Source organism: Lepisosteus oculatus, chromosome 9 (genome assembly GCF_040954835.1).
Source record: "Lepisosteus oculatus isolate fLepOcu1 chromosome 9, fLepOcu1.hap2, whole genome shotgun sequence".
NCBI classification, from domain to species: Eukaryota; Metazoa; Chordata; class Actinopteri; order Semionotiformes; family Lepisosteidae; genus Lepisosteus; species Lepisosteus oculatus.
This window is the reverse complement of record NC_090704.1, coordinates 3,482,482-3,552,952: the sequence shown is the minus strand read 5'-3', so window position 1 is coordinate 3,552,952 and position 70,471 is coordinate 3,482,482. Positions and strand designations below refer to the sequence as shown.

At 44.8% G+C, this 70,471-nt stretch overlaps 3 protein-coding genes across 8 annotated transcripts in view; 2 read left to right on the top strand and 1 right to left on the bottom strand.

The window, feature by feature from the left end:
• elovl1a (ELOVL fatty acid elongase 1a) overlaps window positions 1-28,232 on the bottom strand; it is a 29,229-nt gene extending 997 nt beyond the window's left edge. Inside the window, exons 1-9 of one of the 4 annotated variants that reach the window (XM_069193978.1) lie at window positions 28,113-28,232; window positions 25,957-26,047; window positions 14,743-15,301; window positions 6,474-6,583; window positions 5,710-5,900; window positions 3,633-3,713; window positions 3,030-3,086; window positions 2,144-2,249; window positions 1-109 (exon numbers count right to left, since the gene is read on the bottom strand). The exon at window positions 1-109 is cut by the window's left edge and continues 28 nt beyond it. In XM_069193978.1, the coding sequence (XP_069050079.1) occupies window positions 1-109; window positions 2,144-2,249; window positions 3,030-3,086; window positions 3,633-3,713; window positions 5,710-5,900; window positions 6,474-6,534 (605 nt within the window). In that variant the 5' untranslated portion in view covers window positions 6,535-6,583; window positions 14,743-15,301; window positions 25,957-26,047; window positions 28,113-28,232. Of the gene's footprint in view, window positions 110-2,143; window positions 2,250-3,029; window positions 3,087-3,632; window positions 3,714-5,709; window positions 5,901-6,473; window positions 6,584-14,742; window positions 15,302-25,956; window positions 26,108-28,112 lie in introns of those variants that run through there. The other 3 variants (XM_069193979.1, XM_006634688.3, XM_069193980.1) reach the window with 3 other exon arrangements.
• A 5,915-nt stretch (window positions 28,233-34,147) lies between these two features.
• Window positions 34,148-52,445, top strand: mob3c (MOB kinase activator 3C). Of its 3 annotated transcripts, none has more exons than XM_015355222.2 (5): window positions 34,148-35,259; window positions 37,299-37,424; window positions 40,061-40,651; window positions 43,383-43,585; window positions 50,202-52,445. In XM_015355222.2, exons 2-5 carry the CDS (start codon window positions 37,379-37,381, stop codon window positions 50,229-50,231), a joined length of 870 nt encoding a protein of 289 aa, XP_015210708.2. In that variant the 5' UTR covers window positions 34,148-35,259; window positions 37,299-37,378; the 3' UTR covers window positions 50,232-52,445. The 3 variants fall into 3 exon arrangements, with proteins under 3 accessions (XP_015210708.2, XP_069050074.1, XP_015210709.2); XM_069193973.1 differs by having other exon boundaries at window positions 34,148-35,273; XM_015355223.2 differs by lacking the exon at window positions 37,299-37,424 and having other exon boundaries at window positions 34,465-35,259.
• A 1,884-nt stretch (window positions 52,446-54,329) lies between these two features.
• Window positions 54,330-70,133, top strand: mknk1 (MAPK interacting serine/threonine kinase 1). The gene is made up of 14 exons (XM_006634777.3): window positions 54,330-54,438; window positions 55,460-55,522; window positions 56,485-56,608; window positions 57,731-57,832; window positions 58,334-58,431; window positions 58,813-58,892; window positions 60,683-60,756; window positions 61,100-61,204; window positions 62,145-62,200; window positions 63,505-63,600; window positions 63,701-63,895; window positions 64,531-64,695; window positions 65,212-65,255; window positions 67,101-70,133. The coding sequence occupies exons 1-14, from the start codon at window positions 54,388-54,390 to the stop codon at window positions 67,321-67,323; spliced, it is 1,476 nt and encodes a 491-aa protein (XP_006634840.2). The 5' UTR covers window positions 54,330-54,387; the 3' UTR covers window positions 67,324-70,133.
• The last annotated feature ends 338 nt before the right edge of the window (window positions 70,134-70,471 follow it).

Below are 70,471 nucleotides of genomic sequence, written 5' to 3'. Positions count from 1 at the left end.
CACCAGAGGTACTTCTGGAACCTGGGGCCAGCAGCAGACAGTCCATAGTAAAAGTACATGATGACGTGGACAACTGAGTTTACCATGGCGTGGAATGAACCCATTCCTCCTGCAGTAATTATGAAAAACATGCAAATAGTATAGTTCTCACATTCCGATGATACAATACCTGTCTGGCACTGGCTTGTTTCCATATCCCATGAGTCCCAGCTGGAAAAAGAGAATGAACCGCAGAACCATACAGAACAGACTTCGGTTTGGGCCCGGAATTTGAAAACTGAGCTTTTTTGTCGTTTTTGCTCACATGTTCCTTCTGTTGCCTGAATAGGAGCCTCGGTGTATTTCAATTCTTAATCTCTTTTGCCCCCCCAAAAAAACCATGAGAAAATGTGACTTTTAAATTCTGGAATTTCATCTCTATTGTACTTATGCACTGTAGGTTGTAAAAGAAAAATCTTCAGATATCAGCTTTTAAAAACCAGGCCTCAAGAAAAACAGTCTGCCTTGTGTAGAAAGTCCATGTTAGTCAGGTTTCGAGGAACAGCTACCGAAAGGGTATACCATGAGCATCAAGTACTCGTGTCTAGTTATTCCTTTGAACACATCACTAAAATAGGAGCCTGCTCTATTCTGGCTACTCAGTTACATTCACAGTTTTTTTAACCTTTGACCTTTAAAGAATGTTAGAGACATTAAAAAGTGGCCAACACCCAGAGTCCCATGTCCGGCAGTAGTTTTACGAACTCCGATATAAACAGTGGTGGGTTTTGACCTCTGACCCCAGTTATGTGCAGATTGATATCGTGGGAGTGTCTGTCGTGTTTATTGGCAGAAACCCAAAACAATGGAGAGAAAACAAATCTGCAAGTATGAGAGGAAGCTGTATGAAAACCCACCCCTGTTTAGATCATCTCTATACTTACCCCGATTCTGTAAAAAAAAGTGGCACTCTAACTGCTTGTGAAGGAGTAGATATAAAAGGATTATTATGGCGTTAATATTTAAAAATGGAGGCGGAGAAGAAAACGGACAAAAAAAAAAGTACGTAACTTTTTCAATTATATTTGGAGGATGGAAATGTGATGAAGTGTCAATGCAAACCAATACTGTCGATACTACACAATGCGTTATCTGAATTGGGGACCAAAAGCGGTCATTATTCATCTATATTACTTGCTAACTACAATGACAACAGATCTCAGAATCTTAGCAAGCCTGGACCAGGTCAGTAAGAGTACTGAGAGACCTCTTAGCAAAAACAAAAAAGGGCGGCTGTAAGTGGCGTTGGTGGACCAGTAGGGGGAGCTGTTCCCTATGGAACACAATTTCCAAACCAATGCCTCAGTATGGTGCCGCTATCGTTTGATTAAGACATGAAACCGAGCCCCCTGCCTCTTTGGTCATTAAAATCGCGTGGCGCTGCTCATAAGGGTAGGGGTGTTAACCTCGGCGTCCTGGCCAAATTCTACTCTGGGCGACAAGAAGTCGGCCCCTTCATTCAACGGTCTGCCACGCTGTCAAGTCGTGGGGCCCTTGGTGCAAATTGGCCGCCATGTAACGGTGGATGAAGCGAGTGTCCTCCTCTGTGTGAGGAGGCCTTTAAAAACGCAAGGCATTAGTAGTAAAGGTAATTATTTATAACATAAAATACCTCCTACTCACTGGTAGCTATGCAAAATTTAACAATGAAATGCGGAGGCCTCATGATTAAATTAACGGAGGCAGAGCGCTGCCGGTGTTCAGGGTGACATGTGAGACCGCGTTTGCCCTTTGCAGCTGCTGTTTTGACTGAACACAGACAGTGCAGGGTGCTCATGCAGGCTGTGCTGCAGGAAGGCATCTGCAGGCTCAAGACGGACTTCAGGATGTGCGGGGTGACTCTGGGGAGATGCCTGCGCGTACTGATTAACACACAATGGCGAAATACTTCATTAACTGCAGTTTGGTACAGTTTATGTTTGCTTTTTGCTGCAGACCAGATTCCCCCTTGAAACAGAGTTATATATCTATATAGTCTCTTTCCTTTTCGGCAGTCACTTGGAAATCATGCTACTAAAATAAAACACGGTAATCAAGCATCCGGAAGGCCAGATGCTTCTCAGAGGCTCCAAGAGGAGCAGACCAGCAGGGACCTAACACTTACCAGGCGCAATGGTGACGCCCCACCACCAGGTCCAGGGCATGACGGAGTGGTGGAAGATGTGGAGGAAGGTGATCTGGCTGTGCTTCTTCCTCAGGACGAAGAACACCTGTGCGGGTGCCACCGGAACAAGACCATCAGTCACCCCAAAGTCACACCAGCCCGGCACGGCCTAATGCCCAAACTGGGGGGATCCGGAAAGGCCCCGCTGGTGCCGAACTGCAGAACCGTCGGGCCTTTAGTTGGGTCCGCAGACCTCAAGCCCGGGTCAGGGTCACAGTCACGAGTCACCAAGGTAAGTCTCGGTCCTTCACGTGGTCCGCATTTTGACTCATTGAAATGGCATGTGTATTAAGACAACACGCTTGCTACATTATGTACCACATTTTGACATTTTGTTGTTTAACTGTGGTGAAAGACACACTTTATGAAGATCCTGAAGTTCTGTAAAGTCACAGCTGCGTCTTTTCTGTAACCGGCCCCGACTGAACCCAAAATTCTGGATGATTCCACTTTGAATCTGAGTACTGGATTGGGCTCCTACAAGCCTTAGACATGTCAAACTTTTAACGGTAACTGCACCTGTCCTCACCTCATCTTTGCAATGGTTTTGACATCCATGCAGATTTTGTCTGTGTCCAAAGCAGTCCCAACTGAATAAGCGTAAACTAGACCATTGTTTGCTTAAACAATAAGCTACAACTGTATGCAACACCCAGAGACATCCATATACTCTGCTCTCAGTTTGCTGGTTAATACATACTCTGTTGGGATGTGGATAATGAGAACCATGATGATCCAACTTCAGCGGCAGTTTCATTTTATCATACAAACAATGTAAAAGGACAAGATGGAAACATTAACATCACAGTAAAACGAAACAACATACCGTGTCCAGTAGCTCGATAAATTTAGAGAAAAAAAACAACCAGGCAACTCGAACCATCTGGAGCAAAAAAAGAAAAGGGAATCAGAAAAATGTCATGATGAAACTAAACAAGCAAACCACTGCAGGCATCGTTAGACAAGCAGATCATTTTTCCAACAGATTTGCTGTAGGTAAGGAAGCCAGACGCTGGCTGTCCATAGATGGGTTTTTATTTATTTCTCCACACCGATAAAAAAGCAGGCCTTTTTAGCATAGGACCTTCTTCAGCCAGCTGCAGTTTCTTCAGCTGGTAGCCACTCATTTATCCTCAAATTATCCTGGTGCATCTATTCGCTTGTCAGCTGGTGCCACATTTCTCTGCAAAACATCTGCTATGTTTCAACGGCTCGTCATTGGGAGTTGCAGCCTGTGCCGAGACTCTAGGGGCCTCTTAACAGTTTAGACTTTGCTGGTGTGAAAGCCAAGCTCCAGCTCTGTAGACCCTCTAACCCCCCTTGGGGACTCTTCTTGATGGCGCACACTTGGTAAATTTGTCAACACAGCCCCCCCCCCGACCCACTGTCGAGGGCGTAGAGATCAATAACCAAGACTCTCTACACTTACTCTGAGGGCTTCTGGGCTGTCTGAATAATCGCAGAGGTCACATCTCCAGGTGTAGGTGGTCGCCCATCCAGACATCAGAAACTGAAGAAGAGAAAGCACTGTAAGCGCCGATAAGCCAGGAAGTAAGACCTCCGGATTTTCAGGCGTCCGGTCATTTTTTTCTAACACTATCAGTGCCCCACAGAAACAAGTGTGCACGGTGTCACGGACTGTTACTGTAATCAGCCCAGCGATAACGCAACACAAAGAGCCTAAACTCTGTTTTCCAAAAAGAAAACATGTCTGGAAGGCTAATACGTGCTCCGTATTTCAACTGCTGAGTTTTGGCATTTCCTCTTGGCTCACACCGAGCAAAAGCCATTTCTTTCAATCTGGTAAACCTTCAAACCACCTGTGTCCTCTGGGGACAATCAGCAATCAGGCCTTTCCCTCTGAGCACTTCTGAAACATGTGTGGATCATTATTTACTCATTTTAATGGAGGAAAAACTGTGAATATTACCTAAAACAAAGACAATATAATGATATGGGGCAATCAATTATTTTTGGTGCATTCAAAATATAAAGAAATACATTTTTTTTTTACTTTTAATAATATGATTTATGCTTTATAATATAACTAAACTAAATTCACTGTTTTAAAATGTAATCATTTTTTCTCGTAAAAAATTAAGTGTCACATTTTCTCTGTATGTTTTTCCTTTGGTCTCATTTAAACCTGGCTTACTGCCAATGCGTTCAAACAACTGCTGGAGCGTATTTGTACAAGTATAATTGCAATGGTATCAGCTAAGGTATTAGAGTACGTTTACCAGATGCCCTTAACAGCCGAAGTGGGATTTGTGGATTTACATTATGCTGGGGGATGAGAGCATTTCGAGCTGGGGAAGAAGAAAATCTGAGTACTGCTATGGGCAATAACTGCAGCAACACATTTGATTGTTTCCGACACTTCTGTCCTGGCAAGCAGTTGCTAAATTAACTCTTGAGGCCTGGAAACTATTTGGCTTTTGAAAATGAAATAATAATGCAGCCGAAAGCCGCGGTATACTTTAGCATTAATGCCTTGCCATGTGGTACTGCTGTAGGCTGTGGTACTGTAATAAGTGAAGGGAAGGGCTTTTTGTCCACCACTCCCTTTATGAAATGCGTCTCTGCTTGCCACTCTGGTGTAACTGTGATACAGCTGTTGTGCAAGATCTTGCACACGGCCAGAGTGAGTTTTCAGTCGCTCAGTATGTGACCAAGAACACCATGACACGAAACAGAAATATTTTTTTCACGTGACGCGCTCCAGTATTTTTCACTCATCCTTCACGGGCACACCGACTGTTGGAGTGCTCAACATGCTTATTCATTTAAAAATGTGTGAAAGAAATGTGGCGCATTTAGCAAATCTTGCTCAAGTATCTTTCAGGCTTTACAAGCCACTATCATACAGCTTCCTGAAAATGCTGAACTGGGTGTACTAAATACCAAACGGACCCAATTCACGTATTCATTTCATGGCTGAATGATTAAATGTGAATTATGCTGCAGTGTCCCTTGCCAGGTTAATGCAGAACTGGCAGGCCAAAATGCCCCAACACTCAACAATCAAGAAATGCTTCTGATGGATTCGAGACTAATCTTTTATTTTTTAAGTGGAAAAGTGAAACAGGAATAACGCCAGGAGGTTTATAATGAATCAGGTTTATGCTTCTCTCGTCTGCCTCGCTGGCATGTCCTCAAATAAAAGGAAAATAAATTCCTCTCCTTGCATGGAAATGTGGTGACTAAGGCTCGACCGAGGCTCAGGGGAGCAAGAGAAGCCGGGAGGACAGAAGACCACAGCGCACATCCGGACGCTAACACTCGCACTGCAGGTGCTGGTCCCAAGCTCTCCGAAGGAACAACATGCAATTCTGCTAAATAAGCAGTAGGAAACGTTGATACATTTTAAGGAACTCAACACAGGGAGCACTGGTGTGTAGCTCAGCGGAGAAGCTGCAGGTTCAGAAAGGGGACACAGTACATGGATAACAGGGACAGACAGGTGAGTGCAGAAGAGCAGCTGTTGGATTCCCCTTGGGCCTCACCTCATAGACGATGTAGGAGGACAGGGCGACCATCGAGAAGTTATAGATGATCATGGGCCACTTGAGCTGAAATGGTTTCCTCTTGGCCATGAGGCGGGGTCCCACGTATAGGACGAAGAGCACGTAGGCCATCAGGATGAGAGTCATCGGGACGGCGCCCTGCATCAGGGGGTAGCTCTTCACCCGGGAATCTGAGGACAGAGCACAGCCTGTCGTCAGCCGCGCCTGGCACTCAGTCACAGGCCAGGAGCGAGCAGGCACCCTGACCAGCGCAGGGAGCCTTGCAACCCCTCCAGAGAAACACAGCTCACGAGCCAGACTGATACATCAATAATAATAGAAATGCCTTCCAATACAGAAGGGTCTTATTGTATTAAAAACAAGACATTTAATTATAAAATATCTAATATTAAATTAAATATTACAACATTGTAGTACACTACAAGCTTTAACTAAAATAAAGTAACTATAATCTGTGACTACTCTTTATGTATAACAGTGCAGGGCTATAGGGAATAAGGCTCAATGGCAGAAAGCACTGCCAGGGGTAAGTGGAAAAGTCAAGACCCATCAACCCCTCCATTCTTGACTGCTGCTACAGGCCTACATCAACACATACAGGTTTAAAAAGGAAGAAGAAAACAATCCTTCAGTTATGGAGTCGTCTTCAGCTCAGAAGTGATCAAGTAATGCTTATACAGTATTACAGAATCCCAGACTGTACCACACTTTGAAAGACACTGGACCCTGAAGAGAGCTCATACCGGTTGTCTTCAAGAAGTCATGGTACATTTCAATGGCTTTGGTTCCCAGTTCTATTAGCATCCTGACTTCTGTTTTCGGTCTTTCCTAAGGGACTGTCAAAATCAAGGACCTGTGGAGAACAAACAAACCGCATGGTTAGGTTCCCAGACGTGAGAGTAGTTTAACACGGCATAAGCTATTCGCTATTCAACATCTTGTGTACGAAACCCAGCTCGTGCTGTGAGCAAGAAACACCCTGTGATCAGGTGAGTCTTAGGAAGAAACAGAAGCTCAGTGGAAAAGACTTTTTGTTAAAATGCGGATAGCTTTCAAATCAATGATGAGCTAAGCTTTGTGGCTGAGAACCGGACAATCGGGGCATCCCTACTAGTCACAGATAAGGCAGCGAAGGGACGCAGCAGGAGAAAGATTCATTCAGGGAGACACAGTGTGACACATGGTTTACAGAGCTCACTGGTGGAAGCTACTAAACTGTCCTTCCCGAGATCACGCCACCGCCACTCTTTCAGATACTGTAATATCTCATGTGTGTAAGCTGATCCGCGAAAAACTACAAAACAAAACTCCACGCGTGATTCCATCTCAAAGCGGTTCTTTAAAAAAGAATTAAAAAAGCGAAAGGCGCTTCATTTACTGGAAGAAAAACATGACCCCCCCGCCCTTATAAAATTATGTTTGTGGCTCCTCCAATTAATAAGCAGAGACTGAATGTTTAACTGAAGACAGGCACTTTGTTTATTTCAGATTTATGTCCCAGCCAGGCACACTCACGCTGATGAGTGTGATGGATTAACTTTCTACACGAATACCCACAGCCTGCTGACATAAGGCTTTTGAAAACCTACTAGACACACTGGCCTGTTGGAAATGATATTTTATTTTTTAAATTGGGTACAAAGTCCCTTTTCCAATCAGGCGACAGGTGATGCCAGTGTTGTGTAGCTGCCTGTTTGCTAAAACAGCCAGCTGTCGGACTCCGATGCTGTGATGTGCTGTGGATAAGAAACAGTGAAAAGCATCTGAAAAGGAAATACAGACAGGCGACACTACTCAAGGGAGAGTAGAGACAGAAACCCGCTTACTTTTTTGAATTGCCCCTTTGAGGGCAGGAGGAGGAGGGAAGAAATGTTTTTTTGAATATAAAAAGGTGACTTTCTCTGTAGAAGCTACCTGTATTGAAACCTGTCACGGGCTCTGAAGCACAAGAGCGCAAAAGAAAGAGCAGCACCCTCATTATCTTGGAAATAAAGATAATGAACAGACTCATTACAGATAACTTATCCAGTTCCAGCACTTCATCTCCCTGTCCCCATAAAAAAAAACAACAAATCTTATCAGGCCAAACAGCCTGCAGCTGAGCAGAGCAGAGACCCTGCTTGTGCTTGAGGAAACGGGAGCAGGAATTCACCGTGACACTCCAGAGTGTCGGAGGAGACTTCCAAGGGACAACCCCCTCCGCTCCCAGCCCACACAAACACACCCGGCCAGGAGCGCCGTGCTAGTGCTGGCAGAGCACGCAGTGCCAGTCAGCAGGCGGAGCGAACCGGAGCCTGGAGCCGCCAAGGATGAGGTCAGTGGGTTCGGCTTTGGCAGGGTGTGATTCCACAGGCAGGCGGGTCTGCGCTGGGAGCTGGGAGCTGGGAGCAGCTGTGCAGGAGGCTCTGTTACAGAGGGCCTGCTCTGGGCATGACTCAGGAAATCAGCACACGGGGCCAGAGTACAGTACTCCCATATGCTTCTTCATCAGCTTACAACTGCTATTTGTGGTCTGGCATGAGTCTGGTGGGACGCCATCTCAGAGCCCCCAGAAGAAGATGACGTCTGAGGTCTTGTACTGTATCTGGTAGGAAACCAGCCTTGGTGTGTCTTACAGTTGGCTCTTGGGCCGGGCTGTTCTTAACTGACCCCTGAGGACAAGGCCTGACGCTGGAGAGCAGTGGGACAGGAAGATAACCTGCAGATCTGGACTGACTACCTGGCACCAGTGGGGAGGAAAAAAAAACAACCTTCCAGCTTGTGTCCACTTTGGAACTGAGAATGGAAATAATTAATGGGTCCTTAAATGACCTATGAACTTCCAAGCTAAATATTCCGACTTTCTTTTAACCCTTTATGGCTGGAAATGTTGTTGTAGTGTATAAACAAAAGGTGGGCTCATCCATTGTTGGGACCCTGCCTTTGGTAGATAAATAGGTTGGAAAAACGTTTTATTGTTGTACAACAATATTGGCGGCCAGAACTAGTTTGGTATTCGAACAGATCTCTCTGCACCTGTGTTGAATGTATTCAAGTCTCTTTTAAGAATGAATGTATTGCCCTCAATGATTCAGGAACAGTGTCTCAAGTTTAATTAAATAAACCATTAATGTTATGTCATGTGTGGTGCAGAGTGTGCACATGAATATGGCTGAGATTCAATTTTACAAGTGGCAAGATGAAATGTGACCAGTCTGCCTCAACTGCAATGTGCCAGAAATCATCACAAGCTAGCAGTCCCACCAGGAAAGAAGTTCAGATTCAGAGTTCATAGACTTTCTCTACAGGTAGGACTTTCAAGTCTCAACGGGCTATAAAATACTCAATCACCGTCCGGTAACTACATCTTTTCTTTCTCAGTAACACATTCCCTCTGTAAGACAGAGCCAAAATGAATGGATGGGGAAATCTAACCAGGGTATGTCTATCTCCCATGCATGATGATATTTTCCCAATCCAAAAAACACAATGAAACACATCCATGTGGAAGATGTGCATGTGCTAGCCGCAAAGCATATTAATTAGTTTATAAGTATTTGAACAGCTGTCTAAATTGACAGGCCGGAAAAACACATAATCAAACAATTAGAGCTACGCGCTGCAGTTCGTGAAATATAGTATAGCTGCTTTGTAGATAAGCTGGCATTAGGGAGAGCAACGAGGTCAGTACCTATTATGACAGCACAGCATAGACAGGTGACATGTGCCCTAACCACAATTACCCTAATTATATAGCAATTTGATAAACGTTATTCCAATCCCAAGACAATGGGAAAAGTGGCCGTTTTTCCAATCTACCAACTAAAAGCCACGCACTGTTCAGAAGCCCATTGTTCAGACTCTCCCACGTACCCCAGCCCCAGTGTCATAACTCAAAGACAAGCCCAAACAACCATGTTTGTAGAATGGAGACCAAGACGAATTGTTTTTCTCTGTTTTGACAACAGCTCTGTCCTATTCTCTCGTGCTGCCAGCTGTTAAAGACTCCCATTGTGTGCAGAGCATTAAGCTAACGGGGGGGGGGGCGGGGGATATGTCTGTACAGAGTCCAGCGAGGATCTAACACGGACTCTGTCACATTCAGACCCTGCTGTCGGCGCCACACAGCTGCAGCTCTGACCTGCAAACTCACAGCAGAAAACGTCTGACATGTGGATCCTTCCACTTCCTCTTCCCCTGTACGGAACCGGAGCCAATACCACAGTTACAGCACCTCCTTACCCAAGCATCAGCATACTGCGAGGAGGTGTGTCACTGGAACAGACACGCACATTGTTGCATTATGTAGGACAAAGGTGACAGTGAGGCCAGGATCTTTAAAGCTGTAGCTAGACAGCAGCATCGGGACCTTATTGAGAGCGTGTTTCTGCCTTTTCTTGGAGTGCTAGCCTCCCATTTCTCTCCGGAGGAAACCTGCAGAGCTATCCTGTCACTTCCCAGAAAACTGTCCCCCCCCACAGCCGGGACGCATGCCGCCCTCTCCCTTCCTGCACGGGGGGCCTGCACGGACCTGCGGAGACCGGCAGCGGCGCTCAGGAACGGGCGGAGAAGGGGGAGGGGGCCGTTACCAAACCGTCGGCCTTAAACGGGTCGATCTGGAAAACAAGAAATGAGCGTACCCCTCCAATTCGCAGAGAACCCCCCCCCGAAGAAACAAAAACGAATACGGATGGGTCTGTTGCTGAAGCTGCGGTTTTGAAACAAGGTGGTTTTCCAGCCTGGAGAGCCCGACCGGATCTGGGTTCATCCCCAACCAGGCCTGAGGGCCCGATTTCAGAAATATCCCCTGTGCAATGTGTGGGGGTTATAATACAGATCCAATGCGTTGGCAATGATCACTTCTCTACACCCATCAGTGGGGGTAACGGATTGTAACCAGAGCCACGCTCAGACTCGGAGCACCGCTGGGGATGCACCTTGCACGCCAGAATCGCATTTGCCGCAACACGTTAAAACGCATCGCAAAGCTTCGGCTCAACCTTACTGCAACGTCTCGCATCCTCTAAAATGTCCGTCTGATCTCTTCTTTACCTGATTGAGGTGATAGTCAAATTATTCAATATTCCCATGCACTTTCTATTGGGGGCGTTTTTAGTTTCCTTCTGTGACACACACTGCAATAAACCTTGATTGCTTACAAGCCGGTGTCTTCTCCACCCTGCTTGGCCCAGGTATGGGGTATTTGATCCCTTGTTGGTTGCAAGCCTCTTCATTATTGAGGCCAGAAATTGCCTAAAAACGGAATGATGCCAGAGCGCTCGCTCTGACAGCAGGGAAATGTACAGCGAGCACAGAAAGAATTGTCAGCTCCACAGCAGCTGAAATATATGACCTAATTTCAGCAGTGTTATAAATCCAGACACTGAATCAAATGTTTTATTAATACAGATGGATTGAGAAGTATGGAGGGAAGAGTTCCATACAGCAGAGATGCGTGTATAAACGCTGACTCTGTTAGTACTCCAGACCTCCTTGCGTCTTGTGATCCAGCGTGTCCCTGCAGTCTAGAAACTTTCTTTAAGGGCCACAGCCCTGCCTGGGGAAGGAAACCTGCAAGCTGAATGTCTCCATCTTTTTCAGTCGATCTGAATGGAACAAGACCAAACAGGGTCTACGACACGCTCACGTCAGAGCAAAAGCAACGTATGGCTCCCTGCTGTTGTGCTGCCACCCTCTCCTGGTTTGGAGAGGTCAGGTCCAACCGGCGCTTGAAAAAGAAGAGGACCTAGTGATACCGAGAAGTCTTGCAGTTTCTCCCTCTCCTTCTCAGAATCCTGATCAGAATCACACTGCAGGGCCCAGGTGCTGATATCAGCCTGTATCGCCGATTAAGGTCAGCTATGCCACACTGATAAGTCCTAATAAGGGCAAAACAACTGTATGTGGCTGCTTACTTTGAATTACATATGCAAAAGGGCAGAACGTTGCTTGCAGCATTGTGCTTGGACAGAGTGTTAAGTATTATTCCTAGCCAGGATTCATTTAATCGAAAAATGCATGCTGTGTTTCTACATAAGCAGCACAATTTACAGTTTACACAAGAAAGATGTATAATGAAATACAAAAAAAGTATGACAAGAGAATCATAGTCATAGCTTTAAAAGTAGGCAGTGTTACTCAGTAATGTTCTTTTATCATTGAAAAAAAGTTTTAAAAAGAGCATGACTAGGAATTGGTGCTGTACCACTACAGAACTAATGAATCCATTCAAAAATACTCCTGAAGAGATGGTCACATACATAACAAGCAGAAACTCTTTTGTCCCTTGTATTTTACAGTTTACATACAGTATCACTTGTGCTAACACAGCCAATTAGGAACACTGCAAGCCAGAGAGCTGTCTCATGGTCCTTCAGAGCCATTCAAAACTCAAACCAGATCTTCACTCTTTTCAGGACTCCTGGATAAAAAGCTACTAATGATCACTTACCACTTCAGTACCAGGTAAAAATAGTACATTGTAAGGGTACAATTTATGACCTATCACAGGGTCAACCTTAAACAACAAGGAGTGGCCTGAAGGCATGGAGTACTTAAGACATGTGAGGCCCACATGCAGAGCTTTGCAAAACAAGGTCATGAATACTGTTTGGTACCACACCTTTCTAGTGCAGTTATAAAGACCCCGATATTAAATTTCCAGGTGCTGCAGAAAGTAAACCATTCTGAAATACCCAAAACAAAAGATACAGTATGTGGAGACAGTACACTGTTCTGAAAACGGAACAAAACACTGTCTACATCTGAAATATTTATCCTCGGCTTTTTGAAGATTACAATAAACATAACGGCGGTCTACGAAGAAAATGGAAAATGCTTCAAATTTCCAAAACCGGCACATGCAGTCTGGCTCCACGCCACAAAGGAGGAGTGTATACAGTATTACTCACACAAAATCCTTTCTTGCAAAAATGTGAGTTCACACACCCTGATAGAGTCCAAAGCCGGCTAGTTGCTAAACAGGAATGAGAGAAGGAGATGGAATGGCCTTTGATACAACTTTGGGTACAATTCCTCAGTACAGAAAACTCTTCCAAGGGTCCCAACTGTAAACAAGTGATGCTACACGCTATGTCCAATTTACTCTGGAACAACAATAGGCAGTTTTTTTTTTTAAGTGTTGTACTTGGGCACACGGTTTGGAAAGTACTTTCAGTTTTTGACTCGCTTTCATCCCACTGAAGTTTGCTCGAAGTGCAGAGCAGCGGCCAGGCCCCTCTGCGCTGTACAGAGCACGTTTCTGATCTCTCATCAGGGGCTGTCTGCAATTACTGGTCCCGATCCTGGCTCATGGGGCCTCACACCCACCAGCTTAGATTAGAGGTATCTGGGAGCCTTGTTTTAAATTCCTGGCCGTGCGGTCTAAACACCATTCACCGATTCGTCTGTAGCGTAAGCAGCATTCAGTGCAAGACAGGCCAGAGTGCTGTATGAAATTAAACACATACGCCCCTTAATGCAGTGTTGCACAAGCAGATTAACGAACGACGATTCTCCCCGGTCGCAGGCAACAGATATTTCGTATCCCTGCGCCGCACGTGTCTCCCGCTGCCTACCGTTTACAAGCTTTTTCTCAACAGATACGAGTTTCCTGTTCCCTCTTTAGTCTGCTACCACCATCCCACATTACAGGCCTGACAGCTTGCAACACTGCAGAGAAACTGGGGAGAAGGAACTGACTGGGCCCCACTAGCACAGCGATGAAGGACTCAAGATGCACTACTAAATTATTAACCCCCCCCCACCACCACCTCCATACACTAAATTACACAGTTCTTGTGAAATTTCTCATTTACTCCAGTGCTGTTTAAAACATTAAAAAAACAATGTAACAAATGAATCCTTTTTATGAGTCAATAGGTGCAGTAATTTACAACATACATGTACAGTGCTAAGGACAGCTATAACAGTAGCTCTGTAGCCTGGCTCAGGTTGAGTTATAATAAAGCATCATGCTTTTACACAGACGTGAAATAAATCAGGAGACTGCATCACATGGCCTCTCAAGAGTGTAGTGAAATCTGAACAGGAACAGGGTATACCCCCATGCCATTGATAACCTTGAATTGGTAGTTACAGGGACCTGCTTTTAATCTGAAGACCAGGCTGCATGCCAGTAGGCATACAAGTACATGCTTTTTTAAAGATTTAACTTAAGGAACTCCTAGCCTCACCACCACAATTTTTGGCAAAAAAAATCCTAATTCCCACTAATGTGGCTTAAAAGCTACAAAACATGAGCACGTGGGAAATACAACCCAGAGTTTGGACCCAATAGCTTTTACAAGTTACAAGTAAGGAATTTGTAAATGGAATGGGAGAGGGTGGTTGAGAGAGGAACAGAAGAGAAAAGTCCATAGGTGAGCTCACAGCCTGACTGTGTCAACGCATCAGGGGGTCAGGGTTAATAATGAACGGACCAGAATACGAATCTGCTGGGAAACACTCATCAGCTGCCCAGAAACTCATGACCGCAGCAGGCAGAGAAATCACAGCCAGGGGGAAGGAGAGCCCACAGTAGTAGGGAAGTAGAAAAGAACCGAGAGGATAAAAAGTACAAAACTGTAAACATTTCTGAAAGCTCAGTCTCAGTTACCACCTCAAACGCTGGCTCTGAGATTTCAGAGGTCTGAAATGGAAAATAACTGGCACTTCATGCACAAGCTCCATAATATATGCCAGATTCACTACAAAGGCTACAAAACAGAACACCGAAAAAAAGCACCGACCACACTGTGCTGGTTCAACAAGTCTAACATCAGAAAAACAGCCCCCAACTCTTGCGCCGTGCTGCCTACAAAGTTGCCTTTCTGTATTAAACATTCAGTTCAAAGGCCTAAATTTCAGTTAAGCTCATAGTTAAAGAAAGTAACAGGTAGACAACACGACAATAAAAGCATTCCTAAACGTAGAGGGGAAGAGAATTAAACTAGTTTAAAGTTTGAACAGAGAAAGGGTAAGTCAAGCAGGCATCTCTCGCCGTCTGGTAAAAGTTTCCCATCCGAAACTCACCTGTTTCTTGACTCGTTGCGCTCCGTACAGCTGGGCAAGGCCAAGCGTGTGTGGGGACCGGACTGACCTCCAAGTCACGGCTCGCTGGAGGCAAGCTGGAAAGGACGGGGAGAGAGGAAAACGAGGGAGAGAGGGAGAAAGAGAGCGAGAAAAGCGAGAGAGAAACAAACTGACAAAGTGCGACTGGTACTGCAGCCCTCTGTGTCCCCACCCTCCCTGAGTCACACAGGCTGGATGAATAACCGGCTCAGAAATACAGAGAGAGAGAAAGCAGGCCTACAAGGAAACACACCCTCCTCAGTTTAAACATGCACACGCTGGGGAGCAGAGGAAAAAAAAAAAGTTACAGTGTCCGCCCAGCCTCTCTCTCGCTCGCTCTCGGCACTTGAGGGCTCCGATTCCTCCCCTTTCCCCTCCCCCTGTCTAACCACTGGCTCTGTCTGTGGAAGGTGAGCATGGTAGAGACGCAGAGCTTTCCGATTGTAGTCCTCGGGCCCCGCTCGCGAGAAATCCCAGGCAGCTGTGGTAGGATGAAGCTCTCACTGTACAGCAAAGTGCTCTGAAAGGATAGACGAACAGGCCTCTCTTGGCACCCACAATGGCAAACAGTAACATCTACTGCCCCAGGACAGGGTAATCAGAAATAAGCAAACTGGATTCCAGCAGCACTATTTTTAATGGCTGCTCTTCTTCTGACACAATCTGTAGTAATGAATTAGGCAGCAGTATTTTCCACAATAACCATGACTCAGGCAGCGAACCCCAGGGGAACCCCTGTTTTAAATGAATGCTTCTCGCAGACAGCTCTCTAGGGAGTTGAGCTGTCTGTTTTTACCCCCGTCAGACTAAAAGGCAAGCATGCCCAAGGAACCAGCATCCGGGATTCGATGAACACGGCCACCGCATGCATCTAGAAGAGTTCGAGACTCCCTCGTGCGAAGAGCTTGCAGCAAACGCCAATCTCCCCCATCTCACACTTACACAACCCCTGTGAGCTAAGGGAGAAGCAATAGCATCGCGCAAGAGCAGAGTCATGCTTTTCCTGGTGAGCATGGGCTGGCCGCACTAGTAGTGCACCCTGGAGTGAAGACCTCCCTCGCCCGGAGTGACTGCTGAGCAGCGTCGTCGAGCACAGCCGACATTTCTAAATACACAAAGTTCAAATTTAAACATGCCTTGACAGTAGAAATCAATGCTGTCAATTTTATTCTTTTTTTACCCATTTTGATAGTTTCATGAAGCCTCTGAAATATTATAGTCACACTGATTGGTAATGTGAATTGGACAAGGCTCAACATAGCAGCAGAAGTCTAACCTGTCGGAAGGTTGTGAGAATACTTTCGCCAAAATCTTCCCTCCCCTGGGAAGCTCAGGCTTGGTTGCTGTCCTACTGTAAAGTCCTTTTGCTTTATAAAGCCCGCATACCTCATTCTTTACAAAGTTAAGAACCGCAAACCTCAATGACCGCATGAAAAATCTTTACTGGCCATCTCAGTCTCCAACAAAAAGATGACCAGATGAGCTGAAGAAAATAGTGCAACCCAGATGTAGAGAGAGGTTCCACATGGAGGAGTGGTGAAATATCCAGCAGATGAGGCTCTGAAACCTATTAAAAGGCTACAGGAAACGCCAATTAAGGGTCAGCAAAGCCAAAGTGAGTGCTCTCGAATTAGTGCATGCTGAGGTTTCAATAAATTTGACCGTCGTGCATGTGGAGATACCCATAACGATTTGCAACCGATATTGTCTGTTCACACAATATTTTAAAATTCTGTGGTTTATTTGCATCACAGAAATACCGAACGCACACCAGGGTTATCACGCTCGGTTGAAAGCCACCATTCATGAAAAGCATGAATGAATTCGGAGGCACCTGGAAATATCCACGACTCCTCCCCCTGGAGCTTACTCCCTTACCCCCTGGGCCTGGCACGTCTCTGGAGCCCCGCCAGATCAGAGGCTGGGCCCAGTCCTGCAAAGCCCTTTGTGGACTGGAACCACAGGAACGTGCTGCTCTCGCATACGAGCAAGAAGGGGGACAGCACAGCCACAGCTCGACTGTCCCTCGCTCCCTGGCCTCCCTCCTCCCCAGTTCAACTGAACACGAACGTGTTTACTTGAACAGTTAATTGCATTAAAAAAAAGAAAAATTACGTAACACCAGATCTGTTTGTGTGACAAAAATAGCTGAAATGCCAGAACAGTCTATTCCACAGCCGCGGGGCCGCTGAATGCCGGCGTGCTGCTGGAGCTGGTTTGCTGGTTTCACCACAACCCAGCTGGTCTGGTCCAACCCGTTTCCCTGGCTGAGCGAGGGGGGGGGGGGACGGACCCTCGTCCAGGGAAGTGCCAGCGGGGTGAGAATGACAGAAAATGACGAATGCGTCAAGAATCAGCACAAAAACAGGTGCGCAGAGAGGCTCCTTCTAAATCCCCAGTGGTTTCCTCACTTACCCAGCAGGTTTTTGTTCTTGGTGTCAAGGGGCCCGCGCCCGCTGGCTGTGACCCGCTCGGGGGGACAGCAGCAGGTGTGGGAGCTGGGCCGGGGCGGTACACCGGTCAAACGGTAACACAAGCGCCCCGCGGTGAGTCCAGTGGGGGGACAGAAGCCTCCCATGGAGCAGAAGCGCAAATACCGGGTAGAAACACAGGCCGTGAAAGCCTGCCCTCTCTTTCTTTCGGGGGACTCAAGCAGAGGATGTGAGAAAAAACGGCCACAGGCATCGCACGTGGCTAGTGGCGGCCGAGGTTGTGAGAATACTTTCGCCAAAATCTTCCCTCCCTTGGGAAGCTCAGGCTTGGTTGCTGTCCTACTGTAAAGTCCTTTTGCTTTATAAAGCCCGCATACCTCATTCTTTACAAAGTTAAGAACCGCAAACCTCAATGACCGCATGAAAAATCTTGACTGGCCATCTCAGTCTCCGGCAAAAAGATGACCAGATGAGCTGAAGAAAATAGTGCAACCTAGATGTACAGAGAGGTTTCGCATGGAGGAGTGGTGAAATATCCAGCAGATGAGGCTCTGAAACCTATTAAAAGGCTACAGGAAACGCCACCTAAGGGTCAGCAAAGCCAAAACGAAAGAGCTGTCGCTACGCCGAAACCGCATTTCCAACAGTCGCCAAGTAGGAAGAATGATTTAAATTCATAGCGGATTGTTTTATGCGCTTGGACCGTGGGATCTTCACACACCCACAAGAAAAGAAATAGCCCATTTTCTCTTCCAAGTGCCTCGGATTCCACAGACGTGACTTTCGACTCGCGCTCCAAGGGGAAAATATTTTCCAAGAGGCTTCCCAGCAGCGCGGGGGCTGTTTTGCGAGTAATGGGTTAATGGAGCCTCGGCTAAAAAAGGCCCTTTCACACTTGGCTGGCTGTCCGGGAAGGGCTTCGGCTCTAGCCGTTCACAGACAGAACGGCCAGGCTCTCCCGGCCTCTGGCCTTGTCGCCAGCTGCCTGAGTGACAAGAGAGTTCAGAACACTGCCTTGTCCCCCGTATATCTGTATATCTGACCCGCGCGTGCTTTCATTTCGGCGCCAACTCCACCGGACAAAGGTCCCTGCCGTTTCAGTCGTCTCCTGGCAACAGTGGACGCAGGAGGCCGGCATCGTCTACCTATTGAGCTGGAAGACAGGGGCCTGACAGCGCAGCTTCCTGGAACGCAGCCCGAGGCCTCGCAGGGCATCGCCCAGGGTGGCGACAGGAAAGGTGGCGCCACTGCTTCAACGAGCAGGCTCGCGAACGAGTTAGGCACCAGCAACCATGTCTGAAGATACACAGCTTCAGAGAGTAAAAGCACAAACACTGCCTACACTTCTGCCTCAAGAGTTCATCATGGAATAAACACAAATTGATTTTGTGCATGGAAAACCATCGCTTTGAGTTACGTCCATCCATCTTCTGACCGATTTTTCCAATACAGGGATGCCGGGAACCGGAGCCTATCCTGGCAAGCAATGGGCACGAGGACTTGTGTTACACACACTCCTTAATACACCCAGCAGATGGATAAAAGATTTGTATCTATTATGCCGTCTGTGGAAAGAATCACATGTTAGCTTCCTTTCTATGGAAGCTAAAACAATAGATCACGTTTCTGATGAAGGAATGCTTCACACCCTCAGCAATCACTGGGATGAAAAATGTACTAGACAGAGAGATGTCACTCTGTGCAGTGCCTACACTCAAGGCGTTTAATGGTCGCCGATGGTCTGAGAAATGAAGAATGTATCACCGCTGTGATAAAACAGGTTGGATTGAAGAGCAGTACTATAGCCCCCACATGTGAAAGGGGGTGTATCCTATCTCCTATCACCTTTCTTATCTTAGGAAACTGCCATGTGGTGGAACACGACTGTCAACCCCTGTGTCTATAATTGGGGCCGAAAACATTTTTAATGGCGGTCTGGATCATGCTTCTGACGAAGGCCGCAGAGAAAGCGGTCGCCACCAGCCTGAGCTTCCCTCGCTCGCTGCTGGAACGCGACGAGCTCCTGCCGGGCACCGAACACGAGACGGACTGGAACGGACAAAAATCTAGCTCCTGCGTTGGCTGGGAGCCAGTCGATCCGAGCATCTCATCCAGCCTTTTTTCTTGACAGGTTTCAGGGAGGCCGTGGCTGGGCTGCTATCTTCAGGCTCCCCAGGTCCTCGATCCAACAGGTCTGGGGAGCCTCCACATCCGCTCGCTATAGCTACCGCGTTCCCTTCTCTGTACCCGCTGATGTTTATCACCCTACTGATTTATCCGAGCTCGCGTCAGGAAAAGCAAAACGAGGCAGCACGCAATCTGAATTTTTCTAACCCCTAGCTGGAATGCCTCCGTGGAGATCGCCTGATCTCCGGAGAATTTCAGCTCCAGGGGTACCTCTGCTCTTCGAGGTCAAGCCTGTTCACACGAGACCCCCTGCTCAACCAGGAGGGCAAGAAGACGGTCAGGCCCCGGGCGAGGAGGGCATGGGAAGATTCCAGTGGAGAAACTCGCCCGACGAGCCTGGCTACTCACAGCACTCACTCACATGGCAGGTGCTTGCTCAACTTAGAATAAGGGAGGAGGTGGGTGGTGGCAGCAGATTACACAATTTCTACCATGACACCGCAGAGGGCAATTCTGTATCCAGCACAAGCTGTATTCAGGCAAGCTGACTGCAGAGCATCTGAAGGGTTGAATGTCTGAATTCCACGCTGCTCATTTTTTAAACAGCCTAATCTGATTTAAAATGATCAAACTGATCATAAGGAAACCTAAGCACTTGGAGAAGTCAAGTGTAATGTACAACCCAGCATGGGCAATAAACTATTCTGCTGCCATTACTAAGAATTGGATCATTGTCAGATCCTTAGCCTGTTAATTAAATTAGTAAACGAGAGATGAACTAGATTACCACAGTACATTAAGGACCTGTAGTTTGGAGTCCACTACTTGAACTCTGCAGAAATCCGCCAGTTCACGCAATTCAGAGCAGAGATCCTGTTTTAAAAGCTAAATATTCCCAGCAAATCCTAATTCCAGTGGCTTTTTAATGAACAGACATCATTCTTCTGCCCTGGAGAAATGCAGAGTTTTCTCATTTTTAATCCAGCCACACCATTAATCTCAGTTACATGGATGATCTCTTTAATTAGTGATGACCGATTTTTTTCTAGGCATTATAACAACGATGTTACCTATTTTTAACTTGGAAAAAAATGGAAATATTCATGTGTGGAAAAAAGCGCTTCAAACCAGTTTAGGTTTTGTTATGGTTTGCACGTTACTATAGGCTAAATACAGGTCTTTTGAATCAAAGAAATGTGAAGACTGTTTAATAAACACAAACTCAACATCCAACAGAGTAAAATATTAAATCTTAAACATTCAGCTTATGCAACATTCACCTCTGGGCTATAAGTGTGATGTAATCCAATTAAAGGTATGCTGGAGTGTCACTTCCATTAAAAGCAAACAATCTCTCCATCAGAATGTACAGACCTGCTTCATGTTTATTTCTCATTCTGAGGCTGGACCTTCTGAGTTCAATTCGTAGACACCAGAATGGTTTTAAAGTACCGACTCAAACTTCCAAGACCACATTATTTGAATGCTGCTCTGCTTTGTTCACCTTTTACAAACACCGGAGGAAATCGTTTAGGAAATCCACTTCTGTCAGTCCCCGATAAGTCCAGAAAAAAGACCCGTGCACTAAGATAATGTGTATATCAGCGCTACAATCTACAGGTTAACAGCTTTTTCTGACAGTAGTTTCTCACCTTGTCTCAATGGACTGATCAAGACTGATATCCCAGCAAGCTCAATGTATTCTACACGACTTAGAACAAGAAAAGAAAATCCCGCAGATCCATTTGTAGGTATACTTTAAAATCATCAATATTTCCAAGAAGGACACCACCCTTCCTTCTCCCGTGTGGATTTTAGGAACATTTTCATAACTATCCAGATGCTTTATGGGAAGGGGGATTAAAATCCATCTTAATCACAGCTGTTAGCAAACAAAATTACATTTTCAGCTGCAGCAGAAAGAACGGAGAGATACAAGCTATTCTGGAGCCTCAATCGCACCGATATCGGCTTCAATTAGAATCTACAGGAGGTTTTGCCAGCCCCTTGGCCTGCTGGATTTCAGATTTTCTAGGAGGCTTGAGAAGAGACTGCATTACACCCACAGCACAATGAGCACACATAGCACACTAGCTGCCTCACTTATAGACCCAAGTAGCAGCCGTTGCTAAATTCATGCTCTCGATTGAGTTTTATAGCTGCCAAAGCCCCGTTGAAGATTCTTATTTAATAAGAGAAGGTATTCTATTGACTCCATGGAGCAGTATATACTGTATGCCACTTCTAGAGTGTCCTGAATTACCCACCGCGCTAACAGATGCCCTTCAGTGGCGTCAAAGTCTTGGCCAAGTGCACCTTAGTAGGTGGTCAGTTTCTGTGTTTGATTTAGCAACAAATCCATTTCCTTGCTTGTGCACGACAGTGCTATAAAAAAAGTCCTTTACAGGCATCTGAAGAAAATCCCAGATCTTACCTTTTTTTTTTTACTGATTTTAACTTGTCTACGAGAAGAGATCATATTATCTGGGGAGCAAGACTGCCTGTTTCATTTCATAAACACCTCAGAATATGAGAAAGGTTTATGAATGACAGGAGGCCTGATTGTATGTTAGTAACTTATCGATCCCAGGATCTCATCCAGCTGCTCCAGGATTTCAGCTTCAAACATCTTGGTAGAGTTAGAAGAGATTGCTAGTAGTTATTACTCTTTCAGAAGTCAGATTATGTACCCTGTGGGAAATGCACCTAGTACACATTGTGCAGTGGGTGTAAAGACAGCCCCACTCCACAGTTGCATGCAACCCCTGCAGAACAGAGATGCAAATAGAGAAAGTAGAGCCTGGAAGCTCGTACTGTGACTGCAAGCCCTGGACTGAGTGAAGGGCATTAAATACTCACTAAAGACATCCAGAAGCACGCATGTCCTCCCTCAAGCGTGAAGGACAGAGAGGAGGACTGCATGCGAAGGGGTTTACGAGCGCCCATGTCTTCTGCGATTGCATGAGTCTTTCTACGTCACAGCACGTCTGCACTGGCTATGTAATTTCAGGGCCAGATCGCAGTCTACAGCGCGTAAAAGCGTGTTTCCAGCTTTACGTTCTTATCATCCGGACAGTTACAGCTGCCGACATTAACAGACCGCGTGGAGGTGACAAAGGAAGAGCCCTAGAGGCTTCAGTACAGGAGCCCTGTCCTGCATGAGGGGTCAAGGCATTAACTGCAGAGATTAAAGAACGGGGCTCGACTTTCGACAAATCGAGTCATACCTTCAACGGGCGCCCCTTTCCTAGGGTCTGACTCGGGCGCCTGGTCATTATAACCTGGATATTTCACGACGCATTAACACAGCGTCCCCTCCTGGCTGGGTGGCGATTTCTGTGCCTACGGAGGGCCAGCCCGGACGAGGACGGCAGATGTACGAACCAGGGAGTACACCGAGACCCGGTTCCCAGAAATCCTGGGGTCGGGCTTCACACTTCCCACAGCCTGCTGCTGAAATCTCCTGCAATGTATATCTAGTTTTGGTTTTTTTTTTAATCACGACTTGCCCTAGAATCCCCCCCAGTGTGATTCAGGAGCGTTACGCGATCGAGGACATCATCTCTCGAGGATCTGCCACACGGAGCTCACTCCACCTGAATTTAGCCATTCGAAGAGTTTTAATTGACTTAAAAAACAAAACCCAGAACGAACCCAAAGCACTTCCCTCCGACGGCAGTGCAAACAATTAAAAAGGGCTGAAATGAAAGAGCTTTCTCAGCTGCCCTGAGGAACTGCGGAGCCCAGACAAAGCTGGAGTGTGAGAGAGCCGCAGGGGAGGGAAAGAGGAGGGAGGCCGGGCGGGGCCGGGCACGGCGGGACGGCTGTTCTGCCAGATGCCCGTGACAGTGGAATCTCAGGCCACTGGGGGCTCCGCCAATCACAAGCGCCTCTGGACCTTCAGGCTGCCTTCCCACAGCTAGGTGCCACCCTTCCCTCTGTGCCAGGCATCGGCGCCCCGCAGGGAGAACCAGCGTCCTCGAGCGCAGCCTGCAGCAGAGTCCCCGGCGGCGATCGGGCGAGACCAGACAACGCCCAGGACCTCGAGGAGCAGGGGGGTCAGGCAGCTCCAGCCCGGGGGATCGCCATCGAAAGCAGCCACAGCCCCAACCCCTCATGTGCAACGCGGCTTGCCGGCACGGGGCGACCCCGTACAACTGGGGTGCCAGTCGGACCAACTTGTCACCCCGATGGGCCGGGCCCGGACGAGGAGCCTCGAGCAAACACCTGCTACGAGCCCTGCATCTGGCTGTCGAGGATCTGGTTTCATCTTGGCCAGACAGAAATCCTGGGGTCGGGCTTCACACGTCCCACAGCCTGCTGCTGAAATCTCCTGCAAACCCTGCTCCCTGGAGTCACCCGGTCCTCTGGGACCCGACTAAAAGAGCAGACCTGATTTCTCTTACTGGGTCGCTTGTTGCAGTTCTCCTTAACAGGGAATAATTAGGTCGGCATCCTTCGGGTGGGAGCCTTGTGACCGTTAAAACAAACATACTCCAGTTGCAAACATTTTATTCTAACACTGTCAGATGGTGAACAAATTAAGCACCACAAGGGAACACTTAGATGTCGCTAGACTGAGGAACCCTCCCTTCTGACTAGGTTGTTTGTACTCCTGAACACAGGAGATCTGTATCTTAGGGTCGGTGTTAAATGAAGAAGCCCCCTGTAAATCTTTCCAAGTTGATTCGGGAACAGATACCTTATTAGCTCATGTGGGCTCTCTGCTGCCCCACGGTTCTGGTGTGGGTGCCCCCCAGTGGCCGGAGGGAGAACAGCATGCCTTCAAGCAGACAAAGCGTGCTGGGAGCTTCTGCCTTGCACCTTTAAATCCTCCAGTGAGACATATTCCCAGCAGTCTCAACATCTGTGACAGCTTCAACGAAACCTCCATGGGACGGATGTTTCAGAATGGAAACTGAAAATGGCACGCCGAAAAACTAGCCCTTGCCGAGCTGAAGAAACACAGATATCGTGAAAGTCTCCGGTCTGACCAGTGCTAACGTATCCGATAGTGACCGGTCACACAACAAGGTGAGAACAGGGCTAGAGCAATATTATACAAAAGACTGGGCTGCCCAATGCAGATATCATGACAAAATTCCATTGGACACCAAATATTCGTAAAAGTACACGGAGGGGCTACTTCTCCTCCTCTTTTCCCTGGTGGCAACTGCGTGTCGGTGGAATTGAAGGATCCTGGTGCTCTGAAGTGTCTTAAATTAAGCCTTGAGATCTTTAGAGGACAGCAAAGAGCCTGGATCAAAGTCAGAAAAATAACAGATCTCAATGTGTAATTACCGTATATAACAGAAACCCCATTTGCCACCGGGGGATCCCATGATGCACTGCACCTCGGCTAACGGTGAGACTTTCGGAAGCACGCGCATGCGTGATCAGCACTGGCCCAAACACGCACCCAGGAGCAGATATACATTAGAACTCAGAAATGACTGACATGTGACACTCACAGATATGGTTAAATTCTGGAGCACGAAAACGCGACTGGGAAGCCAGTGCCATCTCACATAGATAACAGGAGCATTGAATAACACGGATAGCCGGACAAAGGGTTCATTTTCTCGGAGATCCCACGGTGTCCCGAATGTAGCCCCCCCTCCTTGCGCCCGGTCCTTCTGGGATGGGGTCCAGGCCATAGCGATCTTCTGATAATGGAGGATTTACAACTCGGTACATCTGTGCGTCACAATTGTTTCACATTATGCACGATTTGAGAACAATGCTAAACTTGTAAAGAGCAAAACGTTTTGAGTTCATTGACAAACTTGTCCGCAGTGCTCTATATACTGTATGCAGCCTTCACGGTTTTCCATAAACTAGACACGCTGGGCTCTTTTTTTAATCAAGAAAAATGGTAAGGGAGAATCATCACGGCCGTTAAGCCTTCCTGTGTGAAATATCTGTAAATGGGGCTAAGGTTTTGGCCTGTTTCAGCCAGTGGTACTGCAGTGTGACACAGACTCAAGCTGGCAGCCCAAGTGAGCTGGCCACTTGTCTCTGGACCCCTGCTGAGCAGACAAGAACGGGTTTGCCCAGCATGTGTACACTTACAATAAAACTTGAGTGGTAAACCTCCATATTTTGAACCATGTCAGCTGACATCAAACCAGACCATAACAGAGATCAAAGAGGAGAGAGCAGGGCACTACTCAAGCAGACACACAGGTTCTTAACTGTACTCTACTTACGAAACCTCCCTGCTCACAGATCTATAGCACACTGCCTTACGATAGCTTTGGTGGCAAACAATAATTCAAAGCATTAGAGTCTTTCACCACGGAAAGAGTTCATCTCCGAAATTTAGCTCTCAAAAAGGGACCACAATTTCGAACCAAATGTGTTCCAGGAACTTTAATGGCCTTGAGAAAAAGATGCACTTCTGAAGAAAAAGAATCTTTGTGCAGATCTCCTTCCGATCTTTGCACAGTTTTGAACAAAACCGATACTTCCAGCCATGAAAAAGTTGTTTCTGGGAATGTTCACTCTGAAGCCATGTGAAGCTGGGGGTGTAATTTGATACTCTACTCACATACTCACTAATGCTATTTGTGCTAGCTACTCGGAGCTCAGCAGAATGAATAAAGTGCAAACTCACCCAGACTCAGCAGAGAAGACCTGAACTTCCACCTGCTGATGCAAACCAGTCCCTGCGGGCACCAGGCTCTGAAGGCGGCAGTAGCTTTCTTCTAAGCCAGAGAGCAAAGAGAGCAGAAAAACGCTGAGCCTCACTCTTCCGGAAAGACAGAATCTGAAACCGAAACAGCCAGCTCCCCCCCTCCTCAACACGACTGGCAGCAGGCCTGGCCAATGAGATGTCAGAGAGGGCAGGACCAGAATGATTATCCAAAGCTTTTCTAAATTAGGCTCCTCTCAAAAATGAAAAGCCTTTACTCAAAAAAAAAAACAACAACTACTGTTCCTATGCAGACGTCTCAATCCGTAATCATCCAGCATTAGTTTTCAGCATACAATTTAAATTTCACATGGCAGAAAGCTGGGCTATATCTCTGTCCACTATTTCACTGGCCCTTCCTAACTTTTTGCACTTGTTCGTATAAAGGGTGAAACCTCCACTGATTCACACTCCTTTATACCAGGCATACATTATTGAACAGTTCCATTAATCTCAAGCTATTTTTGGACACATTCATTTAGCAGTTTTACCAGTTTCTTAAGCACCTTTATTTTTTAAAACTTGCCACTATATGGCCTTTTTATTTTTTTTTAACAAAACCAAATACCTCTACATATGTCCTCCATTATAGACAATATGCTGATTGATTAACCCCCCCCCCCAGAATTGTAACATTTACTTCTAAAATCAGAAAAATTTAGGTCTTTCTAAGCCTTGGTAATATTCTCAGGGTCCGTTTAAAACAGTGAAGCATGATGTGATTCATTAAATCCATGCCTGTTTTGAGTCCATCAGGACCTGTTTTTATGTCCCAAGGGTCACTGAACGTTTTCTGTACTGACAAAATCTTGCAGTCCAGATGTGCTAAATGGTAACCTATCTCTGTGTTTTATGCTGTTGACAGCTGTTACCATTTGCCCTAATTGTTGCTTCGCATTTGTTCATATATTATGATATACCAAAGTTTTTTATGATCTACCCTTTTTTTGTGTGCAAAACGACCTCGCCCATTTTGAAGACCTGAAATGAAGCTTGTCCAATTGTTCACCACATACCAGTCTTTGTTCCTGGGCTGTGTCCCACTTTAAGAGGCATTTTCAACACGCTGAAAAGGGATAGCCAGTCGATTCGAAACCAGAATTGCTCCAGCAAGACATAGATCTCTATAGAAATAATTGCCACCTTTCAACAGATTGACAATAAGCAGCTGGCATTCTATGGGCGAGGATGTGTGTTGGTACATATATTTAACTTTATGTGTGGAGTTCTTTTTTTAACCTATTCCATGAGTTAATCTAGTTCTAGTGTATTTCACAAAAGTACTACAAAGAATTTTAACAATAGCAGCTGTACAGTTCTAGCTGGATGATACATTATCAGTACAAAACCAGATGTGTGGGTCCTTATTAACCCATGACAGCATCTCAAGGGTCTGAGAACTGCACCGTGGATCTACTTATTTAGACCCTTGAAAACGATGAAAACGAGCTTTGAGGGGGGGCTTTTGAACGACAGGAAACGGAGACGAATGCTCTCAACACGAAGATCATAATATATGTGACACACTTGCAGAACGAGACGGAAGCAATCTACTCCAGTTATCTGAACTTTACAAAGGTAAGGATCGGTAGGTGTCCACTCAGCACAGGAGCGATCAGACTGACGTTTGGTGGGGAAAAAAAGATTACATTTTAAAATATCTGCAAAACCCCGTGTCAATATAGCATATGATTATAGGCAGTCACACCGTTTAAAGAAATAACATACTTAACAAACTGCAGATATTAAGTTTTTTTTTTACAACAAAACCAAAGAGTTAGCACCGTTTTTCTTGTACACCTATTGTCACGAATCTTCTGCAGGGGCAGTTTGAGTCGTGCATGTAGATTTTATTAGGGGGCATCTTTCCTGCCGCGCAGCAACCTTTAAATATGCCGAACCCTCTCAGTTTTTCCCCCCTAAGAACTTCTATGAGTACTGGAAAAGTTAAAAAAAAAACACACACAGCTTCTCGGTCCCGCCTAGAAACCATAACGCAAGCAACCCTGCGGTGCTGACCAGCCCCGGAGGTTGAATTTGGTGACCAGCCCAGGTAGGTGAAAATGAACCAAACCCACCTTAACAACACATGAAGAGACGATCCCCACGACCCCCCAGTTCTGTATTTTAAAAACGCTGCTTTTTTTTTAGGGTTCCGCCTACTTCTGTATCATATGATTCTCGCTCCTCTCTCTCTCTCTGGGAAGCAGACCCGGAGAACCAGCCCCTTGTGAAGGCAGGCAGGTGGGCGGTGTAGAGGCGAGAGGATATTTGTGAAGTAGCGCATCGACCCCGCCCTCCCTAAGCGACGCACAGCCGGCATAGCACATGGTATAGAAAAAAAAAAATGATTCACCGATAATCTGAGGCGTTTTTGACGAGTGTGAAGTAAATTTCAAGCGCGAATGTCTAGCGAACGAGGGGTACGAGAGGGACTGGAAACAAAACAAGTCGGGCGGCTCGCTTGGTGCTAAATTGGATTTAATCATTTACGCACAGTACACCCCCCCGACCACGACCACCAAACTAAACAATGGCTGGAAATCTGAAATGGATGATACTTCTTCCGTACCGAGGATTAAATCTCGGTAAAGTATTTAGCTCCGGAGGAAAGGTCGACACCACAGAGCTAAATTCGCTCTCCTCCTCCCCTGTGCGCAAACTCGCCTGTCCGCCAACCCCAGACGCGCGTTTCGGGGAGAGCCGGTAGATACCTCCCCTGATTGCACCGCTAATGTTATCCGTGGGTGCGCCCTTCATATCGGTATATAGTAAACAGTATCAGTATCAGTAAAGCGTCCACCTTTTTATATAGCCCTGCCACCTAGGTTCCGGTTAAGGTTTCAACAATTGAAGATAACATTTGTTCATACTTAATAAAAAAACAGTAACAGACAACAAGGGCCTGTCGGCGGATTTTGCAATCTACGCAGCCTGATTAAAATGAGAATTACTGTGGTAGATATGACCAAGCTGAAATCCTTAGGACGTTTATTTTGTTGAGCATGCCTCATATGATCCTTTAATGTAGAAATGGGGCGCTGGATGTAAGGGGTCACTGGTTGATATCCACGGGTCTTTGATCTCGAATCGGCACCCTGGACACAGCTGTGTGACACAGTGTGAGCTGCTGTCAAGCTGATGTACAGCAGAGCAGCACACTGGAGCAGTGGTCTGTGTTGCTGCCTCACGGCACCAGGACCCTGGGTTTGAATTGAGCGCTGTCCGTGTGGAGTCTGCATGTTCTTCTTGTGCTCACTGTTTCCTGGCACGGTTCAGAGGCATGCTGGTCCAGGTTAGGAAAGTCACGTTAGGTCTAGGCATCTCACAATAGTCCTGCCTTGTGTCCTGTCCTGTGCCTGGGGTTTCCAGTTCACCACATCACTCTGGGGACAGAGTGGTTAGTGAAACAGGATGGATATGTACAGTAGTTTGGCTGTTTACTGTTGCCTTGTCGTCCAGGCGGCTTCAGTGGGAGAACTAGCCCAGTGTATTACAGTGTGTTACCCTTCATGCTCTGGAGGGGGTGGTCTGGATGACGAAAAGAAGCAGGTGATGCCCAAGCTTTTCCAAGAGCTTGCTCACCTTCAAGCCGCCATTAATTTCATTTCAGCGCACAGAGGCGTTGCCTGGGGAATCGTCTGACGAACTGACCCTTGACCCACGCATAAAAGGCCTTTATCTACACGAGGAGCTACTCAGCTGAGTGCGGTAGGTGCTGACTAAGCATAACTGATTATCTGGAGTGTCACCCCTGGTTACGCTGAGTGGTCCTGTCGTTGAGGGACTGGGGCTTGTTGTCCAGCATTTCATAGATTTGCTGCCCATCCCTGAACATGTAACCCTACACCCTTGTTCTCTCTTCCATGCTTGAAACATTAAACCAAGATCTTATTATAAGTGATTCTGCAACACCGGTGTTGGACAGATGCCCCTGCCCACCTCTGTGCCTTGGATCTCCTCTAACTCATGACTAGTATAAACTGAAGTTCATATCAATTTAAGCTAATTCGCTGAATAACTCCTGGGGGCTTTTTGTTTTCTTCTGCCTCCAGTTGCAGTTATGTGAGGAGTAAATGAAGAGACGCTCACAAAGTTGTACTTGAATCAGCCTGGTTGATAAACAGTGATTTATTCCTTACATGTGATGGATTGTAGCTTCGCCTTGAAACGCATTCGTGGAATATACTACTCCACTAAATTTCCATCTGAAGGCCCTCCTGTGCTGTGGCAGGGCTGAATTTGTATAGGACTGATACAATCAGCAAGCTTTTATCCTGAGCGCCTCTCTCTCTGTGTAGGAGGTTGTATTAACAGGTTAAGTTAGAGATCAACAATTAAGATAGCGCTTCTTCACATAGTTGAATAATCTTTGGGATGCTGCAGGGGAAACAACGTCACAATACAATAAAGTAGACTCTTTCAGAAATTATTTTAGTTATTAAACTAATTATTATTAGTTATGTCATGAACCCCTAGAATTGGCCTTTTCAGACATGACAGTAGGGATACAAGTCTTTGAAGTCAACCTCACCTCTTACTGGCTCACGGACTGTCAAGATGAGAAAGAGAAGTGCAAAAGGAAGAAGAGGTGAAATTATCGTCATGTTGGCCAACTGGAATAATTTAGTTTTGCCTGTACTTGTAAGTGGAGCCCTGTCTTTCCAGGCCATTGAATTCAAAGATTATGTTTTCTCCTGACTTATTACTAAGCTGGCATTTATCCAAATGAGGTATCCCCTAAGTGTTCCAATAAAAAGTAGTATCATGTACAGAGTGGAAGATGATATACTGTAGATGGTTCGTTAAATGAAATAAAGAAATTATACATATTATAAGAAATAAGGGAAGACCACGAGAGGCACAGCAATGTCCCAGCCAGCAGAATGAGACTGGAGTACACTCGTGAGTCCGAGAGGAACACAGCAGGTCAAGAGCACAGAGATCACTCGTCCTTTGTCCCTTGCACCATTACAACAGTGGAGTCCCATAAGCAGTTGGTATGAGGGACTTCAGGCTGTCAGACACACATGTTTTGAATCACTAAAGGCCCTTGGAGTGGAACTGTAGGAACTGACTGCTGGGTTCATCAGGAAAGGCGGGGTTGTGGTGATACCGAAAGGGGTGATTTAGCCTTTAAAAAATGAAGAAAGGCCACTAGAATATATAGCTTGTCCCCCCCCCCATAGAAGAGGAAAATGAGGCAATTCTCCTCACCTGTCACTGCGAGAAAGCATTTGTAAACAGAAACAGAGGTTTTGGGATTTTCCTTTAAAGCCGTTATAAATACAAATGACAGTGATTCTCAAAGGCAGAGATAATGGGAATTATCTCTGTGAATTCATTCAAATGAAAACACAGCGTCTGATATGTAAATCACTTCTTTAAGCACATTGTTCATGACAGATTGAGCACTGCTGAATAAAGGATTTGTTCCTGAATAAAAGATCTACGTTTTCCAAATTAATCACAGTTTACTAGCTTGTTACACTTTTTATATTCTTTAAAATTGATTTTGCCTCCTTAAAGGAAAATAATAGACCAGCATGAACGTAAGTTGGAAATTCACAGCTCGTGGGTTCTGTAAATGGCTGGATTGTTCGTTGTTAATGCTGAGGGGATGTTCAAGTAAGGATTCTTGGTGAGGCTCAGGGAGTAAAGAACTCCCCTAATCTCTTGCTAAATGATTTGCCTTAGCAGTAAAACTAAAACAGCAAAAACGTGTAGAGCAAGTCTGACAAGAGAAACACGAAAAAGGAGAGACGAGTCTTTTGTCCGTGATTTTGGGATCAAGCAGCCTCCCCAACACAGAAAGCACAGATCTCAGATTTTCATCTTTGGACAAATCGTAAATAAACTCTCCTGCTACTCTTTGCTGCTCCAACACTCTTATTGCACCTGAGAAAAGAAATATTAACTTCCATGGGGGAGATTTCAATTTCAAATCAAGGACTTTGTGACTGATTCCCTTTAACGCTCTTTTGTTAAGTTTTAAAAGTTAAGCAATGACTTTTGAAAAACATTTTAATGTATACCTTTAAATGTATACATTTAAATGTATATTTAAATTTATAAGATGAAGACTTTTATGGTTTAGAAAGGGCTTCAAATGAACAGGAATTCTGATTTTAAAGACTACATGGACATGCAGTGTAGTAATTTATTTTTTGTTTCTAATTTGGTGCCTGCAAAAACTACCTACAAAAATGGAAATTTCTGCTTGCTATGAACAAGTGATGTGAAAGACCTTTATTACCTGCAGGGGGCAGTGTTTACCACTTTTTTGTATTTTTATCTGGATAATAATTTTAATAATTCATCGATTACGTTTTGAAAAATCAATTAGGAGTGAACTTTCTAGCATTTTCCCAACCATGTGGCTCTACTATGAGTAAACTCTGTAAAGTCCCTCAATTATTTGCAGGCCTTGCAGCCATTATAATGAAATTGTTCTCACAGAATTTGCAAGCTGCCTGCGTATGGAAGGATTTCAGTCTCACGAGGAAGAACTACCAGTTGTAGTCAGGAAAACTGCAGTATCTCTTGTGAAAATCTTTGGTCAGTAAAGAAAAACGAAGAGATTTCTGCTTCCGATTCACTGTCAGAAAGCCTGCGGAGAGTCTTTAGAACCCAAAATACAAAACTGCAAGCAAATGGCTGTCTTCTTTCTTTGGGTGAGACACCAGTCCACCGCAAGGCCACACAGAAAGGAACAGCTTCGAGGAGCTAATCCAACATGTGTTAGTTGTAACAATGTCTGTGCAGCACAATCAACTTAAAAAAAAATAAAACAAAAAAATCCGGGCTGAATTGGTTTATCTATAACATCTAGAAAGGTGTGACCAGGGAGCTGCGTCAGCAGGCATAGGCTGAAAGGGAACAGGCAGAGGTTCATTCCCAGCTGAAAAATGGGGGGAGAAGAAACACAACGTTTCGACTGCGAGTCTTCCGCAGGTACGAGGGAGAGTTGCTCAGAAAGAAGCCGGAGGAGATCGAGGGGCAGCACAGGGGAGAAGGGGCAGGGGGCAGGGAGGAAATGAACGCACAGCAGGTGAGGAGTGTCCAGACTCCTAAGGGAGAACAGGAGAGGTGTGAAAAGCTGAAATCCACAGATGATTTTAGGGGATTTAGAGGGAGACCATTCTTTTGTTGAGAGAAAGGGGGAGGTGTGATCCAAGTTTAAGAGTAATGTGGGTTTTGGATACCATTCTGCAATAGAAGTTCCAAAACCCCTGTGTGGCTATTCCTGATGATGCTATTCCCACCTTTCTGCTATTCCTGAGGTGCCACATACAACAGCAGGTGTCTCTCAAGCCAGGTCAGGAGTAAGGCCCCAGGCCAGGACCACATTTCTGCACTTCTATAAACTGAACACCAGCAGAACTTTGCACATCACAAGAACACCAAATTAAAACAGAATGAAGTTATCCCAGTAGTTGATGCATTATCCTGCAATTTTATAGTAGGCGTGCTTAAAACAAGGTAATAATTGCTGGTGCATTCTGCTGCACACACTCTGTACAAAGTTGCTTTGAAAAAGTTAGTCTGCCATGCTTAGGTTTTCAGCTCAGATTTTGCCCTAATGCACGCAACTGTATGCTTCTCTCAAACATCGAGCTCACTTTTCACAAAGGTCAACAGTAATGACAGTCAGCTTCAGCCACATGCCTACGGATTCTGTGCTGCTACAGTTCCACGCGTATTTACGATGTAAATTTCAGGCCCACAGTAGCTTGTCTTGGGGTCACTATCTATCCGCTTTTTGTCCACTTCGATTCGTGGCATCAAAGATCACCCCAGGCCGTTAGGATTCTCTAGGGACATGGGCCACACAGCAGAGTCCCAGCCCCCTTGGGTCATGTGTGAGATCATGTGATCCAGTGAGGTCCTGCTGCCCTGACGTCAGTCTGCAGAGCATCTCGGGGAGATTGCTTCCCAAAAGCCAGTGCATTCTCAGGCTTTTGGGAAGATGCCTTTTCAGCTATATTTAGATCAACAGTGTTGTAAGTCAACAAAGAGCATCATTATGTATCATTACAGTATGTGCATAAGTAAGGAACTGTTTGTTTGTTTGTTTTCAGCTAAGCAAATATGGTAATTTGTGGTTTGATTGCAACATGGCCAGGGTTGAAAAAAGAAGTCTGGCTTCTCTCAAGGAAATGGCTGGATGGGATCCCCTGATCAATTAGCTACGGACTGCCAGATGAGCTACACTGGGGAAATGGCCTCCTGTCGTTTGTCACCTTTCTTATAGTAAATAAACCGAAGGCGTGGTGGAAGAAAGACCTCCAGAAGTAGCTGCATTGAAAGGCTGGGTTTAAAAATTCCTACTCTGTATGCTGGGAGCTCGACCCTGCAGGTCAGTGCCCGTCAGAAGAGCAAGACTGACCTGTACTTATTAACTGGTAAACAGATGCATGCGTGGAACTTTTCTGAAATGTGTAGGAAGCCAAATATGGACAAAAGAGTCCACAATTCTGGATTATACCTTCATTGCAGTGCACAACGCTTGTCAAGAAGCATTTTTTTATGTGTCAAAGGCCTTTTTTTGGGGGGAATTGTGCTCTTGTCAAACTTTCCTCTAGTCTAGGCTGTCAGGAGCATGGTGTGACAGCAGACCCTGCCCTCTCGGTGCACCCTGGAGCTGTGCTCATGACAATGACCTCCTTCAGTCAGCAGAGGGAGCTCTGTGCTATATGTGGTACTGCACTGCAATTCACTGCTGCCTTCACAGTGCCTCACTGACTCAGGCAGAGAAGGGAGTTAGGAAGAGCTGGCAGTGGGATGGCTTGGGAAGACGGGGAGGGAAAAGGAGTGGCAGAGAAGTTTGGAAAAGGGCGGAGAGATGTGCGACTCCCCTCCCGACACACACACTTCATCAGTGTAACCCCTCCTGTATCAGCTTACACTTTCCAAAGACACACAGCCGAGGCTGCAAGACAAAATCAGGATGTGACATCACTGCCAGCACAAAAAAAAAAAGAAGCCCCAAACACTTTTTTTTTTCCTATTTTTTTTTCTCTCTGTGAACTGGAGCTGGTGACTCCAAAACTCCCGATTGCTGATCTGGAGGGAGTGTCCACAGCAGAAATAAACTGGTACCAAATTTAATTCCTCTCAGGAAAGGAGGTTTAAAAAGAGACGGACAGTGGTCTCCGGCCACTCCACACAGCAAACGGCTTCAGACATTCCAATCCGATCTGTCCATGCTGGGAAACTGGCCAGGTACCGTATTAATGGTTAAGAAGTTTATTTTCTTCTTCCTTTGATATATTATTCAATATTGTTAATGAATTGTTAATACACTTTGTGTTTTTTTCCAAAGTAATCTTTCATTACTGTTTCACTTTTGTTCTTAGTCATCCCATCTGGGAAGAGGGTATAGGAGGCACACAGTGCGTACTTTTTGGAGTATTGGGCTCTTGCTGGGGTGTTCACAGATGTTTCTAGATCCACTCACCCTCGTAGTGCTGCAGAACAGCTTTTATGTTGAAACATGAAGGCTTATAGATCTCTGGGGGCACTCTGGGTTCAGAGAACAGTAGTTTCTGATTCAGACTCCACTGTTGGTTTAAGCTCCTTTGGTTTTTCATTTTGCGTTGTCAGCTGAAGATAGGCAGAGGGCTTCTACAATAACTTTTTAAGAAGACGTTTTTGGGACAATACAGGCATAGAGGCTAACTGTGAGATTTGTAAAGCATGAAGAGTCAGAGTTTTGACTAATACAGCTCCTTCATGTTTTATGCCCATTTCACAGACAAGCTCTCTAATTCAGCCTGGGGAGTTTAAATATTTGTGGAATTAATCTTCAGCCTCTGGCCCATCATTGCCATTGCGTCACAGGGACAAACGTATATCAGACCTGTTTTGGTTTCCTGACACTGTGGTGCGTGTGTCAGATATCAGATGGAGGCTGAAGGCAGGGCAGACAGCCTCTCCTTTCAGGGGAAGACCTGTTGTCTCACGAAAGAAAAACACATTGCCAGGAAGATCGATCATTTCCTCTAACTGAGCCTTCTTTGAAAGGGAACTATGAAGCAGTATCCTGCTGAGCAGCGGCAGAGCAAAACCAAATGGAAAAAAAAAAACTATAAATATCTCCCAGCATTCCCTTTTTGAAAAAACACTGAAGTTCCCATTTTGGCATGTTGTTATAATCAAAATCAGAAGATGGTGAATCTGCATATGGAGATTAAGTGATTTTTCTCGGTTCCCCACAAAGTTGCATACGTTGCTGGAGCACAAGAGGGGTAAAATGTACAGTATACTGTAGAAAACGCAGGATATAAGACAAAGACAGGAAATGCAGAGCAAGTCCTTAATGAAGCAGGATGCAGGTCACATATGCAGATGTAGAAATGCCACTGTACTTTAACCAAAGGCCCAACACAGCTAGATGAATGACAAACACTGACTAATAGCCCACTAGCCTCTAAGTCTCTGTTAACTGACTCCCCCTATGAAGAAAAGTAGTTCAGGACCAAGTTTTGGACGGTGGTACAGTCCCTTATCTGCAAATCAGCGATGTTATTGAGCCAGTTCACACATCAGAGTTGCTTCAGAGGTTGTCTGATTATCTGTTTGCTAGGAAAGGGTCACCCTCTTCCAGACAGGCTGTATTGGCTCGGCTGGCTGTAGAATCTCAGGAGACGGACAATTTCATTATCCACCTCCTAACTTCCCTCAGTCTGTCTCTGATGTGTGGTTGCCGCCTGTGGTCTTAATTCCACTTGTGCTTCTTCTCCAGTCGCAAGTAGTTCCCCTTACCATCCCGGCAGTGAAAAAGGGTGTGTGACTAATCCTAGTCAAATTTTCAGAAGGAGTTTAGCATAAGTTGATCATGTAACACCCATCCCGTTTGAATATTTGTATCGTATTTCGTGTTATTTGGTTAAAGCTGTCCTGAGTGGGAGGGAAGGGTTTGTTTTATTAAGTATGCTTTTAAAGTCGTTATGTGAGCTACTTTAAAATTGGTCAATCATTATATTTGTTGCAGAGCGTGTTGATATTTTATTCTGCCCCAAGATCCTCAGACTTTTACGAGAACCTTCATTTTGCATTTGTCTATGTATTGCATCTGACACACACTAGATATAATACAATGAATAGAATTAAGTGAAACTTAGTCATTCAAACAATTTCGGTTTGGGGGTTGTGTGTGTCAAAAATAGGTACTGTAGTTCTTATCAAGCAAGTAATTAGAAACAAGACAGACTAAACGTTTTTAAGATTTAAAAAAAATGATCTGTGTTTTTTTTTCATAGGTGTGTCAGTGAGTTAACTGAGACAGCTGTTAAACTGAAACCCTTGTCTCTTGTGCTGAGGACTGGGCGCAAAGTGATGGATGAGTTTGTTTTTCTTCTCCTGCACTGACACATTGCTAAGGACCAGTAAGTCTCTGTAGCTGAACATGAGGCTATAAAGCTGCTATAGTTTTGATCTAATTTCAAGCCTGCATTAGAAACTGCAGTGTTTAATTTCCCCGGGGGTGAACACATTGCACTGAATAGCACGCTGGGTAGAGTGCTTCAGTGTTGTTACTGTCCTGAATAATCCTGGCCATTTGATCCAAGTCCTAAATCCTTTGGTGCTGACGGACTGTGCAAACCCAAGTCATGCTGGTTGAAGATGTGGTTAGCATTTAGTAAGGAGTTTGTTTCTGGGAAAAAGCTACTTTACTTTAAAATTCCTCTGCGCTTATTGTATGTGGGGAAATTGCATTAACTTTAATTTTAAATATTGATTTTTACCATCAGCTCAGTGACTGTCAACAACTGCTGCCTGCTTGTGTGCAAGTGGTCAGACTCTTACTGAAGTCAATGTGACACAGGCCTATACTGCCCTATTCTGAGATGGACAGTGCCCCCAGTATGTACTGGAGACACCATTAACTGAGTTTCCATGTTCAGTCTTTTCCTTTAATGCTGCTGTGTCTGTTAGGTGAGCAAGCAAAAACAAACCCTCATATAATATTTGTCTCGGTCTTCCTTCTTTTATTCATTATTAAACTAAAAAACGTAAATATTTGGAACTTGACACTTTTATAAATTTTCTGATACTGCAGGTCTGAACACTAAACCATTTCATCTGACTTTACATACTTAATATTGTCTGGTTATACTGTACATACAGCATGGTGAGATAAATAAGAACTAAAGAGAAGCAATCTCTTCTATGTTTTCTATATTATTCTCACTTTTGCATTTTTTACACATTCAGTTTGTTAATATATTTCCAGTGATCACGATAGCTAAATACTTAGGCTGTTTTTTTGTGTTCGTGTCGGAAGGCCAGTTGCTTGTTCAGTGCTGCTGGACTGCTGTGGTATGCTGTCCGTGGCCTGACCTGACCTGACAGCCCACACTGGCTCTGTCTCAAGTGCAGACTCTCACCTGTTCCTGTTCGTGCAGCAGGCAGGAGAGAGACTCCACGCTGAAGAAAGAGGTCCTGGTTTAGTCTAGTGAACAGGGGCAGCGCACAGCTCTTAGGCTGCACCAGAGCTAGCTCAGAAGCTCATTTGCATCTGTAGTCCTTGGGCAGGACACAACAAACAAGATAAAAGAAACATGTATAAAAAAGATATCGGGACATATAATATAACAAGTAGATAATAGAAATGGCCAAGTGCACAGAAATCATGGCATGTTAAATTAATAAATATATCTAAGCTTGCAAGACTTACATTAGAAGACAATCACTTATCAAGGTCAATGACATGATGTTTGTCCTTAAAAGACACTTAAAAAGATTATTGATTACAAAAATGATTTGCTCAAATCTTTTTTTCCCTTTAGTTTTCAATGTTATAAAACGTGATGATTGAGTAATGCTAGATGATATTTTACATCATCACAGTTTTGTTTGCGCTGCAAATCGCAGTTATACTGTGGATGCGAGCAGGTTGTCGCGCGTACAGTAAAATCAGGAACTAGTGATCTGTAATCATCCGACTTTCTCAGAAAGGGGTCGCAGCAAGACAATGACTAATTGGAAGGAAGCGACAGATGTTAACGAAGCACATGGTGACACAAGCTTTTCGTTCTTGGCTGGGTAGACGAGAAAGGGGCAGTTTCCTGGCCCGGCCCGGGTGACAGCGAAGCAAGTGCTGTGAGGCCCATTCCCGCTGTTGCGGCTGCTTATCTCAGACCACCAGATGTGCGGCCTTGGCGGAAGCCTTTGCAATGCAGTCCGATCTGATGACACACGTACGGCCAAAAAAAATGTCCTGTTCCGCCCCCTGCCTGCCGTCTGTTTCAAACGGTCCGAAACGATTTCTAATCGCGCCGTTCCGATTTTTGCGGAGGGGAAAAGGTGCAGGACAACACGTGGAAGGGAAGTCACGGCCGAAAGGAAGGTTTGGCTACAGCTGGGCAGGAAGTGAGATGGGGAAGTACATGAGCACGTCTGTGCAAATTCAGGCTCCCCATGCCTCACGAGCCCGCCCCTCTGCACTCCTCCAAGTAATCAGCGTTGAGGAGACATGACAGAAGCTGCTGCTGCCCAGCTGATAAAACGGGTGTGGAAAATATCAATTTCCTCTGGAGCAGCATCAGTCCAAACTTAAAGGGGAGCAAAGAAGGCCGTTACGTGTCTTTACGTCAAGATGGGGAATCCTGAAATCTTGCGTCTGACCCTAAATAATACCTCAGCGTAACTCGAGATTTCTCATAATTCTAGTCCTGAAGATCAGCCCACTCCTGGTGCAAGTTAAAGACAGCCTTCTTCCATCTTCCTTGAGGGAGCTGCGTCGCTCGGCACACTCTTTCTAAAAAAGAGAAAGAACAAAGATAGAAAACTGAAGATTTTGCATGCTTGAGGTTACTATAAACAGCAACTTTCTAATAAAAAACGTTACTAGCGTTTCAGAGCTTCTGAAGCGACTTGCATTTTTTTTTCTATTTTCTTTTTATGACTTGTAGAATTTGACCAAGTAAATCCATTTTGTTGCCTCCTTATTTCTTTCAGTGATAGCGAAGGATTGTGGGTGATTCTCACTGACGTCACTGTCCCTCACTGTTCCTCACAGCGGGACCCCTCCCTCCTTCCACCCGCTGCTTCAGAGGACAGAGAGCTCTGCTTCTTGAGGAGGAGCTGGACCGTTCAGTCGGGACGTCCCGTCCGGAATCCAGGACCCCCAGAGGTTTCCCAGATAAATACCCAGGAATCTTCCCATTGCCCCTCCCCCTGGCGTTAAACAGAATGGCCCTGTGTCTGGGACAGGTCTTCAGCAAGGATAAGACCTTCAGGCCTCGGAAGCGCTTCGAACCCGGGACCCAGCGCTTCGAGCTGTACAAGAAAGCGCAGGCGTCGCTCAAGTCGGGGCTGGACCTGAGGAAGGTGGTGCAGCTGCCCGAGGGGGAGAGCATCAACGACTGGATCGCCGTGCACGTGGTGGACTTCTTCAACCGCATCAACCTCATCTACGGCACGGTCAGCGAGTTCTGCACCGAGCGCTCCTGCCCCGTCATGTCCGGCGGCCAGCGCTACGAGTACCGCTGGCAGGACGGCCACCTCTACAAGAAGCCCACCAAGCTGCCCGCCCTGCAGTACATGAACCTGCTGATGGACTGGATCGAGACGCTCATCAACAACGAGAACATCTTCCCCACCCGGATAGGTAGGTGCGCGCTTCTGCCTAAGAGCCCCTGGCGAGTGCGGACGTGCACTCTTCTGGAATGTATAAAAGGAGAGTGAAAGGTCTGGGCGCAGCACCGTCCAGGGCTGTAATAGGCCTAGCAGAGAGGCAGCTGCGTTAGGGCGACCTCTGCTGGGACCGTGGAGAAGTTCCCCCCTGTGGCTATAGGAGAGAAAAACAGCCTCCTCTGTGCTCATCTCTGGGTCTGGCCCTGTTCTGGAAACGGTAGGGTGCTACCTTGTTGTGCTCGGGGGCATGGCTGCTCACGCCCTGAGCTGGAACCATCTCGATCTGAACAGACCAACCTGAAAAATGCAGCCTTTGTTACATTCTTTCTATAAAGAACCCTCTTGGATGCAGTAAATTACGTACGTGAGAACTACAGTTTCACCACTGTGTCCTGAGGGCAGGAAACCTAAGGACAACATAATTTCTTTTATTGTTTTTTATATTAGTAGTATTCCAGACAATAGAGCAGAAATCCCCGTCTCTGTTCATTTCCTGACTGGCACCAACATCTACATATTTACTGTGTCGGGGAAATTATTCTATTTTAATGTGAAGCATTCAATTACATTTTCATGATGCTTAAAAAAATAATAAACATAAAAAACATTTTATTTTGTTTTTAAAGGAGCAATTACAGGCAGGATTACAGGACTTGCTTGTCAGTGCACTGTATCTAAGCTATAATCAGGAGCTGACAAGACCTTTCAGTGCTTCAGTTAAAGGGTCTGATTGTGGTCCTAGTTTGGTAGATTCAACATTCTTCTTTAGCTGATCTGACTCAGTCCTTGAGCTCCTGAGTGTTTTGCACATTGAAACAATCTCCTCCTGCCTGGGAGACTAGTTTTAGCAGAGGATGCTGGACTCACAGTATTAGTGCAACAGGATTAAAATGCACTGCTCTGCAGAGAAAAACACCCATATCTGGACTGGGCACTCGAACCCTCAACCCAAATCCCCAGCCATGCTGTCCCTTCTGGGTAGACGGGATTATGCTGTATTATAATGGTCCGTTTGCTCCTCATCTGCTTTTCTTTGAAACTTAATGACGTTTTTCTATTTAAGTATCCAAACCAGGAGAGAGTAAAAAGACAGAAGCTCTGAACGTGAAGACAGTATGCATCTGGTTTTGAAAGCGGCTCAAAGCGTGCAAGAATATTGATTTTCCGCTCTGCAGGTTTTAAACCAATTTTGTATAATTACGAGGAGAGCACCTACAGTACTTAACGGTGCAGTATCTACATTTTGTCTTTCATGTCTGACCACCACAGCCACGCACTGACATTGGCTTACACTTTCATTTCTTTGCTAGACCACACTCCGCCGTAAGATTACCCGTTCAGTGTTCGCGCTCCACAGTGTGTTGCGATTCTCTTCCACGTGGGACTGCGGCTTTTCCGAGCACCACATTTGCGACGCGGCCGGGGTCCATCGGTGGAGAAGATCCATCTGTCCACTTTCTGACCGCTTTATCCCGTACAGGTTCCCTGGGGGAGCCCGGACCTGACCCAGCAGGCAATGAGCACAGGGCAGGACACACCTTGGATGGGGAGCTAGTCCGTCGCGGAGATTGATGCATGCAGGTTGATTGTCTGTGTTCAGCACGGTGCATCTGCAAAGCTCTCTGTGATGCAGTGGGAAGGCCAGCCGAGCAGTGAAAATGCCTTCTGTACTTGGTGTCATCCAGCAGGGGTCAGAGGGGTTAATTAAAATCGTGATGCTGACATTTGAAAGAAGTCATCCGGGTGACGGGAGAGGATATGTTCCTCACACATCAGTGTAATGCAGCTGCAGGGGCTGGGGAGAGGATTGAGGGCTTGGCTGGAAAACAATTAGCCGAAATGGCCAGTTTAAATCATTAACAGCCTGCCGTGGAGACAGTACTGCCCAGTTGATCCCAGTGTTGGCCTATGGCGTCCTTGCCGTGCAGGACAGGAGACATTGGGTTTGAATTATTAAAGCTGTTACCTTCATGATGTGCCGCCTTCTTCAGAATGAATTCTGAAACGTACACCAGGGGGCACAAGTGGAAGCTACATAGAAATGCATTTAAAATGAGAACAGGGTGTAATTCTTGACACCAAGGTTTGTGGGAGCTTGGTACAAGCTACACAGTCATGTTGTTGAAGTCGATACCCTGGCTTGTTCCAAGAAACGGCTGGATGAAAGTCTTCAATCATTTAGCGGCTAATTACCAAAAAGTCTTCCTCTCGTCCGAGACCGTGCTTGTGTTCTAATGCACCAGTGCTACTGTTTATTGAATACTGGGCTTATGACATTCATAAACAGAATTTAAAGAATCCAATATAATTCAATGGATAGCTCTGGAGCACTATATGATATTTTGTTTTTTTTTTTTCATATTCCGGACATATATTGGCAGGATAAAGAAACAAGTGCCTTCTGTTTTCAATGGGGACTGTTATCTATGATAATGCAAAACACCCTTTGCATCAAAAGAGAGGCCTCCAGCACCCTTCTAGCCTTTCCTGTTGTGGTCCATATTAGGTATTTCCTGAAACTGATTTGAATGGTCGTTCTTTCAGCCTCCAGTATTTGACTTGTAAACACTGAAGTTGGCTACAGGGGAAAGGCAGTCATGGATGCTGGGGGATCTGTCTACCAGCGCAAAGCTCTGAAGGAAGGCAGGAGCCGCTGTGTCCCTGTGTCCTGTGTCGCTGTGACAGGCTGATCTCGTTCTTTCTAGGGGTCCCCTTCCCCAAGAACTTCCAGCAGGTCTGTAAGAAGATCCTGAGCCGGCTCTTCCGGGTCTTCGTGCACGTCTACATCCACCACTTCGACCGCATCTGCAGCATGGGGGCGGAGGCCCACATCAACACCTGCTACAAGCACTACTACTACTTCATCACCGAGTTCAGCCTCATCGAGCACTCCGAGCTGGAGCCCTTGGTGAGTGTGTGTGTGTGTGGGGGGGTTTCTGTGGGTCCTAATGCCTCCGGTTGGTAATGGAGACATTGTTCCGTAAAAGAGCCGCCGTCCTTCAGATGAGACGGAATACCGAGGTCCTGACTCTCCGTGGTCATTAAAAATCCCAGGGCATTTCTCGAAAAGAGTAGGGGTGTTTCCCTGGAGTCCTGGCCAAATTTCCCCCTGGCCTTTACCAGTCATGGCCTCCTAATAATCCCCCTCTCTGAACTGGCCCCATCACTCTGCTCTCCTCCCCACTGAGAGCTGGTGTGAGAGTTCTGGTGCACTATGGCTGCCGTCGCATCATCCAGGTGGGGCTGCACATTGGTGGTGGTGGAGGAGAGTCCCCATTACCTGTACAGCGCTTAGAGTTGAGTGTCCAGAAAAGCTTATATATAACTGTAAGGAATTATTATTATACCCACCCAAAACCAAATAACCAAATAACGCATTATATTAAACACCCCTAATCACAACAATTCATGGAAGTCTATCTGGAACTCCTATGACGAAACAGCACTAATGAATTTTACCAGCGTGGTATTAGGTTGTATAGATTCATTTTTTAGTTGTTGACCTTTAATGTCCAGAGCTGATCTGAAGGGAATCCTCATTGAAATGCTTGCATCAATCTTGGATTGTCTCTTTTATTCCGGGTAGGCATTAAATCCCAGTGGATAAACCCGAAAATGGCAGGTCCTCAAATTCCAGATGAATGATTCCAGGAAAGTCTTATGTTAATACCCAAGTGTAAACTAGGCTGTATTATGTAATCCCCTTGCTCTCTTCCGGCTCAATGACAAACCTCTACATCCCCTTAACTTGATGCCCAGTACAGAATGCTCAACTCCTGGTACCCAATGTAAAGGTAGAGACACTGTTGTGCAGGAAAGAGAGCTGATATTTGAAAGAGCATTGCCAAACAGGTGTCTTTTAAAGAAACAGCACCTCCAGCGTGATCAACTGGAGCAAGAGAAGGTTCGGAGCTTCAGGAAGTTTGTTGCAGTCTGACACTTGAATGTTCTTTGCACTCTGTAGCTCAGGACATCTGCTCGTTGGGTGCAGTCGGGGAATCCAAGTTAATAGAAGAAAAGGGGCAGGCAGGCTATCCAAGGCAGGACAGAAAACGGAAGGGGACGTGTGTATTTGATAATAAAAAAGATCTGTGTGAGCAGGGAGGCCCGCAGTCTTGGGCTCTGCTCAGTGTGTTCCCAGTAGTGCGGTTGTGTCACACAGGAGTGAAGGGCAGCTGTTCCTTGACTTGTTCAGCAGAGACATTTGATTTCCTGGCTGTGATGTGCTGCTGTCCCCCTGCCTCCTTGGGGAGGCGTACAGGGCAGAGCAACGTTAATATTTCAAGAGAGCAGAAAGGTCCAGTGCATTTGTTAAGCAGAGGGGCTTCAGCAGTTTCTATAGACATGACCCTTCTTAAGCTTCAAGACTCTGGGACAAACATTATTTCTTTCAAAATAAGAAAGTGAAGACAGAGGGGGTTTTACACAAATCTTTCAAACACAGGCTTTTCTCGTGTGTTGAAGCCGACACAGCGTGGGATGACTTTTCCCGCATTACTTCTGCAAATCTCTGAGATCACATTATGGGGATCTAAAAAATTATATGTTCTATAAACAAAGCAACAAGCAAAGCATGGGTTTTTCATAACATTTAATCAGCCCGAGGATTTCCTAATGTGCTTCTGAAATCGAATGCGTTCTTTGTCTTCTCCAGGGATGAACAGATTTTATTCTTGCAGTGCCTCTTGACAAGATCCTAATTAAAGCTCTTGCTACCTCTAGTGCTTTAATTACTAATGTACTGGATGATGCTTTTATCCAAAGCAATTTAGCACTCATTCATACAGCTGGGTACTAGGTTACTGGAACAGCCATTTCTCATCCAGGATATGAACCCACAACTTTCTAGTAACAAGACCAGAACCCCAACCACTGCACCTTACTGCTGCCTGCAAATCTGTAGATGACTTGCCAGACTGTTTATCAGGGCATGCTGGGTGGCCCTTCTGTTTGAATTGGCTTTTTCACAGTGTATTGAACCTACAGCTTGACTATCTGTGTGGCTGTCAGACAAGTCCATCATGTGGAAGATAATTGCGCTTAAATCACATGAACGACGTTTACCTAGAGTGCTCATAAACCCACACTACATTTACGAAACATGGAGTGCCCCTGGCTGATTCTATACAGCTGCTCATTGCCATGCATTGAATTCTCAACAAGAAACTCATGACCTGAAATTCTCAAAAGTAAAGCCAGACCAGTAAAGACAAACCTTTCGTCTAGGTACAGTAGGACACCAGTGACTGGTAACCAGAGACCTCTAATCTGGAGCAGACTAGTGACTGGAGAATGCACTGCTAATAGATAGATAATAAATAATACTTTATTAATCCCGTAGGGAAATTGATGTAATGCTGTTGTCCTGTGACAAAGTGCATGACTTCAGATATATTAAACATTTCAAACTGAATCAGAAATTCCGTTCTGTGTTCAATTAAATGCTGCTTTCTGTTTCTGTGTACAAAGTTTTAAGCGGATCCAGTGTAACGTTATCACAGATAGACTCATGGTTTTCCTGGTGAATGAATACTAGTTTTCCCTTTCTCCTCCCATAGAGTTTGTGACCTTTGCTTTTGCCACTGCTGCAGTTATAGAGAGCTACGTTTTTATGAGCTGTTAAAATGAAAAAAAAAAATAGGAAGCTCTACAGGTTTACAACTGTAAATATCGGGACGTCTGGAAGTGATTACAATTTGCATGACGCAGCTGGAAGAGATTACAAGCTTTTTTATACTCACGTTTTTGCCTGATTTTTCGTATACCAAGGCTGAGCTGAATCTGAGATCTTTGAAAAGTTAAGATGGGGCTGACGGCTCTTTGAACAAACCGAGCGCACTGTTGAAAAGCACCGTCTGACCCTGGTCGTTAGTTTGACGGGGCAGCCTGAAAACAGTCTCTCTAAGAGGAAGATCAAGAGTGTAATTTTGCAGTATTAGCTCATGCACACCAATTCTCAGAGGGTCTTTATCTGACGGCACAGAAAATGAAATGCCTCACAGCGCGCATGCTGTCAGGTGTACAATTAAATCCTGCAGCTGGGGCCAAGATGCCATGCAGTCAGGGTGGGAGAATACTCAGCATTAATAGTCTGACCTTCCAGCGGAGTTTGTGCAGCTCTCTCGCTATTCACAGTGACAGTATCGCAGGCCTGTCTGTGTGGCAGAGTCGCTCTAGGTAGAGTTTCATCTCGGCCTGTCAGATTCCTATTAATAATCCTCTGACCACTGCCCCGGGCGCCCAGATCTGTCAGCCAGCGGCTCCCATTGGCTGGCGTTATCAAGAGCAGGGCAGCAGTTTTTTTCTGGGGGCCGCTGTATTCGTTTTAGATTTCAGAATGATATGAGAGCACAATGCCACACTGTGCCCAGCCCCCCAGCCATGACTGTAGTTCTGTGTTCAGACCCCCCAGGTATGGTGGCAGTTCTGTGTTCTGTGTATACCAGCCATCACAGAACCTCAGAGCCAGGACAGAATCCAGTTGTTGATTATTTGAGACAGAAGGTGAGATGAAACCACTGTGGTGACTTCACTTTTAGATGCCTTTTCTACCTCCACATATTAAGGAGTCTTTTTAAAATCCTCTTTTATTGCAATTATCGAGATTGCTTGTAGCCGAGGATGTTTTATTTTTCATCTTTTTTTTTTCTACAACTGTGTTTTATGAGGTGGTGCTAATTAGTGCCTGGAGGAATCTAAATCTAAGGAACTAAACAAACACCCAATTTAGATGCAGTTTCTGATAAAACGCAAACCAATAAAAAAACATAATCTGGATGTGAAAATGTATTCCCCTTCCTTCTACTTCATTTCTCTGTAACAATTCATCAGAATAAGTGACTGCCACTGGACATATTCCTGGAGACTGCAAGCCAAAGGGGGAAGCTGGGGAAATACGCAGAGATGTACAGGATCAGGAGCATAGTGCTGGACTAATGGTGTTCAGAACATTGTGCATCCTTAATTTTCAAATCCTCTCATTACCTTCTATCCATGCTGCAGAATTTCTTTTTTTGGGGACTGGAATGTTTGTGGTAACACATAACAGTAGCGTGTTAAAAATGCACATCTGATTCTCAGTTTCTTTTGTTAACCCAAGATGTGCAAACACTAAGCAGCAGAAAGGAACACATCACAAGCCAGTGCCAAAACCCTGCAGTGGTGGTAATTGGTTTTTATTATCATTATCCTGTTTTGATAATTATGGGGAATTGAAAAAGCCATCCAAAAGGCTGACTGAGATCAGCAAGCACGCAGTTTAAGATCTCAGCATCGTGCAAGAGATTTTAGGTCTCTCTTCAAACCAACTTATTCCAATCCAGTCTTTCTGCAGCACAGCCTGGCCATGTTACCTTACATTTGTAATTATCACCTGTAGCGCCTTACTGCTGTCATCCTGCTGAGAGGTCCGACCCTCAGTTTGTCGGGGGAAACTGCGGCCAATAGAGACAGCTGGCCTTTCCCCACAGCCTGCCTCCTGTGAAGATTTTCCGAGGAAGCGGATAGTTTTGTTGCCTGTCCTTGGCTCCTTAATTGTGTTTAGCATCAGCCTTCATTAGAATGGAATTAGTTTATTACTCCCTCGTTTCTCCTGCTCACAGACAGAGAAACCGACTGATTGCACTCGGGATAGAGGGAGTTGGGGAATTGTATTTTATTTTCTTATTAACCATTTTGGAATCAGGATGTTGTCCTTTGATCGTAATTCCCTTCATTCCGCAAAGCGGGAGAGCTCATCCAAGTCATAGCCTTGTTTCTGCAAAGGGACTAACAGGAGTGGGACTGAAACACGCGGTTTCCCAACAACATGTTTCACAGATGGGTCATTTATACCCCTTGACCTCTGAGTGCCAGGGACCGGTCATTGTTTCAGGTCAGCTGTAAACCAACACTCATACTGAGTGGAGGATAATTGCTAGTGCTCTGTAAAGGAGTGTGTGTGATGGTGTTCACTCAGAAGGTACCTGTCCTACACCTGCTGTATTCATGTCTTTGTCTTTGAGTTGGTACTAAAATAAGTTGCAGCGAATGAGTGATATAGTGTGTATTAAGCAGGTTTAGGATAAATTTTAGGGCTACAGGGCTCAGTGAATGTTTTTCAATGTTTCTTCTCTGCATTGGATGCTTTTTATGTTGTATTTCACATCTGTTGTATGAAGTATAACTTGATAATAAATATAATAATCCCTTAATGTGCTGTATGTGCTGTAGTGTTTATGATCCTTAAGGATTTTAAGGCTCTTGATATACAGGAGGGGAATCACTCAAGTGCAGCCCCCACTGGGGTGACGTGTGGCTGCCATCCTGCCCCAGCACCCCACTACACTGTGGATCAGCTGGAGCAGCAGCTGGGTGAAAGGGGAGATTTAGGGAGGCCAGACAGTCCAAGCCCAGAGTGGAATTTAGCCAGGACAGTTGGGTTAATATCACTACTTTACTTTAATGTCTTATTCAAAGGAGGGCACTGCCCATAACACAGTATCCCCCTGTACTGCACAATGGCATTGGTTTCCAAAGGAAGGGCGCCACCTATTGGTCCACCAGCGCCACTTCAGGCAGGCGCCTGAATTAGATGGAGAGTCCCTCCTCCTAGTGCTGACCAGAACCAGTCTCGCTCAGTCTCTGAGGCCACAGACAGCAGGCGTTTCCAGTCTTTTAATGCTGCGTCACCTCTGGTTTTGTCAGGTTATATAATTACTCTCTGGTGTACGCGATAGCAGCCATTGTCTCTCCAACATTTTTTTTAAAACGCCAACAAGCTGCTCGTGTCTCCCATGAGCTTCATCAGCAGGACTGTATTGATGAAAGAATTTACACCTCCCAATGGGCTGTGAAGGTGTCCTGGAAACGGCACAGTGCTTCTGTCGCAAACACCTCATTATTCCCGCCAAGCATGCGATTACAATCACTCCCGTCATTAAATACTTCCTCTCTCCTTGATAATGATAACAACAACAGACGATCCCGTCGCGCATCCCCGGGGATAATTGAATATAACTGCACAAAAAAACACAGGCAAAAAAAAAGACTTTCATCTACTTGGGCGCTTGTTTAGAGGTAATTAGGGGATGAAGAAAAAGATCCCCTAGTGATGAGGCCTTTGATGTCAGGACGAGTGGCTGGGAGGGGCTGCGGAGGGTGGCAGTCCTTCTGTGACTCTTGCAGGCAGAGAGCCTGAGCATAGTGAGTGAACTGACCACTCCCAAGCCAGATAGCTTGTCACGCCAGTGGGAATCGGTTTCTCTCGAACGCGGGTCTCAGCAAGTCTACAAAGGCTTTGTCATCATGCTTTTAAAGCAAAATCTAGTAAGCATTTCATTGCAAATTTGGCCAAGCTGCGGTGTGTATTGATCAGGAAAGCTGGAAGATTATCCCTTGCAGAGACAATTCGCAAACATTTACCAGCAAGCAAGAACGTTATCGAAACCCGCGGAAAGATACTGTAGTAGACCATGAAGTATATACAGCACTGTACTCTCCATGACAGGTTCTGTGACTTTTTCTCTCTTTTGTTTTTCTTACAGAAAGAAATGACTGAAAAGATCTGCACCTAAACCAAAAACATTTCTAGGAAAACGTATTAGCTTTACATGTGACGTGAGACCAACAGTTTTTTTCCAGTGCAAAACTGTGTAGGGCAGTGTAGTTTGACACTGAGATGTGGACACTCACAGACATCATCACTGGGCCACCTTATACATGGAACCTAAATCAGGAGTTTTCATTCAGGAGATCAGAGACTCCAGAGGTCTTCAGAGTCCATTCCCAGGACAGTGGGTCCCAGGATACAAAGAGGAACCTTTCTCCTGTGTCAAAGGTGGAGGAATGTCAAATCTGCTCTGGCAGAGTTCAAGGTGAATTTGTTGAACCACAATTCCATAGTAGAACCACAGCAGAATTATTCTTAAATTCTTACAAAACTGGGGGTCCTGACAGAGAGAGATTTTGTGCTGTCTACCTTGGACCTGCAGAAAAACAAAAAACGTACATTTCTTTTCTTCTTTCTTAGTGACGGGGTTCAATTGACTGGTCAGGTTATCAAATTAAACCTAAACCAGAAACTAAAGTAAAATAAGTATATCTAAGTGTAGGTACTGTGCAGGACTTGTTTGAAAAATAATACATTACTGAAGAGGTACAATCTGCACCCCGGTTTTGCATTTGAATATCATTTCATTCCTCTCAGTGACAAAGAGAGCTTCAACAATTAACAGCAATAAAAGCTTTTTGTAAATAGTGTTCTGATTTTTATATGACTTTTTACCTGTATTTTCAGATGATGCATTTTACATGATGATCTTTTCAGTAAAACTGATTTATTGTACAGACCGAAATTGTGTTTTGTTTTATTGTTGATTTGACCCTCCTCACTTTTACTCTCTTATATTGACTGCTCACTGAATACCTCTGAATTGAACAGGGTTAACATTCTGGTGCTGTTTTACTGTCCCAATTACAGAAGTGACAAATGTACACTCTTATCTTTTTAATGTGGTGGGTGCAGAAGGCTTTCTAGATGGCTGCCCTCTAGTGGTTCAATCTGAATGCTTTTCTTAAGGTCTGCTTTGAACCATGTGTAGATTAAGTTGTTTTCTTATACCCTCCTCGACTCGCTGTGCCACATTTTATCTCATGTGTTCAAGTGTGAAAGCCTAAGAACTCCTTTCTCTGGCCCACTGCGAAAGCTCTATTGACGTATTGCTTGTCAAAGTCTCATTTCATAACTTCACCCAAAATCTTTCTGAATATAACTGCATGTAAGACAGGGGTGTCCACTTCTGGCCCTGGTGGGCGGGTGTCATTCCAACTAAACCTCTGGACAAGCTAAACCTGCTAGTTACTGACTTAACTGGACCGATCGATCAGCTTCTCTTAGCTCTTTAGCTGATAAAGCTTTAAAGAGACCTGGAAAACTTGCAAACATACTGATATCAGACAATCCTATCTCCTTGAAAGATGATAAATCCGTGCAGCGTAGACACACCAACAAGATCGAAAATGCAGTTAAGATAAAAAGTCCGTTGGTCCCGCTAATGGCGTTGTATAGGAAATCTTAGACAAATCGCCTAATTTCTTTTCCATGTTTTTGTTGGTTACAATAGGACTGAAAATAGTGTTTTCAGGGAAAAAAACTACACCTGTCAGCCATCTTTATTCTGCTCCATGAGGAAGTTTTCTGTTTTCTCTTTCAAGGCACATTTGTTACGAAGCTGTCAGGAGCAGAAGGCAGCAGGCTGCCTGGTTCAGGCGGTGAGCAGTTTCCTCACAGCACTGATCTCTGAGGCAGGCACCTCGCACTGCTGCCTCCTGATGCCCCATTAGCATGTCAGCTGCACAGCCACATTGCTGTAACGCGTCAGCGCCAGGCCCTGTGAAAAGACTCCCCATGCTCCTTCCCTCTGTCTCTCCCATATACAGGACATGCCACAGACACGCATATTCCAGCTCCACCGCCACTGCTGGGGAAATAGTGGTTAATTTAGTGTATTACTATAAGCACCACTATGGTACAAATATTCTGATATTAAGGAACAACTCCTTAACTCCTACATATGTGGTTCTATGAAAATTGGGAATTTATTGTTTTTTTTATTATTCTGAATGTTCTTTATGATATACTGCTGCTTAGAATTCCATTTCATCTTCTTTAGATTTTGCCAAAATGTGTGGCATTCTCATATCTTTTGCTGTGTAGAGAACTAGACGGAGGAACTCTCTTGAAAAGCACTTTATTCTGTTTCACAGGTGAAATGCATCACAAATAAAAATCTGGACATGAAACTTGTTTTGTTTTTTCTGAGAAGAACAAGTACAATTTGCCAAGCATATTTACTATTGGCAGTCTGAACCCAGGCCTCTATCAGGTGGTTATGAGCTTAATATTGTTCATATACAGTTTGATATAACTTCCCAATCTAATATCTCATCAGAAATATAGAGCATTGACAATTCCTCTCCCACTGCACTGCTCTTGATCAGCACTAATACTGGAAACGAATTCCCCAGAGGTGCCTATAACACGGTTCAGTTTTTCACATTCTTTAACTTGGATGCATTGCCTTTCTGAAGAATTTAACAGCTGTCTAAATTTAACTTAATGTACTTAAAGTGCCCTTCAGCGTCTTTGGAAAATCACGCTGTTGGTAGCTCGAAATACACCACACCCCTGTGAACTGTTGTACTCTAGCTGAAACCTCAGCCAAGCAAAACAGTTCACATTCTTTCTCAGGGTGATTTGGAGCTCCTGTCTTTCCAAGACAAGAATAATCGGGCCGCAAGCCAGCAAGCAACGTAGCTGATGCAAGTCCAGTCTCCAGATGGATGTGACGTATTCCTACAGAAATGTCTGGAAGTTTTGAACTGAAAAGTGTCTGGGTTTCTTCTGCCCTGGAGCTAATGGAAAAAAAAACCTACTTTATAGCTTTAAAAGTTGTTTTATTAGATTTAGTTCTATTGCCACATCTCTCCTATCATCAATTCCTTACCTACTTCATTACTGAACTTGAAAAACAAGTCAGGTCTTTATTTTTTTTTATTTCAGTTCAGGCTAGGCTGTGCTGATAAATGTGTTTAAACAGAAAGACAAAAAAGCAGTTTGTTAGATTAATGGCTAGATTCTTGCTAAGATGTCTCTTAGTTGGTTGCCAGGAAATATACTGGGAAGATGAGCACAGTACCATAACAGGCAGAGGAGTCCATGCAAAAAGATTAGTGTCTTTGATGAACAATTAATTAGAACATTAGTTAAAATGTCAAAAGGCATTAATAGATTTTGAAACAATGTCTTGAATTATATTAAATGTTGGTAGAAAGTTTGTCAGGATATTTATCCTGCCTCAGATGAGTTAGGACTGAGACAACAGGAAAAACAGAAAGTCCTTCTCGGCACATGTCATTGTGTGGGGCTTCCTGTCTTATTCCTGGAGGGCCAGAGTGCCCGCAGGTTCTCATTTCAGCTCAGCTCTTAACGAGCTCAATCAGCTCGTTACTGGCTAAATGAGGCCAATTGAACAGCTTGAACAGGTGCTAACCTGCAGAACCTCACGGGGAGCCCAGAACCAGCGCATTTTGCATATAAGCATTAAACCACCAGTTTCTAAAGATCTGAAACAACTAAACTGGCATCAGCTCAGACAGGTGACTTCTTAAATTAGCTTATTTAAAGATCATCTGGAATAAAATGCTGTGACCCTTCATCCTCAATAGCCATAACATTTACGTGCTTCTAATCTTTATAAGCAGGTAGTGCAGGCACCTGTAAGACTACGTGGATCCTGGGATTGGAGTCTCCTTGTCCCTCTATGTACACTATATAGATGACATACCATACATTGTGGACTTGGTCTTGCTTTTTTACCATGCCTCACACTGTGGCTCTAAAACACCACCCCAAAAGAAATCAAAGACAAATTCACGAGAGCTTTAAAGTCTAGTTTAAATTCACGACTTTTTATAGTATAATTTGGTTTTGTTTTGCGTAATGTACACCCATGTGTAGTAAAGCACTGGGGGGGGCGATTGTTTTTAAAGGCTCTGTATAACACAAAGGTGACAAGTTTCGTTTGCATTACGGAGACCTTACCAAGATGGCGGACAGTGACGCCCATTGTACGATCTGCGCATGCGGAGACAGAGCCCCCGCCGCGGCCGACAGCAGGCGATCTGGAGCAGCTGGACAGCACCGAGGGGTTTGATGTTGTGGTTTGGAAGATGGCGGAGGGTTTGAAGGCGGAGTTAAGCTGCTACGGGCGCAGTTTTCAGGTTTGTGTCTGTTTACGTTGGGCAGGTGCATTTATGTACACCTAAACTCTGATTTCCAGCGTGACTAAGTTTAAAAAACACCGAGGTTATTCAGTGGGCACCGACCGGTTTACCCTGGTGACTATGTGCTCCGTCTTTGGGGTTAACTTCAGTGCTGGACACGTAGTAGTACAGTAAATTCTTACTTATTGTGAGTTTCATCGGTATAGTACGCTTAACACTCTCCTTCTTGATAAAAATGTACTAGACTTGATAAAAATCTGCAGTTTCTTGCGAAACGTTGTTCTGTTGTTGTGTAACCAATTTAGTTATTGCGAAATATTGTAGTTGCCGGCTCGTTAGAGAATACTATATGACGACTTAATGTCTCTGAGACATGATGTATTTATATCAACTAGACTAGGGATATAGTAGCCTGCAAACGTTTGTGAACTAAATGAGGTCGCAACTAGACTAAAATCTGTGACTAACTTTAAATTATTAATATTTCAGTGGTTACATATTGTAGTGTATTTCTTAAGTCGTATATTTCAGATGAGACCGTTTGGTGGACAGTTTGCTTATCCGTGTTCATTGCCCTCTCTAGTTTCTGTTAAGGGCTGTTCTCTTACCGTTACAATGATCACACACAGCCATGAGATATAGATTCTAATTTAATTAAAACACAGGAATTCTGCTGGTCAGGACAGGGCGGTTTCATCTAAGCAGGATCTGGAAATTTACTTTGACCCTTGTCAGCCTGTGTTTGCATGTTCCGGAGGTATGCTTGCCAAGCGCTGTTGTCATGTTGGTCTGGAAAGGGCTTAGTATATTTCCCAGTGCATTTGTGGTTCAATGTGGATGATCTTCAGTGGCGGAGGCAGAAATTGCACTGGGCGGGAAGAGTGCAACCCTAAGCCTTCTCCTGCTGGTTGCAACATGCACACGGCAAGAGATCGACAGACCAGAGCTTGCTCCCTTTCTGACTTCCTGCGTGGAGAGGGTTTCTGCGTGTGTTGAGGATGTGCTTTGTCATTTCTAGCTGGCGGAGATGGTGCGACACAGCAAGATTGCTGAGCTGCAGGCCTTTCAGCACACTCTGCAGGTAAACTCCCAGATCCGTGTTCATCTTGTTCCCGAGTTGCCCCTTGCCTGCCTGCCTCTCATGTGGTTTTATGGTCAACAGAGCACCCTCTCCCAGCAAACACACAGCTTACTAGAGCTGTCGGGAACTCAGGAAGGGCTTCACAGTGTCTAAGACAGTGTCGCCTAGGTCAGACCGCAGAATAGACCACTGTGATGTAGGCTACTTTTTTTTTAACAAGAAGAGCAGCCTAACTTTTTTTGTCATCACCAGGCAAACCTCAAACCCACATGTTCCTGTGCACTAAAAAAAGAATGCCGTTTCTGAGAAACCTGGCATTCTCTGTTACAAGGGCAAAAAGTACGTGAATGAAACTACATGTGCAGTTAGTGTTGAGGGGTGTCTCCTCAGTTGAAGTTTAAGACCTTTATTTCTTCGTGGGGGAAAAATGGTAGGGAAACCTTTTTAAAAATATCTTATCAATGATTGCACATTTTTTCTAATTCTTCCTGTTATGCAGTTTAGAATGGATGCTATGTTTTTTAGAGTGTGGTCAGTTGTGGGGTGGATTAAATTCGAAGAGTCAGGAACTTTAGTGTAAATCTGTTGGGGAAAAAAAGATGTCTGTTTTAACACTTTCATTTCCTTTTCAGTCAGTGTAGCATTATGAGATCTGTGCTCGGTCAGTATTTCATTTGTTATCACCAGGAAGAGGAATAAACCCCGTTTAAAGCAGAAGTGAAAATGCTACTGGGTGTTCCCCTCGTGTGCTTCCAGTTCAGGCGTCTCTTATTCCTCCTGTAGATGTTTCGCTTTCCGCCGTTTCATACCTCTGGAAAGATCCCTAAATTTAACCCCTTTAAAGCAGAAACGCCTATGCCTGATCGCGTGCCGAACATGCAAAAACGAGGAAACTGAATCCGTGTGCTTGCACGCAGTCGTGTTGAAGGGCGATGGTGTTTTTTTTTTTCCCCCTCCTCCAGTTGCAGAACAGCTCCCTGGCCTCTGTCCCAGCTGGGGGGGGCTGTGCGGGACTTGCCGGCCTCCCCCAGAGCTCCGCCGCCACCACCTCCGAGGAGCTGGCACCTGACACGGGCGCCACAGCCGGTAAGAGCCCACCTCCGAGGCGGGCAGTGCCTCACTGCCGCGCATCTCCTGCCTGCCTGCCTGCCTGCTGGGATTCTGTAAATTAGCAAGCGCAGAGCTCACTCGAGAGTGGTACTCCCCCCGCCACTTTGAAATGAGTAGCGGCGTACTTGAGGGATTTAAAATAGGCTGCTTTGTTTAATACAGGAATAATTCTTAATTAATGAGTGGCTTTTTTTTTAAGCAATGGGAAGGACAGACTTCTCATCGGCTGTAAGCTGGGAGCCTGTCAGGATACTGGACGGGATAGTACAGCTTTTGCATGAGGAAGGGTCTCGTTCATGGGGCCGGATGTCATTTGGTGGCATGTTTTTAAATATCATGTTGTTTTAAGGCTTGCGTTGCTTCATGCTTTGCCAATAGGTTCTATAAAGACTTTATTGGCACCACACTACAGTATGTAGCAACATCCTTGCGCATCTACACTGGCGTTTCTCAAGAAATCGGCGGTCTGATCTATAGATATTCCCTTGAAGCTACTATTAGTCATAACAAGGAGGAAGTGACACATTAATAAGAAGTTACCTTTGTTGATTTCGATTTTGGTACTGCTTTTCTTTTGGTTTACGCGAGATAAATAGTTAAACGGTGCTCTTTTTGAACTCTGTTCTTATCCCTAATCGAAGCACGATCAGTTGTCTTGATTCGGGTTAAAATGGACTGGCGCAGCAGTGTAGACAAAACCCTTCAGGTCAGGTGAGGATCAGATGTAACGCATGAAGGCATGAAAAGGCCTCAAGAGCAGCAGCTTTTCAGAAATAATCTGGGCAGATTGGATGTTGGAAGAGATGCGTCTATGTTCCAGGGACTCCACATGACTGAATAGCTTGCTGACCAAAAATTAAATGTTTTTTATTTGAAAGATTTTCCAAGCTTATGAATTAAAAAATGGAAAACGATGGACTTTTTTAAATGTATCTGTATTATTTGTATAAGCAGAATTTGAGCCCACGTCTGTCTTGACTTCGTCCATTGTCTTGTCTGGCCAAGTTCTTCTGTGCTTTGTGCCTTAACATTGCTCCACACTCATGTGCCTGCCTACCTTTATCCCTCCAATGGAATTCCCTGCATCTGCTGCCCCAGTGGTGGGAGCCCGTGAGCCGCTCAGCATACCGGATTCCGGGAAAAAGAGGAAGAAGAAAAGGAAAACGAAAGCCACTGACAGCTTCACCGGGAACTTCAACGGTAAGACCTTTCCCCTCTAAAATCGGAGGCATGCTTGGGTGGAGTTTTTATATTGCGTGTTTTTTTTTGCACAACATGGTCTCTGCCTCAAGAAAAGAAACAGTTTTATTACTGATAATGACATGTTGAGATGATATGTGCCATTAATAAGAAGGGACAGCGATGTTCGAAAGCTCTTAGATGTTTCTGGGGGCGAAGAGGTCCAGCTGACTAAAAAAAAAAGGTATCAGTTCTAGGGAGGGCTGATACCATCCCTGCAGCTGGGATTAGTGGTTAGAGCTCTGAACTCTGGATGGTCTTGGGTTCTGAACCGCGGCGCGACTCTGTACCCTTGAGCAAGGCACTTCACGCAGGACTGCTGCAGTGACCCCGTTGTGTGAGTGAGCACCATCTAGGTCTTCATCGCGGCTGAGAATTCGTTCAGGGGTGACTCGCCTGGTGAAATGAAGGGTGAGGCAAGAAAGGGGTGTGACTCCGTGGCCTTTTCCTTGTTTTCCCCAGACGTGTACAAACTCACGGACGAGCTGCTGGGCCAGGGGGCCTACGCTAAGGTCCAGGGTTGTGTCAGCCTGCAGAATGGGAAGGAATTTGCTGCCAAGGTAAGGGGGTCAGTTAGGCGTCTCTGCATTTTACTGCAGTGGCAGCATTGCTGTAGGTGTACGTAGGCTCTCAATAAGAAATAACTGGGAGTGAACGGATTAATTGCACATTTCCTTTATATTATATTATAGAATCAAAAGTGTACTGTAAGCACACTGCAGCTTTTAATTTTTGAGACATGGTGGAAGAAGCAGTTCTGCGTTGTGCTGCTTGAGGCCGCCTGATCAGTCACGTTAGCAGTTCGCTCTTCCTGCGCCCCAGGTCGTGCAGCAACAACCGAACCGCTGGTCGGCAGGTCGGCCGTGCTCTTAGTATAGTAACCCTCACGCGCGCGCGGGGGTTTGCCGTGGTGTCAGCGCTCGGCGTTTTGTGCCCCGCAGATCATCGAGAAGAACGTGGGACACAGCCGCAGCCGCGTGTTCCGGGAAGTGGAGACGCTCTACCAGTGCCAGGGCAGCCGGTACGCAGACCTCGGGGGAATCCTGGGATCCTGTCTTTTGTTGAGTCTCTCGTTTCCTGCTTGCAGGGAGTCGGGCTATACCTGAACCGTTCCGGAACGCGGCCCGTGCTGTAGGGTAGCTTGGTGGTACAGTCCCAGAGCTGCACCTGGCTTTAATCCCGGTCTTGGGTGAAGTCTGCGTGTTCTTCCTGGGGGTATAAGTTATAGACGTATAGACAGCAGGTTTTTTTTTTTTTTTTTTTTTTAATGCTTGTTTCCTGCCTCCTCCCAGTGCTGGATTGACTCTTGCCCTGTTGCTCTGTGAAGGACAAGCTTTCTGTCATGATGGGGAGCTGCTGTGAGTTCTCAGGCCTGTTCTGTGCCCTCTTCTTCCAAGTTAGGCACTGATTCAACACAACTCCCTGATGGTGGATAGCTAGATCTTAACAGCAGGGAGGTCCCCCATACTGCTATTTGTATTGAAGCAGTGCTGCTGGGGCTGTTGGTAATAACTCAAAAGCAGCATTTACGACCACTTAACCTGACCTGATTAGATCTTGGGAGTGATGCACAGCTGAGGCTGGTCAGTGCTGGGATTGGAGACCTAAGGAAAGATGAGTTAGTTCTGTAAGTGGCATAGGTGACCAGAAGGTGGCACTCTTCCATCTTGAGCGCGATTTCCAAACCCGCACCAGTATTTTAGCAGTGCACCAGGAGGTGCCATTAAAGATTCCAGGCCGCTACTAATAAAGTAGGGAGGGGTCTTAACTCCATCGTCCCGTGGGCTTGGACAGTCTGGCTTCTCTGAATTCAGTTGTCAGTCTCACTTTTCTGCCTGATCTGCAGTATAGTGGGGCTTCAGGCTCTTCATGCTGCAGGTCAATGATGGATGAAGTGGGGCCCATCCTATATGGGAAACCTAATTACACAGTGTGTTACTGTATATTATTATTATTGTACAGTAGCACATATTTACCTGTGAGAGGTGGAAAGTATAATTATGACCACAATCATCATAAGGTTTTGCTGACTTTCTTTACACAGAGTAACAATTAAAATATAAAAAAAGCATAGAACATGTGCTACTTTAAGCAGGTTGCAGCATAATTCAATTAAAAAACATCTGAGATGTATGGGTATCATGTTTCACCTACCTAAAGGTTCAGTACCTTTAGCATTCAGGGCAATACTGATCTCATTTATATCTTTTTACAGTTACTCCTTTTCCCCCAAAAAAACTGAGGTGCTGACATTTAGTGTTGCTTTTTAAAAAAACAGATAACAGTACACACCAGGTAGTGTACCATAAACAAGTAAAAGTGGAATTACTGGTGGTCTATTATTAAACCAAGCTCTTGTTTGTTAATGTTATTAATTGACATTCTTAATGTGTGTCATTTCTGTGACTTTACAGTAGATAAGCTGCCTCCTTGTAAGGACGGTATTAAAGTAGGACTGTTTGCTGACTGTTCTGTAATAAGGTATGATGAATATTGTGCGGGGACAGGAATTATTTTGCTCATTGAGATAATGGTTTGCAAACCCTGAGGCGGCGGTCGCGGTCACAGAGTGGATTGTCTCTAAACCGGTTTTTCCTCAAAACTAGAAAAGAGCTGTGCTGCGTTTCGGAAGCAGAGCTGTACCAGAGCGGGGGATGTAGTGTGTAGTATAGTTCTGCTCGTTGTCACATTGACTGTACCTCTCGACTGAGGGGGAACTGCCCAGAAACACACAGGGTCACTGCAATCTGTAGTGTCACTTGTATTTGTTTATCTTGTAGCTTCATACGTTGAAGCCGTTTCTGTTTTTAGGAATATTTTGGAGCTGATTGAATTTTTTGAAGATGAGACCCGGTTTTATTTGGTGTTCGAGAAGCTGCGAGGAGGTACAGTATAGGCCTGTTAAGGAGACCTTTCTTCTGTTAAAAAAAAACAAAACAAAAATATTGCTAGTCAAACAGATTTATAACAATTTGGATACATTCAGTATGATATTTAATATGACAGACATGCATGGGAAGGAAATACAAATAAATGATTGAAATAATAAGTTTGGCTAAATGTTATTAGTTTATACATTCAGCGACCTATCAGCGTATACTGAATAGATGTTTTTTTTATCATTATTAGGAGTTCATAAAAGTGAGAAGCAGCTGTGAAAAGTAACGGGTATTCTGTAATGTACCTCACTCTGATGTCCTGTCCTGTCCTGTCCTGTCCTGTCCACAGGCTCCATTCTGACTCACATTCAGAGCCGCAAGCACTTCGACGAGAGGGAGGCCAGCCGGGTGGTGAGGGACATCGCAACAGCCTTGGATTTCCTCCACACGAAAGGTGAGGAAGCCGGGCGACCGTGCTTCTCCCGAGTGCAGCGTTCACCCACCCCTGCCCGCTCTGAAATTCGCCGTGTGTTTTCCTGGCACGTGCCGTGAGCTCCACAGCGCCAGTCAGGAGAGTCTGCACCGGCTGGTGGAGGGCCGTCTCTCGCACGGTCTCTGCTGGCCTGCGGGACCCTTGGTCCCCTCCCCCGCATGACAGGAGGACCCTGGCTAGCCAGTGACTGCCATAGCGGCACAGCCAGTTCCTTGCCACCACATGGCAGCCCTGTTAATTCCTGGCCAAATTTCCCATTGGCCCTTACCAATCATGGCCTCCTAATAATCCCCCTCTACGAATTGGCTTCATCACTCTGCTCTCCTCCCCACTGAGAGCTGGTGTGTGGGGAGCGTTCTGGTGCATCATCCAGGTGGGGGCTGCTTACTGGTGGTGGTGGAGGGGATCCCCATTACCTGTCAAGCGCTTTGAGTGGAGTGTCCAGAAAAGCGCTATATGAGTGTAAGCAATTATTATTATTATTAATTCCACACTCTGCATGAGACATGAGAGGTAAGTTCAAGGCATAAACATAAAGGGAGAACACTTGAGAGAGGCGGGGGAAGAGCTCCGGTTTTCCTGTGTCCAGAGGGGACTAGACGCTTTAAGGCAAACTCGGATGAAAGGGTGCAATGAGTATTGCTTATAACAATGTAGCGTGCGGGGAGGTGCGATGTGAACGTTTTTAGAATTGTGTGAGTTGGCCGTGGGATGGATAAGACCTAGAAGCCCTGGCTTGGGTCATCACTAGTTTCCCTTGCTTGTTCGCTCCAGTGGCGAACAGACCAAGAGTTGTAAGGGAACAGGAAATGCCCGACTCTCCCCCCCTCCGAATCACTGAGACATGTTATTTTTTCAAATCTGTGGTGTCACTTTTCACTAATGCTGGCATTCATTCCAGGCATTGCCCACAGAGACCTGAAACCTGAGAATATTCTTTGTGAATTCACTGATCAGGTATGGTTTGTCCACTTACTGTAAGTTACAGATGAGCAAGTTTTTCTACTGTTGGTCTCGATGGGTTAAGTACATTAAACCTTTAAAGTCTGGATTTGTTGAGATACAGAATAACTAAAACTGGAATTAGTTTATTCTGCACCTTCTGTATAAGAATGTATATATAACTTTCTTCATAATCATAAACACGGAATTTTGAATGTATATAGTTTGGTAAGAACCAAGCAAAATAATTGTAAAATATTAAGAGAACAGACAAAATTCTTGTGTATAATGTATGTTTGCAAATTTGTATTATAAAAGGATGGTTGTGTAATATCATTTGTATTTCTAATGGTTCTATTTGTTCTCTAAAATAAAAAAATTAAAAAGAAACTTCAATAGCATTTAAAAATTCTATTTTTCAGTTTTCTTTAACAGTTTATACTCGGTTATAAACATTATTCATAAAATCCTCAATCATGCTTCTTAAATAATTTTGAGTGGTTATAAGAAATATTTAGAAAATATGAATTGTTCTTTTTTCGGTAGTGTGTAATAAGTTCTAAGATAACTTTTTTTTAAATAACTTCACAAAAATTTAGAACCTTTCAACCTTCCTAAGTACTAGAAATGCATTTTTTAAAGTGTACTAAGTTTTTAAAGAACTAGGCATGATATGCAAGTAGCCAGTGTTTGTTTCAGAGCTGTGTAAAAGCACACTTTATATCATGAAGTGCTATTTCTGACATCTAGGCTTGGATTGTCCAGCACATATGTCTACCTTCACAGATTTTCTCCTTTGTGTACAGTACTTTGTGAAATAAAGCGAGCTTTAGAGAGAACTCAGCTTAATCAATTTAAAAGAATACTTTATTGAGACACAGTTTTCATTTTGTCTCGCCACTGAAAAGCTGGGGGCTCCATGATTGTAGAAGATAAAAGATCAGCCCACAGCAAGTGGATCTCGTTCTCAGCCTTTACTGCTGTTATAATAGATGTTGACGCATCTCTGATTTTCTTTCTTGCCCTATCTGTGCTCTACATCTTTTTATTCAAAGTTATTATTGCCGGCATAATAGTAAATCTCCAGTAGCGATTTTAGACATCTGCAAGAGCCCTTCAGGATGGGTCCAGTGTTGGCAGATCACTTGTTAAGTAGTGACCTTGTTGTGACCGAATGATTTTTTTTTAGTTCGCTGAAGGCAGAGTCTATCTGTATTCGCATTTGAAGGCTGGCGTGCTTCTTTGAAACGGGTGCTCGGTGAACAGTTCAGCAGTGGCAAAGGGGGTGCATGGCGTTGACACTCGTATCCCTGCCTCAGGTGTCCCCGGTGAAGATCTGTGACTTTGACCTGGGGAGTGGAGTGAAGCTGAGCAGTGCCTGTACGCCCATAACTACTCCCGAGCTCACCACCCCGGTAATCCAGCCTAAGACCGAAGGCTTCCTGTTCCGTTGGCGCCTTGTTATTAAGATAAGCCCGTGCTCTTGGATGCGAGGTGCCTGTGCCTGTCTTGCAGTGCGGCTCAGCAGAATACATGGCTCCAGAAGTGGTGGAGGTGTTCACGGACGAGGCCTCCTTCTACGACAAGCGCTGCGACCTGTGGAGCCTGGGCGTCATCCTCTACATCCTCCTGAGCGGCTGCCCTCCCTTCACCGGGCACTGTGGCACGGACTGCGGCTGGGAGCGGGGAGAGACGTGCCGCGCCTGTCAGGTGTGTGGGGTCCGTTCATCAGAAAACACCTTCACGAGAGGAAAACCATTCAGATCCCTTTCTGAGGCCTAGAAAGTCACTTGGTGTTTTCAGCAGCCGCATCGCCCCGAACCCCACCTCTGACAGCCCACTGGAGCTCAGCAGGTGGGAGCCTGGCCAGTACCTGGATGGGAGACCTGCTGGGAGAGTTAAGGTTGCTGTTGGAAGAGGCGTTAGTGGGACCAGTAGGGGGCGCTCACCCCGCAGTCTGTGTGGGTCCTAATGCCCCCGTATAGCGATGGGGACGCTATTCTGTAAAAAGGTGCCATCCTTCGGGTGAGACGTAAAACCGAGGTCCTGACTCTCTGTGGTCTTTAAAGATCCCAGGGCGTTTCTTGTAAAGAGTAGGGGTGTAACCCTGGACCCTGAAACGTCATAAACCAGGTGTTGACTTTCAAGGGATGTGTGTACTTTACACCTCATAGATTACAACTGTGGAAAATGAGTGTTCTTCTTAGTCCAGAAATGATGGCTTTATAATTTAGAATCTTAAGTCTAGTTAATGCATTGCCAAAACAATTGGCATCTTGTAACAGTAGTAATATATGTTTATTTGGCCACCCAATTTATCTTTTATTTTTTTTATTTCTCTTTAGAACAACTTATTTGAGAGCATCCAAGAGGGGAAATACGAGTTTCCGGAGAAGGATTGGGCTCACATATCCGAAGGGGCCAAAGACCTCATTTCCAAGCTCCTTGTGCGTGATGCCAAGCAGAGACTGAGTGCTGCCCAGGTCCTACAACACCCCTGGGTGCAGGGGGTAAGTGCTCTGCCCACAACTTCGAATGTAAAATTCCGACCAGGTTCTATTTTTTTAGAAGCTTTCAACTGTGCTGCTTTTTCGTCGAAGCATTCTTAGTCATGCTCATAGGTTCTTTCAAAAGTTCAATGAAATATCTCGCCCTAAAATGACCTGCGAAAACGGCACCCTTATGTTGTTTTCAGAGTAATTAAACCAGAATAAAGGAATGGGTTCTGGCATTTACAGGCTGCTAAAAGCTTGTTGGCATAGTAGCACCACCGTAAAATTCCTGTTAAGAATGCTTTTCATTTTAAGTTTCACTGCAAGAGATTTCCACTTTCTAACATGCAGACTTACTGTTCAATTCCTTAGTTGTGTCTTTGGTCAGTTCATTCACGATCTGCTCTCTTAAATTGCATGCGGTTTGTGTGAGTGTGCTCATTACGTTCCTGTCGTGACCTGTAGAGAAGGCCAGCGTCTCTCTTCTGTGAGATCTTCGTCAGCTTTTATTTTCTGAATTTGCTCTGCTTCCAGAACGCTCCTGAGAGAGGCCTTCCTACCCCGCATGTACTGCAAAGGTGAGCTACTCAGACTACATAATCCTCATCGGAAATGAGATAGAAAATAGGCCAGCAAGAAGGAAACAGCAGAACCTGTATGAGATGTGGAAAGAAATGAATCCACGAAAAAAGTAGCCATGCAAGAAACTCGACAGCTGTATTGTGAAAACCAATGTAATGTCATGTTAGTTTTCTGATTCTGTGCTCCGGAGTGAGTCATCAGTGTTCAGAGTCCATTTAACCTGATTGGCTATCTCCTAATAAGCAACTACTTCATTATGGTTGTGTGACTGTTTGAATGGCAGAACACCATTCGCATTTCAGGAAGTATTTTCCAAGAGGTGGTTAGTCATTACTGTAAGTTTTTGTTCTTGCCGCTGACTCCTAGAAAGTCAGAGTAAACTATCTCTTTTTTTTTTTCCAATTACCATGTAAATTATATTAAACATGAACTTCCACTTTACTGAAGGTAATGGAGCAGTGCGTTAACGGAGCTATAACACGTCCGTTTTAAAGGTATTGGGAAGCGTGGCACGAAGTACAGCTTAATTTTCATAAGTGGCTGTCTTGCTTCAATACACAATAATGAAGATTTTTTGCTGTTTTCCTCTGCTGTTGTGATGGTCAGGGCAGAAGATGATGATGTCTCCTAATTTAATACAGGCCTTTACTGCCTTTGTAGGGGTGATACTCAGCATCTGTCATCTTAGACATTTCAGTAATCATATCTAAAAGTGGATGTGGGAAAATGAAAGAGCATGAATATCTTACACTTGGTAACAGGGTTAATATTGCTGCTTAATAGCATGCAGATGACATTTCCACAATCTTTGCTCTTTTGATAAATGTCCCGTCATGTGGCAGCTGCTGCGATGAGCTGAACTTTGTTATAGCCTTTAATACAGATCTTATTAGTGAACAGCTTGGTTTAAAAGGCCAGTGCATTATACACCTTTGTCAGTGGTAATAGGTTTAATAGCTAGGCCTATATCGAAAGGCACAGCAGTGTAAGGTTTTTTGCTAATGGCTGGGAAGTAGATGCTTTGAAAAGCACAGTTCTTATATACTGAGTGGAAAGTGTATGTAAGAATACATCTGATTTCTTTCAGAAATGGTTACACTACAGTGGTAAATTTCAGTAACTAAAAATGTTTAATCTCATTAACTGGCGAAGTGTAATGTGATTGGGAGTTCCATATTAGTTCACAATGAAATTACTTTGAGTGCCATATAAAAGCCCTGGACTGGCTGTGGACGTTTTACACAGCATGGACACAAAAATCAGAAATGTTTTTCCAGATGTGTATTTATACTGTATATGGAAACAGCCTCATCTGTTAAAGACAGGGCAATACAGTCTTCAGCTTTTCATAATGGACCAGAAAGGTATATAACAACTATGATGTTTTAAATGACAGGTATATGCATTGCATGTTGGAATTTGCAGGTAGAATTCTTAAAATTTTCAAATTGAACCTAAAAACTATGGCTTGTGGTCAGATTAAGTTACCTAAATTGCAGGTGTGTCAGGTTGTTTTATACTAGAGATAGTTTCCTACCACTGGAAGTAATCTGTGTGTTTAATGGCAGACTGGGATCAGAGGGTGTGATCCATTCATAGGAATATAAATGCAAAAGAGGTGATTGTCCTACTTGCATAGACATGGGTGACCTGATGAGTAACCGTGCTTCAGCTGTATAACATGCATGAGCAGCTGAATTTTGCATTTAATCTTAATCTCCTGAAACTGTGCTGCTGTTCCTGGATTTTTATACAAAATACCTCCAGTGACGGGCAAGTGATTTATTCTTTCGGGCCAGTTCGACTGCATGTTTTATTTGTCCTTCCCACCTGCTCTCCAGGAATAGCAGCACGAAAGACCTGACCCAGTTTGCAGCCGACGCCATCGCCTTTAACCGGCAGCTGTCCCAGCACGACGAGGAGCAGGAAGACATGACCGCCATCATCTGCTCCATGAGACTCTCCCCTCCGTCCAACTCCCGGCTGGCCCGGCGCAGGGCTCAGACACACGCCCTCCGGGCCGAGGACTTCCAGTCTGGTGCCGACGCCTCGGGCTTGTTTTAACTTGACGGGACGCAAGCAGTGTGCCGATTGCTCCAGCTTAGTTTTAGCCCGCCAGTGACATCCCCAGCAGGAATAGGTGGGCTTAGGGGGAGGTGCCCCTTGGGTTCAGAAGCCTCGTTCAGTGTTCACTGTGATTACACAAGATGAGAGGTAAAAGGAAACGGCACACTTTCCAAACAGAGCAGTAATGTAGCCAGCCAGCATATCCGTAATGATGTGACTTTTATATCACAACAAAGGCCGGAGGCCTAAATAACACTACGTAGGCGTTCTCCATTGTGGTAAATTACAGCCCAGGTTGGCGGTAACCTGTGTAATCGTTGTTCGTCATAATTTAAATTTTATCAACGGAGTAATGAGTGACAGTGAGGTGCTCTCTGAACTGGGTTACTGTTTCCTTCCTTTTTTTTGTCCTTGTTTTATTTTATTTTAATAAGCTATTTTTCCTGAGAACAAGCTGTGAAGTGTGGTTCAGTGTGCGTGTATGCCACTATCTCAAGCGAGGGGTTTTGGGAATTTTAAACGTGTAAGAACAGGCCCAAGGATGTTGTTTCTGCCCAGTAGTGTTTGGCCCATGATCAGTGAGCTAGCCTCGGAGGCTTCTAGACCTGAAAGTCGATCATGCGTTTCGATATGGATAGTCTTAAAGGGCCATTTGGGTTTTTATCAGTGAAGAAAGGATAACTGGTAAGAAATGGTAGTCCCCCCCACTGGGATAGCGGTCTTCATTTCTTGTAGAATGTAGTCCAATCTTCATATTCATTTGAGTTTCAGATAATATCATCAAGTCAGGATGTGGAGAGGCTGCTGTATTCCTGGAGGCGGGGCCTCAGGGCTGTTATCTTACATGCATAAATGTTCTTTCTGCACTTCTTTGCTGCAGATTCTGAATAAGTCACATGAAACATTACCTAGTTAATTTTTTCTGGGCATGTGACGTCCACAAGTACTGAGTAAACATCTTTGTTTGTGTGGTCTGTAGAGAAACATTGAAGTTACATTAGAATACTTAAAAAGAACATCTGGGGACACTTGGGGTGTTAAATTGCAGAATCCTTCCATGAACATTTTAAAATATTTTAGAAATAGAGGTGATATTTCCAAAATGTCAAGAATGCATCCACCCACAGTGTTGTTGCAAATTACTTTTTTATTGTTCTAGAATTTTTTTTTATACAGGCTTCTTAGAATTTAAAAAGACAAAGCAGTTTTTATGCCGTTTGAACAAGCCGAAAAAAGGCCTGTTCAGCACTTTTAAATTTTCCACTGAGCTGCTTTGCATTTTAAACTTGGAACTTTTAATGAAAATGATGAATTTGTCGAAGCTCTTAAATGTTACCTTTTATGTTTGAAATAGAAATGTATGCATAGCTGATAAGTTTTTTTAGATTTATTGCATTGTCTGAGTATTACATTCCTATTACCTGCAAATTAATTCTTACTGGACATGATTGTGTCTGATTGCTAAAATTAGTGACAGTCTGCAATTCCTGTGTGCAGAACCTGATTTTTGAAATTGTGCATATTACCTCAGTCTTTTGATTCATGCAAAAGTTGCACATTGCTGTTTGCACATTAGATTTACATGTATCAATACACCCCTTTCTGCCCTGTCAGAGCTTTCCTTCTGTATCAGTAACGCGGTGTAACAGATGAATGCTGTCAAACGAATTCACCTGATGCAGAATACTAAATTTGAGTTCGTTTGTATTTGTTACAGACTCTCATTAACTCATTTTTAATTAGATTTGTAGGGTAAATTATAAGTCAAGAATTGTCATCTTTGGTTGAAGTGCATAGTTCTTATGTACCCATTCTAAGTGTGCTTTTTATGTTGGTTTGAAGCACAGTTCAGGGCTGAAGTAGATTAAGTGTTGATAGTTCTGTGAAAACCTCATTATTGAGCTGGTAAAACAAATGTTCAGTGGCGTTTTGGATCCATTGTGGTTCATGTATTTTTTTTCACCATCTCTGCAGAATTCTGATGTAGTGTTTGTGTGTCATAAATGTCAGACACTACCAAATGTCATTTTTTTTTCAAGTGGCACCTTCTTGGTGGATCTGGGAGTCAAGGGGCGTCGGCTTACAGACTGTGTGATAGATGGCTGTGAACTAGCTCCACATGGAAGGATCAAAGTGAAGGAACAGATGACAGCTAGGTAGCCATATTAATGTTTCATCTCATCTCTGTAAAATGGCAAACATTTGCATATAAATGACTGCACAGCTAGGTGTTTTTAGGGTCCTAAAAGGGGTATAAAATGCATGTGAAAATAATTATCCGTTCATGCAAAAACCTACGTTTCGGCACAGCAGTGCGATAGTTCAGATGAGTTGATTAGACTTCTGTCTAAAATAACCTGTTATAAAGCTCATAATGCAGTGGAGTGATTTGAGTTGGCAGCACTGCGCGAGAAGCTCAGGGCTTCTTGCAGCACCAGTGAAATCTCCAGTTACATTAAAGGAGGTAAAGTCTGGTCTGTGAGAAGCCTGGTGTCCTACTGAGGCTTATAGTACAAAATGGGATGTTTTTCGGTCACTGCAGTACTGGGTTATATACTGTGGGTCCTAAAACATTTTCCACTTAATGTTAGCTGTTCAGTGTGATTTGTGAGAAAGATACTGAACTTGGTCAGGCTTTTTATTTTTTTTTGCTTTTGGATATATTGATAAGACTGAATGTCTGCCTGGAACACGCAAGTCACTTTTTTTATTGGTTGAAAGAACATAATAGGAATGTGACCTATTTCGTTTGTGAGCCCCAAAGTTTCATCTAAGCCATTTATAAAAATAAAGATTATTCTTTGGTACATGTCTGCAGCCGTTTTCTTTCTCTAACTACCTCAGTCTCTAAACAACATTTAGAAAATAATTGAATTTGTATTGTGTAACGTGTGTATTGTATAGTTAAATTGCATGGAATCTGTAGACTGCTGTTACTTCATGGAGTAAAAGTTAAATAAGCCGAAGTACTGTGCTTAGTTACATTATTTCAACCCATCTGGAAAGAAGCAGACATGACAATATCATAATCCAAAGAAGAGTTGAAAAATTCACATTGAAGAAGTATCATTTGTTTTAGCTTTGATGTAATTTTGTTCAGCTAGAGTAATGTGGACTCAAGCATTCTGCTTCAGCAAAGTAATGG

What these genes read in the sequence shown, in the direction of transcription:
- mob3c (XM_015355222.2), top strand. Translation starts at nt 37,379, where the DNA reads ATGAGTTTGTTTTTCTTCTCCTGCACTGACACATTGCTAAGGACCA. An exon ending in TGACACATTGCTAAGGACCA is followed by an intron (nt 37,425 to 40,060) that starts GTAAGTCTCTGT and finishes TGTTCCTCACAG; the next exon opens with CGGGACCCCTCCCTCCTTCC. An exon ending in CATCTTCCCCACCCGGATAG is followed by an intron (nt 40,652 to 43,382) that starts GTAGGTGCGCGC and finishes CGTTCTTTCTAG; the next exon opens with GGGTCCCCTTCCCCAAGAAC.
- mknk1 (XM_006634777.3), top strand. Translation starts at nt 54,388, where the DNA reads ATGGCGGAGGGTTTGAAGGCGGAGTTAAGCTGCTACGGGCGCAGTTTT. An exon ending in CTTCACCGGGAACTTCAACG is followed by an intron (nt 57,833 to 58,333) that starts GTAAGACCTTTC and finishes TGTTTTCCCCAG; the next exon opens with ACGTGTACAAACTCACGGAC. An exon ending in GGATTTCCTCCACACGAAAG is followed by an intron (nt 61,205 to 62,144) that starts GTGAGGAAGCCG and finishes CATTCATTCCAG; the next exon opens with GCATTGCCCACAGAGACCTG.